Source organism: Lactuca sativa, chromosome 1 (genome assembly GCF_002870075.4).
Source record: "Lactuca sativa cultivar Salinas chromosome 1, Lsat_Salinas_v11, whole genome shotgun sequence".
NCBI lineage: Eukaryota > Viridiplantae > Streptophyta > Magnoliopsida > Asterales > Asteraceae > Lactuca > Lactuca sativa.
In genome coordinates this window covers 15435342-15507430 of record NC_056623.2, presented here as the reverse complement: position 1 = coordinate 15507430, position 72089 = coordinate 15435342, and the positions used below count along the sequence as shown (strand labels likewise).

Genomic DNA, 72089 nt, shown 5'->3' with positions numbered 1-72089 from the left:
CAAACATAATCCATTGGGTCAGCATTGGTTCCTTCGACCCACAAGTATAATGATGGAAAACTCACCTCGTAAAGCAGCTCAAAAGTTAGAACGCTCTCAAAATTCCACAACATGTGTTAAAATCACCTAGGTAATCACACAAGGCAAGACCTTAATCTTCCTATTATCAACTGAACAAAAGTCCACAAGTCAAAAGTCAACCCTCACAATCAGCGGTCAAAGTCAACAACCAATATTAACTCCAGTCGACCGCCACAACATGGTCTTCCTTGGCTACGTCGTGGCCTGCATACGACCAAACAGTCATGAAATTCTCAGCCGCCAAGTCATGGTGGCCTAGGACCACGTTGTGGTAGTTGGGGGTTCCAACAGTTTAATGCATTAAGCTGTTTTCTTCGATTCCAAGAGCTCAAAAGCTCAAATCTGGTCCAAAATGTGATCTAGAAGGATAAAGTTTCTAACTATATCCATTAGGACCACCCAAAAGGTCCAAACCCAAATCCTTAAGTCCCAAAAAGCTTAACAATGCAAGATCTTAACCAATAAGCACTTATTCCATAAAGTTCGAAGTCTATCCTTTCCAGAAGTGATTCTAGCACCAAAACTAACCGAAAAGTTGGTGCTTTATAGATATGCATGCCCAATGCATGTCTTGAACCCATATTAGGTCAAGATGAGGGTTTATGACCTAAATCACATGCATGGATTGAAAACCCATCAAACTCCAGATCTAAGGAATAAAATACACCAAATGTTACAGAGATTCATAAAATTGCAAACTTTAAGAGATCTTACCATCCCAACAAGCAAAAACAAGAAGTTTATTATACAAAAATCAATATCTAGCAACCTAGCATGATAAAAATCGTTTCTTGGACAACTACAAAGGTCCAGAAGAGTGCTAAGATGAAGAATGGAGACTTGCTTGCTTGATCTTGTCTTCCTTTTTCCTCTTCCTCTCTTCTTTAGCTTCAAGAACACCAAAACTATCTCGATAATGGAGAAAAGTGATTAGAGTTTTCTTTAGGGCTTAAGGGGACTGATGGAGGTTGAGGATAAGCAAACCCTAGCCTCCTCATTCCTTTAAAAGGGAGAAAACCCAAAAAAAAAATAGTGTTTTCACGTCAGCCTTCCATTACGCCGTGGCCAATATTGCCACGTCGTGGGGGCTTAAATGAAACATGCGAACCCTTCTTGCCTCGCCACACCGTGGTGGTGCCTCCACCATGCCTTGGCAATCCTCAAAGTGATAATTAAATTATTAGTAATGTACCTCAAGATCTGGGCGTTACAGAGAGCAAATCTTTCATAAAGTTAGATGAGTTTGGTTTTTCTATAAAGGATGTTAAGACTCATCACATCCTTCTCTATTATGATAACATAGAAGATTTATAGCCTATCCAAGTCAAGTCCATCTTCTTTAGTACCATTAAGTCCTACTACATGGAACCAACGACTCGGTCATCGTGGAAATAAAGTGCTTCAAGAACTAGTTGCGTCTTAATTTATTTCTAGTAATAAAATTAGATCAAATGTAGTCTACCATGTCTGTCAAATTAGCAAACACACTAGTCTCTTTGTTTTATTGTTCTACTTCAGTTGTTAATTCTCCTTTTCATTTAATGTATTCCGACTTGTAGACATCTCCAATTTCGAGTGGTTGAAATATTAGATCATTTTCTCATTATTTGTGGGTATATCTGTTACGTAGAAAGTGTGATGCCTTGTCTAAATTTATGTTATGTCTCTTAGTTAAAAATTAATTTCAAACTGAAATCAAAGTCTTCTAATGCGATCATGGTGGTTGGTTTGTCAATATGACACTTCGTACTATATATATTCATCTTTTGTGCCTAAAAACTTCACAACAAAAAAAATTGTAACATATGATTCGATTAATATTTTTTTATCCAAACTCTTATTTTCCAAGCTCTCCTTTCCTAACATATTGGGTGCAAGCATTACTCACAACCACACATCTAACCTCCTCCCATTAAAATCCATCAACAATTTGACATCCCATAATTTAGGTCTAAGACTATAAATTGTCTAGTTGTCAAGAACCTCTCTGTATTTGACCTATTGAGTTTTAGTGCATCTTTTGGAAAATAAATAGTTTCATTACAATTAAAATAAGATATGAAATATTATCTTACTTCCATTAATGGAAAATCTCAAACGAATCATAAAACACAAAGTGTGACCCTAGTAATACGTCTGAAAAACTGAAAATTCATATTAAGCGGTTATGAGCGAAGCAATCACTCTAGTCTCATAGTACATGTTCATCTGGATCCGGAAATATAAAGAATGTTCAAAATGGAGTTCGTATGCAAAATATCACGACCTTCGTTGAGTCATGGGGTGTCTTGGGAAATGAATTTCGATTCTTGATCAATTTTCATACGAACCTTGTTTAATTTAGGATATTATCATGTTCCTAAATTTTTATGCCCGAAAAGTACCCTAAGCCATTATGGATAGGGTTGAGACAACTAAACGCCTGTTTCGCCAAGAAGTTCGTCGTCTTCCCTAAGTTTTGTTGTATGTGGTCAGTTCTGAGTCGCATATGAAAAGTTGGTCCTCAGAAGTACCTGAAACAAAACTAAATTAGAGCCTTCCAAGATCCAAAAACATAAAACCAAGGATGTGTACGGTCACTCCTTCGCCTTGTAATGGTCCTCAGAAGTACCTGAAAAAAAAAACTAAAACTATAATCCAACGCTTAGTGAGTTCCCCCAGAGTACCACCACATAAACATAACAAGCAACAACATGCACACAGAGCCTTCAGTATGACTAGACCACCTCACCGGGCCTACAACCTATCTGGGCCGCTCTCTAGGCCTTCAGCCTGATTGGTCCGCCTCGCAGGCCTTAAGTCTATCCAGACCACCCCTGGGTATATTGGCCTTCAGTCTAGTCACTGGTTCTCCTCAACCCAGTAAACCATAACCATATCAATACATAACATTATCAATCAATAACAGTAAACACAGGTGGTCCTACAGATCTACCAGTCTAATTACATAACTAGTAACCACATATGTCCACATAACAGTATACAAAAAATCAGGATATCAAATTCAAAAGGGTCGGCCTTGGTGCCTTTGACCCGTAAGTAAAATGAGGAAAACTCACCTCTCAGACAGAAAACAATTTGAATGAATCTCTGCTCTGACAACCGGCACTACCCAACTCATAATAATCAAAACATTTCCCAATCTAAATTATTATCAATTTCCCAAAATACCCTTGGTCAAAATTGTACAAAATCGAAGAACTCCCAAGAAGACGCGAACCCACTGTTGGGACGTTTCCCGAACTCCCAACTCACTCAATCCTCAATCCAAACAGCCACTTGGGCCTCCTTCCTCCCCGATAAGGATGCGAAACTCATCCTAGTTTCACACCTGCTTCTGTCTTGAATACCTGAACGATTCTCCGCCACTTTGACTCGACTAAGTGCTCACAACACACGAGAATTGAAGGATTCCCAATCCTTCTTACCCTCCAATCATCGATCTGCTGACAACCAACACTTTCCAATGCTAGTGCTCCATCACTATCCATCCCAAAGACTGCACAACCCCTAAACACCTGTTGAACACTTCCCGAATCCCAACAACACTGATAACCCTAAATGCTTAAAATGATATCACACTCGAATCTTGAATCTCCGAGGATGAATGCTCCAACCTGAACCTCAACAACTGACCACTTCCCTCGGCACCCCCAAAAGCCAATCCATGCACTAATGCTAAAATTACTGAATCCTGACAATATTGGATAACTAACCCGTTGAATCCTAACCATAAACCTTCCACACAATGCCCCCGAACCGATCTTAACTACAAACCAAGATAACACAGAACACTCCAAACCCGCTATAAGAGAAACAACCCTTCACTAAGCCACTAATGATTCATGGCATGCAAAAGGCATATAACTTTTCTTGGAGATATAACCCAAACATAAGTAGAGAAATAAACTAAAGATATGATTACCCAAACCGATGCAAGATTCCAAACAACACAATTGAGATAAAACCGAAAAGAAAGCAAAAGATACATACCCGCAACATCACCTGCTAGAGTCCTAACCTCCTATGTGTGACACTGCAAAGCCTGAATCCTCGCCGCTAGGGCTCTTGCCCTACCCTCTCGTCCATTGGTAATCCTCAAAGTAGCCAGAGCAGGCGCACTCACTGCTCCTCCCCTCAACTTCAGACAATCGTCCTTCTTGTGGCCCATCTGATCGCAGTGAAAACATAACGGGCTTGCCTCCCGAGGACAATCCCTGCTGATGTGACCAACCCTTCCACACTTGTAGCAACCCAAACCCCTGGAATGACAAACTCTACCATGCAGTTTCCTGCACGTACTGCACTTACTCCGACCCTGCTGGCCTCTTAAATGTTGATCAGAAGTCTTGGGTCTCTTCCTGGGACCCTCCACTACATGCACCTGCTATGCTCCCCTCTTCCCGAGGTGCTCCAAATCGATCTCCCGCTCTCGGGATCTAGAAACCATATCATCCAGGGTCGCACATCCTGAAATACTCATAAACTCCCTAATGTCATCCCACAACATATCATGATATCTCACCTTCTTCATTCCCTCATCTGTTGCATACTGTGGTACCAATAAAGTCCTCTCCCGAAATTTGGTAGTGATCTCTGCCACAGTCTCAGTAGTCTGGAAGAGATCCAGAAACTCTCATGCCAACTATTGCATCTCAGTCGTAGGTGCAAACTCAGCTCGAAACCTCGTCAAGAAGTCATCCCATGCCATAGCATCGACAACATCATCACCCAACTCACTACCAACCTCTTCCGACCAATCTTGTGCCCTGTCCTTCAATAGGCTATAAGCATATCTGACATTCGCCTCCTCGAGGGAGAAACTCGTCTTGAACGTGTTAGCCATATCCGCTAACCACCTCCTACTGACAATGTGGTCACTCTCCCCATGGAATGCAGGAGCTCCACAAGCATGAAACTCCCTGAAAGAAAGAGTGTGAGCTCCAACAATAGCCATAATCTCAGCACGGAACGCGCCCAAGTGCTCATCCAAGATCTCCGAAATACTGCGAGAAATCTCTAATGAGATGAACTCCCGCAACTGCTCACTAGTCGGCTCAGTACCTGCACCTGAGCCGGAACCCAAACCAGAACCTGAACCACCTTCCTGAGTGCTCCTCTCCAAACTGAAATACAACATGTCGGCGATCAAAACATGCCCAAGAGTCCTCCTCCCATAAGCTTCTTAGATTCTCCAAGACTCTCACCGGTTCGAGTATGAACCCTATGCTTTCAGTAGTACGGGCCCAATAATACCTTCCACACCTATCCATATTTTGCTCAACAATCCTCCAGAATCCTATAAGTTACTTCCTCAAACCAATGCGCCAAAACTTCCTAAACCACACTACTAACCCACTGAAGCATATCATAGGCTCTCCTAGGTTCCTGACCTTACCCTACCCTCAGTTGCTGAAGGATTCCCATTAATGTCAACTAGCTACCCCATAAATATAGTCACATGCAACAGAGATCGGATAATCCTTCGAGTAAAGGACTCAATCATATAACGGTTGGACTCAAATGAGAGTTGTGCAATAGGTCAAAGTCCATCACTCTGAGATTATCCAACCTATACCACATGTGACTTAGCATATTCACTTAGCAGTTAACTCATATTACTAAGAGCCCCACAATGCACAAAGCAAGCAGAATTCATGCAACGAAAAATCTAAGCAGCATACACTAACCACACCATTCTATTCACTCATCAGGAATCCATACTAACATGCAATTCTAAAGCTTATATATAACGCCCGTAGATAAGGGCTAGTCAATTTAGACATGATAAGCATCAAAAATGACTTTTTGGTAGAAGATTATTTAGAATGAATAATCTTAACTAAGTTGTAGTGGTCGTGACAAGGATTCCGGATATATAAAGAATGCCGAAATCAAAGTTATAACAAAGAAGTTATGACCTGTCAAAGTTTCGTGACAGAACTGGCACGACGCTGTGTGACGTAAAAAATGAATTTACGATAAAATATTTTTTAGCCTTATCGATCTAAATGAATGTTGTAGAGTTCGTTAAACTGAGAGCGTGCATAAAAAGAACGTCCAAATCTGACTTCATATGAGGAAGTTATGAATTTTCTAAGTTTCGACTTAGCGGTATGTAGCCCAAAGTTCGGATTTGAGATCGAGTGAGTTTTGGCCAAAACAATCTAAACGAGAATCGAAGATCTCATTGATAGTAGTCCAACAGTGAAAAGACAGACGAAAACGGACGTTGGATGAAGAAGTTATGAATTTCTAACGGAGTCTTCCTGTCCCGGCCTACTAAAAATAATATAATAAAAATAAAGTCAAAATTAGCTGACGGACTCTAAACGAAACTTGTAGAGCATAATCTCACCTACGCGTGGATATAAAGAACGTTGAAAATGGAGATCGTATGTGAAAGTTATGAGTTTCTAAAGTTCGAGGCACGCATCCCAAAGTAGGAACGCCCCGCGTTCAGTGCTTGGCTCCGGATTGGCCATATCGATGCTGACTCAACGAATAAAGGATAGGATCGGAACCCCGCTCCTACGCACCGCGTTCGAAGGGAATGCCCTGCGTTCGTTTGGGGAACGCTCTGCGTTCGCGACAGACTTTACCCTATAAATAGAACACAAAGGGTAGTCGTTTATGGTTGCCAAATCTCTTCTCTCTCACCCTTATTTCATCGATCTACGTGCAAATTATACCCCCGAAGCCCCGGAATCATCCCGAGACCCAAAGCGAGTCCTAAAGCCCCGAAGATCCTGAGAAGTAAAGTTTCTGATCCGAAACTCTGCCCACGTAAAGCCTGGTCTTGGAGAAAACGTCCCGGTTTTATCGGAAAAGATTATTTTAAATGACGAGGTGCTATCAGATCATCGTCTTATCAAGTGAGTGTATAGTCCCTTTCATAAACACGATTTTAATACAAGTATTGTTTGAAGGTATTAAGTATATGTTTTGGGTGAGTGTGTAGTCACTCTCTTCTAACACATAAATATGAAGTATTTGCTATGAAATACGTGCTATGTGTTTATATATTGTTGTTTATTTCAGATGAGTGCGGAATGGATGTTTTATATAGTTTTAAATGAGTTAAACCGTATATGTATTTTATATCTACAAATATGTTGGGTAGAACATGGGTAGATGAGATAGTTGGTGTGTGATAAAAGATGAGTTGGATAATGATATCAAGAGGTTAGTTTTAGATCCAGGAGTATGGATCAGGTAAAGAGATAAACTTGTTATTAGTCTGGGAGTATGGATTAAGACTAAGTTAATTGTCCCTAGTCCAGGAGTATGGATTGGGCACAGTTATTGATCCGGGAGTATGGATCAGATCAGGAGATTAATTTTAGATCCGGGAGTATGGATCGGGTGAAGAGATTAGTTTTAGATCCGGGAGTATGGATCAAGTGAAGAGATTAGTTTTAGATCCGGGAGTATGGATCAGGTGAAGAGATTAGTTTTAGATCCGGGAATATGGATCAGGTGAAGAGATTAGTTTTAGATATGTGAGTAGGGATTAGGTAAAGAGGAAGGTTTTAGATACGAGACTTTAGATCGTGTTGTTGTGAGGATCGATGGGGTAGGATAAGAGTTGCTTTTATATGGTGAAATTATATAAGTTTGTGAGCTCTAATATATATATATATATATATATATATATATATATATATATATATATATATATATATATATATATATATATAACATTGTGGGATGAAAACCCTATATGCTCACCAGGCTCCCAAGCCCGACCCACTCAGTTTTCTTTATATTACAGGTTATGGCACGAGTGCATAAGTTGGCTGACATAACGAGAGATTTTGGATTATAAAACTGTAGCTATGAATAACTGTTGTAAGGTCTATTTTGTTCTGTTTATGCTTTTGGTCTGTATTGAACATGACATCCCGAGATTTTGTTATATAATGAAAATACATTTCTTAAAGAAATGCTTTGATAAATTCTTATCATATGTTGTTTTGAGAACAAATTCCGCAACTGTTTTTTGTAAAAGATTACTCTGATTTTAAAAATAAAGCATAAACAAATCGGTCTTTTCTGGCTGTGAAATTGGGGATGTCACAGTTGGTATCGGAGCATTAGTTTAAGCGAACTAGGAATTTGTAGGATTTCTAGACTTAAACTTAGAATGCTAAGTGATGATCGTGAGATGAGTGTCTACCATATTTTAGACACGAGTACTATTATATTTTAGGAAAGATGCCTAAAATGCTTTTATGTGCTAAATGTTATATGTTTGCCATATATGAAATTGTTTATTCGGATCTATGGTCTATTGCTGAACTGATCTGGAAACTTTATATGTTTAGGATTCTAAGCGTACGACTACGGTATTGGAATAAGCATGTAAACGTTTCGGAGTGATAAGGATGATTTAATTATCTATCGTGATTGAGGATCTAAATTCACCTTATTCGGTGTGTAGATAAAAAATGGTAAGAACCAGAAGTGGAGTTGGAAATGTGAACGAAGACAGGAATCAACCACCTGTGGTTGAGCGAGTACCTGTTGTAGCAGTAGCACCTAAGCCAATAACAATGGCTGGTGTACAATTGATGATTCAGACGATTTTGGGTCGTCAAATGGATGAAACTAGATGTCTGCTTCGGCAAAATCGTGAAGAACTTTCAATGCCGATTGAACAGCCCGAGTTGAATGAAGGGCATTCGGAAGGAGGTAACTTTAATGGGACTGTTGGTCAAGCCAACTCACCGTTAGTTAGACAAAACAAACAAGAGAGAGGACTTGATGGACTTGGATGCAAGTACAAAGACTTTTTGACTTGCAAACCATCGACCTTCACTGGAAAAGAGGATCCAATCAGAGTGATGGATTAGATCTCAGAAATGGAGCTAGCCTTCATGACGTGTGGTGGCAGAGGCAAGTTGCAGACCACGTTCACAGTACGTCAGTTTAGAGGTGGCGATGTTCTTTAGTGGAACACTCTAGGGAAGACCATAAGCCCTAATGAGCCACTGCAACTGAATTGGGTCGAGTTCTTGGTGCAATTTAAGCGCAAGTTCTGCTCGACCCAAAATCTGCTAGAGTTGGAGAACAAGTTTCTGACATTAACAAAAGGCAGTATGTCAGTTGATGAATACACTAATGCCTTCACAGATAAGATGGAGTTTGCCTTGCGCATTGTCCTAGACGAGCTGACTAAAGTTGACCGGTACACAAAGGGACTCCCATGGGAGTATGCGGTGCCAGTGCGTCAGGCACTTACTCTGGAGGTAGCTATCTGGGTTGCCAAGTCTGTTAAAGATATGATTAAGGGAAGAACCGCCAGCAAGGTTGAAGTTGGCGAGAAAAGAAAGTTTGAAGGATCCTCAAGGTCCGATGAGAAGAGAAAATTTTCGAAGTCTGGTTCGAAGAAGAAACACAATTGTGTGATAAGTGCAAGAGGAAGCACATTGGGAGATGCTCTAAAGAAATGACATGCTTTAAATGCGGGAAGACTGGTCATTATGCCAGCGAATGCACAAACAAAAGAGAAGCTGACATCAAGTGTGGTGAAAAAGGACACTTCAAGCAAAACTGCCCAAAAAGGGAAGAGATTACAAAGCCAAATGTGCTGCCAAAGCCAAAAGCAAGAGCATTTCAAATGATCAAGTTATGAAGTAGCAGTGTGAATAGTAACTTATGGTGTAGCCTATTAGAGGCATAGTATAAGGTGAACTTGAACTTTTGTGTAATAGTTTCAAGGAAATAATATAAACCCTAGTTTTGTTATCTGGTGTGTTGAATGATTGTATGATTTTCTTGTATGGTGACTTGGTCAACTGCGGGATAATACGTGGGATGAGTATGAGTAGGTGTGAAAGGTAGTAGATGCATATACTACCGGAAGCACATGACTCGCAATTGGATCGGGGAAAGTCACAAGGTTACCAAGAAGCTAGTAATTGATTCCGTTTTGTTCAAGTGTGTCATTACCCTTGTTTCGGTAATGACTGGTAAGATGGTTGTTATTCGACCCTAGAGGTCATATCAAATTGAATCCAACTACGATGGGTATTTTACATGGTTCAGAGAACCAAGTTCGAGGTAGCATCTGACTTAAGTCAGAAGATTGAAATCAATGCGATCAATTGTATCGCGCTCGTTGTTAAAAGAAGTTGTAGCTAGGAATGCTACATGCTAAAAATGTGATTACATCACGTTAGAATATGAAAGAAGGTATATTCCATTTTGGAATTTAACCCTAAAAGACATGAGTCTAAGCATTGCATCATGCGATGAGAGGTCATTTGTGCACGACCTATCGGTCTGTTACAATAGATAAAGGAAAGTATTTATCCTAAGAAGAAGAAGGAGACCACAATAAGGACTTATTTTGTAACTTGAAGTTTATGATTGAAATTCCAACATAATACGAAAGGCAGATGCAAGATTGAGCATCGTCTGCAGTCAAGAAGCCCTCAAGTTAGATACTCTTTCGAGGAAACATGGAAGTTATGGTTATTACCTAAGATGAAGATATAACTTATGGAATCATTATGCAAGCCCTATTTCTTTGATGATTCCGGGATGTAATCATCCTAAGGGGGAGATAATTGTAACGCCCGTAGATCAAGGCTAGTTAATTTAGAGACAATAAGCGTCAAAAATGACTTTTTGGTAGAAGCTTATTTAGAATGAATAATCTTAACTAAGTTGTAGTGGTCGTGACAAGGATTCCGGATATATAAAGAATGCCGAAATCCGAGTTATAACGAAGAAGTTATGACCTGTCAAAGTTTCGCAACAGAACCGGCACGACGCTATGTGACGTAAAAAGTGAATTTACCATAAAATTCTTTTTAGCCTTAGCGATCTAAATGAATGTTGTAGAGTTCGATAAACCGAGAGTGTGCATAAAAAGAACGTCCAAATCTGACTTTGTATGAGGAAGTTATGATTTTTCTAAGTTTCGACTTAGCAGTATGTAGCCCAAAGTTCGGATTTGAGATCGAGTTTGACCGAAACAATCTAAACGAGAATCGAAGACCTCATCGATAGTAGTCCAACAGTGAAAAGACAGATGAAAATGGACGTTGGATGAAGAAGTTATGAATTTCTAATAAAGTCTTCCTATCCCGGCCTACTAAAAATAATATAATAAAAATAAAGTCAAAATTACCCGACGGAGTCTAAACAAAAGTTGTAGAACATAATCTCACCTACGTGTGGATATAAAGAACGTTGAAAATGGAGATCGTATGTGAAAGTTATGAATTTCTGAAGTTCGAGGCACGCATCCCAAAGTGGGAACGCCCCGCGTTCAGTGCTTGGCTCTGGATTGGCCACGTCGATGCTGACTCAATGGATAAGGGATAGGATCGGCACCCCGCTCCTATGCACCACATTCGAAGGGAACGCTCTGTGTTCGTTTGGGGAACGCTCTGCGTTCGCGGCAGACTTCACCCTATAAATAGATAATAAAGGGAAGCCGTTTGTGGTTGCCAAATCTCTTATCTCTCAACCTTATTTCATCGATCTACCTGCAAATTATACCCCCGAAGCCCCGGTATCATCCCGAGACCCAAAGCGAGTCCCGAAGCCCCGAATATCCCAAGAAGTGAAGTTTCCAAGCCGAAACTCTGCCCGCGAAAAGCCTGGTTTTGGAGAAAACGTCCCAGTTTTATCGAAAAAGATTATTTTAATAGACGAGGTGCTGTCAGATCATCCTCTTATTAAGGGAGTGTATAGTCCCTTTCATAAACATGATTTTAATACAAGTATTGTTTAAAGGTATTAAGTATATGTTTTGGGTAAGCGTGTAGTCACTCTCTTCTAACACATAAATATGAAGTATTTGCTATGAAATACATGCTATGTGTTTATATATTGTTGTTTATTTTAGATGAGTGCGGAATGGATGTTTTATATAGTATTAAATGAGTTAAACCGTATATGTATTTTATATCTACAAATATGTTGGGTAGAACATGGGTAGAACAGATAGTTGATGTGTGATAAAAGATGAGCTGGATAATGAGATCAAGAGGTTAGTTTTAGATTCGGTAGTATGGATCAAGTAAAGAGACAAACTTGTTATTAGTCTGGGAGTATGGATTAAGACTAAGTTAAATGTCCCTAGTCCGGGAGTACGGATTGGGCACAGTTATTGATCTAGGAGTATGGATCAGATCAGGAGATTAGTTTTAGATCTGGGAGTATAGATCGGGTGAAGAGATTAGGTTTAGATCCGGGAGTATGGATCGGGTGAAGAGATTAGTTTTAGACCGGGATTATGGATCGGGTGAAGAGATTAGTTTTAGATCCGGGAGTATGGATCAGGTGAAGAGATTAGTTTTAGATCCGTGAGTAGGGATCAGGTAAAGAGGAAGGTTTTAGATACGAGAGTTTAGATCGTGTCGTTGTGAGGATCGATGGGGTGGGATAAGAGTTGCTTTTATATGGTGAAATTATATAAGTTTGTGAGTTCTAATATATATATATATAACATTGTGGGATGAAAACCCTATATGCTCACCAGGCTCCCAAGCCCGACCCGCTCAGTTTTCTTTATATTACAGGTTATGGCATGAGTGCATAAGTTGGCTGACATAACGAGAGATTTTGGATTATAAAACTGTAGTTATGAATAACTGTTGTAAGGTCTATTTTGTTCTGTTTATGCTTTTGGTCTGTATTGAACATGACATCCCGAGATTTTATTATATAATGAAAATACATTTCTTTAAAGAAATATTTTGATAAATTCTTATCATATGTTGTTTTGGGAACAAATTCCACAACTGTTTTCTGTAGAAGATTACTCTGATTTTAAAAACAAAGCATAAACAAATCGGTTTTTTTGGTCGTGAAATTGGGGATGTCACATTATACAATCAGGCATAAAAAGGCATATCTTCTATTATATTATAACATCCTAATTTCCAAGTATGAGATTTATTCTTAAATCAAGTTTTCCTTTGGAACTCGGCAAGTTGATACCCTCAAATCGGTGTGTGGAATGGCTTTGGGATGTGCATTTTCATGGACCAACTTGGCGAGTTGGTGTGGAGAACTCGACGTGTTGATTGCTGGGCGGGAAACCCTAAATTTTTGGTATTTGCACCCTATATAACCACCTTAAGTCCTTAAGGCTGATATTTTATCAGCCTCCAAACCCCCATATCGACCCTTGTGAACCCTAATCACTATTCCCTCTCATTTTGTGAGCTAGTGTGTTACTTTTTGAGAAAAAGAAGAAGTTGGAAGAAGGAAGCAAGGATCTAGCAAGTAAAGCTCTCATCTTCAGTTTGGCACTCTTCTAGACCTTTGTAAGTGTCCAAGATCCGATTTTTATTCCTCTATGTAGTTAGATCTTGAGTTTTGTCCTTTTTTCCCCTTATTCTTGGATGTTGCTATAGATAGATTCCACACAGGTTGCAACTTTATGAATCTCCAGGTCAAGGTGACCTTATAGTGGTTTGGATTTGGTCTTTAGCCAAGTCTCGATGCTATGCATGGAGTTTAGGTCATATTTTCCCTTTTTGACCCATTTTGGGTTCAAGACATGCATGCTTATAAAGCACCAACCTTTAGGATGTTTTTGAGGCCAAAATCTCTTTTGGAAAAGTTAAGTTTCAGATCTCAAGGATTTTGTGATTAATGGTTAAGCCCTTGAGTTTTCAAACCTTGTGGAGGGGGTTTTTGAGCACTTGGAGTAGCCCCAAAGGATAAAGTTGGAAACTTTATCCTTCTAGACAACATTTGAGATTAGATCTGAGCCTTAGAGTCCTTGGAATCGAAGAATCAACTGAATGTGTTAAGTTGGGGAAAACTTGAGGAGTTTTCCAGCAAACTCGGCGAGTTGGCCAGGGTTTTCCCGACCTTCTGAGTACTATAGAAACTTAACGAGTTCGTTGGTGCACTTGACGAGTTGGGTCAACATGGACTGTTGACCTTGATCGTTGACTCTAACTTAGACCATGGTTGACCAAGTTTGACTTTTTAGGGCAATTTGGGAATTTTGAAATTTTAATGGAATTGGTCATATGGCGGTTGTAGACATTCGAGTGGAGAGCTGAGATTCGGAATCATGCCTCATCAGTTCTGCACTACTAGTGAGGTGAGTCTTCCTCACTATACTTTCGGGTCAAAGGCACCAAGTCCAGCCCATTGGTTTAATAAATGGATATCGTTGATATGTTGAGTATGGAATAGATATGCATGCTAGTTTTGATATGCTAGTTGGTAGATCTATAGGACTACCTGTGATACTACTTGTTTATCTGTATATGATGTTATATGTTATATGTCGACATATTGTTGTTGGATTAATGTATAAGTCCATAACTATAATTGGTATGTACTTGACCCGACCCGGGATGGTCCATTTAGGTTGCACTTCACCCGAACAATTTATATGGATAATCTTGTAAGAATAGTATAAGTTATGATTTATTAATATATTATAAGTTCTAATATATTAATATGAAATCATATTATTTAATTAGTATTGATCTTAAATTAATTTGGAATTAATTTAGTGATCATAAGTATGACTAATTATATATGGGCTCAAGTATTTATATAGTGTGGACTAATGCTTATTTGGAATGGGCTAGGCTTACATGGTAAGTCCATGGAGCTTAACCCATGGATCTCATGGAAATGAAAAGACATGGGTATTAGGGTTTACATGGATGTAACCCTAATCCACCACATTATATAAAGGAGTACTTGACACCTAAAATGGAACTAGTGTATATGTAATACAAGGTGTGGCCGATTTCTACTTATGTGTTACTATTCTCTCAAGTTTCCAAGGTTTGTGGTGATTTGTGATTCCACTTGAGGCTTCCACACTATTAGGGCTAAGCTCTTAAAGCACTAAGGAAACAACCACAATAGAAAGGTATGTCATCTAACTAGTACTTTGTAGTATAAGAGCTTCATAATATGCTAGTTAGGATTAAAGCCTTGGAAAGTTCTTATTTGCATGTATGATAGAGAAAACATAGATCCAAGGTTTATAGGGTTGCATGTACACCATAGGAGAGTTATAATGCTCAAAACCCAACAGTGGTATCAGAGCCAGGTTTGTTTTCTTGTTGTACTTGCTTAAACTGCTTAAAAATCGAATTTTGGTGCTGTCTGCACAGCAGACTCGCTGAGTCCACTGATGGACTTGCCAAGTCCAAGGCAAAAAGCATCCAACTCGTCGAGTTTGTTCATGCACTCGACGAGTTGGATCCCCAGACAGCATATATTCGATTGTTTTGGCTGGAATTGCACTAGGAACATTACCCTAAGCTGTTTTTGGACTTATAAACTTATTTTTGATGTGGTAATGTTCATACTAATCCAATTTCAAAGATAATTGTCAATAGATTCATGTTTTGTATTAGTTTAAGTGTTATGCTAATTACATGAAAAAGTTTGATTCCAATTATCTTGTTCATATGTGTTGCTTAGATTAATAGAAAAAGGTTGATTGATTATGTGTCTTTGATCTATTTTAATCTAAGAATTGATTCAAAAATGTGTTTGTTTAACTTGTCCTCGAGTTACATGAAAAGTCACATTAAAGTTTCTTAAAACTCATAAAAGTTGGCAATGGTTACAAAATGAAGAGTCTTGTCCTCATTAAATGGTTTTATGACTCCATAACTTGTCCTCAAGTTATGGAGGTTCAAGAGTCACTTCATTAAATCATTAAAATGTGTAACCTTAATTAGTTTCATAAGTTACAAAGAAGAAGAGTTACATTCTTTAATAGTTTAAAGTGTTCCATAACTTGTCCTCAAGTTATGGAACTTGAAGAGTTTTTAATTAAAACTACTTTAAACACATAAGTTATGGAATTAATTAGTTTTGAATATTTTCAAAACTTGCCCTCAAGTTTTGGAATTTGAAAAGTCTTCTCTTATGAATACTTTAATTCCAAGTTTAGCCCTTAGAATTTTGAAAGTTAAAATTCAACCCTTATACTTTATAATATTATAAGTTAATAATATATATATATATATATATATATATATATATATATATATATATATATATATGTATAAGAGCAAGTCAGTCTTACCGTTAGCAGGCCTCATTCACGAAGCCGGTCTATAATGGGGGGTATAAGGTTACTACCTATAAAATGACAGCTTAATGGGTGTCCACTCTCACCCACCGCTTCCTTGACTGGTGGAGGGTCGTTAGCCGAACGGGTAGGACAAAGACTATAAATTCTCCCTTCATTAAAAGTATTAATGATAAATACTAAGTAATTAAACCTTTTATAAATACCTAATCTTAGTTACTTAGGAAAATGTGAATAAGGTGCTAATCCATGAAATTACACTTTGCACTTTGTTTGAGTCGGTTGGTGGAGCGTGTGTGGTTAACTGGCACACTAACTCGTATTTAACAAGGTAGGCAAAGGGTAACTTAATGTTTATCATAGTATCAATGGAGCTTGTATGGTTAGCTGTCACATCAATTGAGGGGTAAATATTAAGGGTACCAAGTATATTTGCATGGTTATTCACACCTTGTTTTGTGATCCTCAGCATCCCAGTCACAAAACCTGAAGGGAACACTCGAGATTGAAACATGCCATTGAAAAGTTCAATGAATCTCAAAAGATCTAGGAGTTTCAAATCCAATTAAAAACCTAATAATTTATTTCATTTTATGGTGGAAATTGGTGAATTGTCATTCACCTACCTTCAAATATTCTATAGCTTGGATTACGACATCCCTCTTCCAAGTTATAATATATTGTGTTGGGTCCTAGCCTTAATATTTCATATTGGGTGTTATATTAAGGACTTTAAATCAACTATCTTGAATATCTCCCAAAAATATGTCTGGTTCAGACATCTATGATCTTCCCAAATCTCTTGGAACTTCTCTTCCTCCACCTCCTCCAATTATTCTCCCTAACCCACAAGTTCAAGGTCACTCAATCCCTATTGGCAAGCAAGGTCTATGTGTGATCGCATCTTGGAGATGAAGTCAGATAGTGAGTTCCTTTGGGACTCCTATGAAACAGACTATGACAAGACCCTTAACGATCTTATCTATTTGCTTGGTGCTGCTAAATCAGCAGTGATTTGGAAGGCTAGTAAAGCAAATTTGATTAGAAGATCGACTTCCCAAAACTTTATGGACATTGACAATGAAGACACTGGAAATCCAGAAAAAGCATTCTCTTCCCAATGGAAAGGGATCGGCCATAGTCAACTCGGTTGACCAAATGGTAAAGAGAAAAACTAAGTCTGTGATTGTCCCATGTAGCATTGACAAAGGGTCCATTTGTTAAAATTTCCAAAGGAAGGGGCACTGTTTGCGAAGCTGCCAAAATTTACCTAAGGATGTTAAAGTCAATAAGTTTGACTCTACTTCAGGTAAAGTCCATTGTCTAACTCTGTTAAGCTCCTATTTGGAGATTCTATTACATAATGTGACTAGGGTCACATGGTGATGTTATAAGAATCAAAGAAAGAGAGAAAGCTTAAAGGAAGCATATGCTGATTCTGATCGCAAGATGGATTTCGATGGCATCAGAATTTTGAGGTGTTACTTAGGAGTTATGACACATTGCTTAGGAATAGATAACAACAAGGTTTTCATTTGCACTGTAAGGATAAGTTTTTCCGCAAGTTTTAAAAAAAATAAAGGAACATTTTGATTTTATTTATTCTAAGTATCCTTACCATGGCATTTGTGAAAAAATCTTACTTATATGATTCCATTGATAGCAATATTGGAAATATGAATTTGATTCTTTCATTTGTGGTAGTTTACCAAATAAGGAAAGATTCTCATCACCCAAGTTTCAATTGGACCGAAACTTGGAATCATACAAGGTGTTTAGTGTGATGTATGGTAATTTTTCAACTTTGGAAAATTAAGACTAGTTCCGTGTTCACATGTATATGTGACTCAAGAGAAGACTAAAGGATCAAGTACACATTCTTGTGCACTAGCCAAAGTTCACCACAAAAGATGGATAAGACTATTCGTCATGATTTACTAAGGTTTAGTAAATATGATTATACTTACAAGCTTAAGTATAATTCTGAGACATTGGAAAAGTTTCAATGTATGACAGAACGAATAGGAAGAATCAAATTAGACAAAAGGATAAAAGTTTCTCAAATCTGAAAAGACGAGAGAGTACTTTAGTATCATGTTTTAAGATCATCTTAATGATTTTGAGACCTTATCACAATTCATCCTCTAAGTGCATTCTGATAGGTAAGAAGAGGAGTTATGAATTGTTGAAGCGGTTAAATCAAGAAGATGATTCAAACATCGTTCCAAAAACAACTCTTAGAGTTATACTCTAAGATTGTAACTTGAGTGACATGTCTTAAAGAAGGTTTAAAACACTTGTCAAATGTAAGAGTAAAAGTTTTCTACTCTTGTACATTTGAAATTGGTAAGTTGTGATATTTTGGATAAAACAAAGACCAACTTAGGCCAATTGTGTGAAGTGTTTGTCTTGATTAGAATCCACACTATCTCTTGAATATTTGGCAAGAAAGTATTATAGGTCAAGGAGACAGTGGGAGTCTAAAAGATCCTAAAAGGGTTTCAAGAAGTAATCAAGAATGAAAACCTGTATTTCATCACTAGCACACAACTAGAGGTTTATAACCTATCGTGTTGACATTTCTGTGCCCATTCCAGTTAAGTTGGCTATACATTTGAGGTCTACATGTTCTCAACTGCTTGCATAGCTAGTTGGAAGCAATGGCAGGCCCTTGAGCTGCCAGGTGGCTAGAAGTTAAGATTGCACAAGTTCAATCCATATGAGTTAGGATTTGTCACTAACCTAGTCTTGTAATTATGGTTTGACAAATTCACGTGGATAAGAACACATATACCATAAAATCTAAATGTCATAAGGTTTCTCTTCGATTCATGAAAATGATTGTAAGGAAACTCTTTCACTAAGTAGATTTTAAGTAGATAGCAATTGTGATATTTGCAGTTCTCAAAGTCGTTAGTGGAGCGTGCGTGGTTAACCGACACACTAACATTGACTTATGAGAAATGGAAAAAGGTATAAACAATTGAGAATATGATTATAGCATCCCTTTTCATAGTTCTGAAATTGTTTAGACACACCTGTGAGCTATCTAAGATAAGGTGTATAATTTTGATAAAGCCTTATCAAAGCAATCTAGTATCAAAAATCTGAAATTTGGTAAGAATGTCAATAAAGTATTGACTTCTAGAGGTCCAGTTGTTTTCTGGATACATGTCAAAGCTAGTGGGAGCATTAGTGTTATGCTAATAATCATCATGTTAGTAGGAGCATGATAATTATGATAAGAATTGCAAGTTAGCAATGTTAATTATAGAACAAAAGTTTCAATTTGTGAGGTTGCACGGGTTGGAAAAGTTGTTTTGCTATAATTAAGGGAGAAGAAATTATACTTCATCTCAAATCTAAATGCTTAGATTGAGGTTTTAATCATATTTAGTCAAGGATACATATATGAATTTCATGTTGGAATGGCTCAACATAAGGAAATTCTATATATGGGTCTATTATTTGCGTTCTAAAATTCGATTATGATTATGGCACCCCTTTTCATAATCTGAAATTTTGAGAATATGGCAAACAAAAAATTATTATGGCAAAAGACTGATCTAGAACCATGTCTTTATGTGAAACATCATGAATCGTGTCCCATTTACTTTGGGTACAAGATCGATTACATGTGCTATAATATTTATCCTTTCTGAATTTTCCAAATGCCTTGGGGCATTAAGGAGGAAAATGTCGAGAATTGGATACGACTAAAGTGATTAAGCAATTGTCGAGGACATTCTAAGGTTTACCAAAGATTGGTTGCTCAATGACAGTTGGAAGTATATTGTTAACATTGGAAGGACCATATTGACATAGTCTGAAAAGAGGAAACTCTTGTTCAGAAGTGATAGTCAAAATGGGAATATAGAGTTATCTTCATAGGTGGAAACAATCTGTGTAAGGTTAAAGAAACTTAATGCAAGAAGCATGTTCAAAGCAATGCGCATTGAATTTGAGATATCGTTTCCGTGGAATTGCTTTCCATTGGGATACTCTGTAATGATTGTTGCCAAGTTTTTGTGGCTTTGTGCATAATCATTACAAGAGGAACAGTGCATATAAGTTTAAAATCTAAACAGATTTCGATAAATGATAGGAATTTGGAATTCTTACATTTAAGACAAGGATTTGGGAGTGTGAAAAGAGAATCATTGAAATTATGTTCAATTAATCTAAGTTCACAAAGAAAAGGGTCATAGACAAACATAGAGTTCATACTTGGTGTATGGAAAATCTATTGTTTAAAAAACATAGTGTACATGCTTGGAGCATGGGACACCTAGTGTTTTAATTCAGGTATAAAATTGATAAAACCGAAATAATGAAAAATGAGTAATCAGTATGGTGATAAATAGAAAGTGTTTTATTTATATTCATAGGTTTTGATACCATATTAGATTCATTTATTCTTGTGTTTCACTTTGCATGTTTTGACTTCCATAATAACTAGGTTATTCTTTCGGAATGACTAAGTTATTCAAACCATCCACATTCGGTCATATGTTGGAAGTAGATATGAATCAAGACTGTCATGGGTTGGCTTGTAGAGGTCCAAGTTGGTGGACAAAGATGTGCTACAACACTCATGAGTGCTCATAAGTTCTGAGTATTGGATTCAACCCGCGCTCATTTGAATCACTTCATGGATTTTATCACAAGTGATCATCAGATGATAATATCTTATATTCATCAAACCTAGAAATATGAGTTGTTACTATGAGTTGGTTGTACATTGATTGCACAAAAATGCATTCGGTAACTCGGTGTTATAAAACATGCCTTTGTGTATGATTCAACAAGTAGTAGAACAAGCCATATGAGTCGAAGTTTATCCATTCCTTTTACCTTTGGGATAAAAGCGATATCTGTGGGCCCCTCGATAATTTAGTGATGACACATGTGAGTGCTTGGCCAAGCCAGGACTGATTTGATTTGTTCAATCAGTCAGTCGTCATAAATCGGAAATCAGGAAACAACAAATGGACAGAGAGAATGATTGATAATCCATGTCTCAATCCATATGATATTTAGAATGAGAGAATATATGATCCCTTATCTAATGGACAATTTATTGACAAAGGTCAGAGTTCGTTGACAAGGTCAGAGACCTACGATTGCCAGTTAGGTTTTGAAGTCATACTCAATAATAGTTTTAGACTTATCCAAGTGGGAGACTGTTGGATTAATGTCTAAGTCCATAACTATAATTGGTATGTACTTGACCCGACTCGACATGGTCCATTTGGGTTGCACTTCACCCGAACAATTTATATGGATAATCTTGTAAGAATAGTATAAGTTATGATTTATTAATACATTATAAGTTATAATATATTAATATGAAATCATATTATTTAATTAGTATTGATCTTAAATTAATTTGGAATTAATTTAGTGATCATAAGTATGACTAATTAAATATGGGCTCAAGTATTTATATAGTGTGGGCTAATGCTTATTTGGAATGGGCTAGGCTTACATGGTAAGTCCATGGAGCTTAACCCATGGATCTCATGGAAATGAAAAGACATGGGTATTAGGGTTTACATGGATGTAACCCTAATCCACCACATTATATAAAGGAGTACTTGACACCTAAAATGGCACTAGTGTATGTGTAATACAAGGTGTGGCCGATTTCTACTTATGTGTTACTATTCTCTCAAGTTTCCAAGGTTTGTGGTGATTTGTGATTCCACTTGGGGCTTCCACACTATTAGGGCTAAGCACTTAAAGCACTAAGGAAACAACCACAATAAAAAGGTATGTCATCTAACTAGTACTTTGTAGTATAAGAGCTTCATAATATGCTAGTTAGGATTAAAGCCTTGGAAAGTTCTTATTTGCATGTATGATAGAGAAAATATAGATCCAAGGTTTATAGGGTTGCATGTACACCATAGGAGTGTTAGAATGCTCAAAACCCAACAATTGTGTGGGTTGGGTTGAGATTGTACTGCTCCGTGCTATAGCCAATAGACCTGGAGCATACCATATATGAGTTGAGGTCTAGGGAGGACATGCCAAACTCATACTGAGGGCTCATGAGCATTCCAGATACGAACTGAGGGCCATGAAGGGCATGCCAGACTCGTACTGAGGGCTTAGCGGTATTTAGTCTGGGTACTAATCAGGCCGGGGAGCAAGCCAAACATAAGTTGCAGGCCAAGGGCAAGCTAGACTTATGTTGTGGGCTTAGGGGAAATCCAGTTTGTTAGTTGTGGACCCATTGCATGCTGATATTATATTTGTACTATTTGTTATGTATTGGTATTTTAGGGGAACTCACTAAGCTTTTTGCTTACAGTTTTGGATTATGTTTCAGGTACCTCAGAGGATCGCGGGAAGGCGAAGGCGTGATCGTGCACATCCTCATGTTTTGTTTCGTGATTTTTGGATTTCTCTGATGTTTAAACTTGTTTTGAAAACTACAATGTAAACAACTATGATTTTTGGTTGATTGAAAAAGTTTAAATTTTCATGTATTTTTATGAGTGTTACATATATAATATTGAGCAGATCTATAGCCCTAATCTAGCATGCAATTCTCATAATCATAGCATAGATCATAATAAACATGTATTGGTATTCTGGGAACCACTTACTTGAGCTCGGCCGATTGCATACATCACACCCCTTTCTTGATTAGAAATTTCTTTTTATTTAAATGCAATGTTTTAAAAACCGGTTTTTTATTGAACCGGTATGGTGACCGGTTCCCAGTTCGACCGCCGAGTGCACCGTTTTCTATACTTTTCATGTTTTTTTTTCTATTTTCCTACACATACATACATATATAAATTATGAATTTGATGTTTACAAGTTCAAACATTAAATATATATATATATATAAATAAGTTGTAAACGAATCCAAATACATTAAAATAACAAATAACCATAAGTTTTAGTGTTTTACATCAATACATATACGCAAAAAAGAAAAAAAAATATAATACCGAAACGAAATATAGTTTTAGATGAATACAAACACATCAAAAAACTTTATACATTTACCTTATGTTTTTATTTAGATATATATATATATATATATATATATATATATATATATATATATATATATATATATATATATATATATATATGAAAAAAAATCACCAATGTTTATTATGTAAATGGTTCTTTTTCATGTGTTTTTATTCGGTTTAACTAGTTCAACCGGTTTATTTTGACCGGTTCAACCAGGATTTTCTAAAAACCGGCCGGTTCAATCCGGTTCAGAAATCAATGTAAAACCAGTGATAGTTGAACCAATCCCTCCTCCGGTTCCCGGTCCAACCGGTTCGACCGACCGGTTCAAATCGATTTTTAAAACATTGTTTAAATGTTTATTTTATAAAAATCATTAAATCCTTAGTTTGAGTCCAGGCACATGGTGGTTGTCGAGGCCAACAAAAATAATAACCCTAAATATTACACACTAAAATAGTTTATAGTGGTAAAGGGGTCGAATCCACGGAGATTGGTTCAATTTATAACTCTATGAAAGATCTCTTTGTAAAAATACTTGTAAAATAACAATAAAAATAAAATGGGGGGTTTTGGTCTTTTGAAATACTTGAAATAAACTAGAACTAAACTAAGATTTAAATAAACAATTTCAACAAAAGTAAGAGTTTGATATAAAATCAATAAGAGAAGGATGGTTGACTTAAGGTTTCCTCACATTGACTTTTGATGAACATATCATTAGAATCCAATGGTGCAATACTTGTTTTAAATCCTCAATTTGGCTATAGTAATCCAAGAAGCTAGAGATTACCTAGACTTTTCTTAGTTGTTAAAATGGTTAGAGAAGCTCATAACAATTTCCTTATTCAAAGTCACAATTTCCATTAAGCATGTAATTAGTGAAAGTCAACTAGCATTAAGAACCAAAAAGTCACCAAATCCAAGAGGGGTCAAATGCTTTCACCACCATGTTGGAGGAAATGTTTTTAAGATTGTGTGAAGCAAAAACAACACAAAAATCATTTGTTTCTTGTTAATTTGAGGATCCTTTACTTAATCAATAAATTAGCCAACTAATCACCACAAACACATTTAAACTCATGAATAAAAACATACCAGTGGTGATAATATGATAAAACACAAAACATTTCCATAAAGATTTAAGAACAAGTTCATGGATTCTTCAACATTCAACAAAAGTTCAAAGGATTCAACAAAAATTCAACCAAGATTAGTTTAGCCAAGCATGGCTAAACTCAAAGAAACAAAGTTATAGAAGATTGTACCAAACATTAAGCAAGAATCAAGAGGTAAAAAATGATGTTCTTGAGTTGTTCTTGGCCTTCAAAAGTCTTCAAAACTCCAGAGAGAATCTTCAAAAATCGGATGTCCAAGAGTATGCAAAAGATAGGCACCAACCTTCCCCATATAGCTTAAAACATGAATTCCTGGAAATGCCCTTGCAGGGCCTTACGTGACCCGCGTGCTGCTGCGCGGGTGGGTTGCGCGGGTGGTGTCTGACATGGGCTTCTTTGAGTTTTTAGGCCTCCAAAACATATCCCACTAGCCTAGATCGAATCCAATCACCTCCTAGCCCATTTTCTTCAAGTTTTTCTTCATTTTAAGCCCAATTTGGCCTCTCCAAATCCTCCAAACTCGCCCGGTTAATAATCTACGCACGCTTGAATAAACTCCCGCATCTTACAAATTTAAAGTTTGTTTCTCTCCAAGCCTTAAAATAATCATCAAGCTCGCTCCATGCATCATCTCCACAATCACCAAGCCTCACATCCTTTTTGTCTACCAAATCCCATCGCTTTCCATACGTCCCAAACACTCTTGCTCCGCTAGACCCGAAAACATGCAATTATGCTCACAAGATTCGAAAGTACCCGAAATAGTCATAAAATAAAAAAAAAGGAAAATATGCATGGAAATAATCTAAATTATGAATTAAATATGCTAAAATAAACTATAAAAAGAAGTAAAGAAAACAAACTATCAGCACACCCGAGGGTATACCCGAATCCCTCAAACCAAGGCTCTGATACCAAATTGTAACATCCTAAAAATTGAGGGTAAAAATTTTATTTTTAATATACAGATTCAAACATCCATTTACATTTATCCAAACATTAAGGTATACTAAATTAAAACAATTATCATAGTAATTTCCAAAATCATAAGTTGCGGAAATACATAGGTGTGTGCGCTACAAAGAAGCCGTGCCCTTCCCTTTCGAACCGGAAGTACCTAAAACCATAAACCATAAATCATAAGCACAAAGCTTAGTGAGTTACCCAAAAGACTACATACCATACATAACCATGAGTCCATGAGCCAAACATATGAGACATATCCAATCAATCAATAAAAGTGTTATGTGCCAACCATAGTCTTGCCATTATGCCACGAGCCACCTCGTGGTCTTCCTTGCCAGGCCGAGGGCCACAACCCTGGGTCTTACAGACAAGTGCCATGAGCCACCTCCGGGTATTCCATGCAAGCATCACAAAGACAACTAGCATACAATCTACATTACTTAACTAATTAACTGCCAGAGTTCAGACTTTGGTCTTGCATACAGTTTGTTAGGAGCCGCCTCCTGGTATTTTATACAAACTACCAATGGCTACCCCCGTGTCTTCCTACAATACATAAACCAAATGGGTTGACATTGGTGCCTTCAACCCATATAGCAGTGATGAGACTCACCTCGAATGTAGAAGTTCACTGAAAGAAATCCTTAACTGTTGCCCTGACGATTCCTCTGGGCTATCAATACCAAGATAACACCCAATTAGCAATTGGGTTCCAAACTATGATCCATAATCCATACTTGGGGTAAAATGACCATTTTACCCCTAACCCAATTTGAACCAAATCTGAGGCCCAAGTCCAAAAACCATAAAGGACTAAAACCAAAAGTTCCACAAAGGCCCACTAATGGCCCAATTTTCCAAATTGGGCCCAACCCATATAGGCCTTATCCTAAAGCCCAAAAATTCCCTTAGTCCAACATTTAATCTCAGATGGTCCAAAAGGCCTAAAGCAACAAAGCCCAAAACCGAAATGACACCACAAGGCCCAAAAAGGCAAGGCACACATCCAAAGTTAAGTCCAAGCCTAACAACCAAAAACTTCACTGATCAGAGGAACGCGTTGCGTTCCCTGGAGGAGCGTTGGGCGATTTTCGCCTGACCGAGGATCAGGACCGCTTGCCAGAACACACAACGTTCCTGAGATGAGCGCGCGGTGTCATGACGTCCAAATTTCAGAATAGCATAACCTTAGAGACTTAATCCATAAAGTTAAAGGCATTAAGCCTTTTCATGGCTCAAAAAGGTCTAATCATGATTTCAAGCACTTAAACTCCACAAAGTGACCAATAACTCAAGCATGGGAGGACTTAATGCATCAAGACTCCAACTTTATATCAAATCCAACTCAGAAAAAGGCAAGATCTACAATCCTAGGCTCTTGGAGTGACCCAAACTCACAAACAACCTTAAAAGACCATAACATGCATAATTCAAGCCCTAACTTAGATATTATGATAAATGTAATGCCCGTAGATCAGGGCTAGTCAATTTAGAGACGATAAGCATCAAAAATGACTTTTTGATGGAAGATTATTTAGAAGGATTAATCTTAACCAAGTTTTAGTATATCAAATCAGGATTAGGGTATAGTTAATTGTCCCTATTCCGGGAGTATGGAATGGGTACAATTATTGATCCGAGAGTATGGATCAGATCAGGAGGTTAGTTTTAGATCCGTGAGTATGGATCAGGTAGTTTTAGATCCGTGAGTATGGATCAAGTGAAAAGGTAGTTTTAGATCCGCGAGTATGGATCAGGGGAAAAGGTTAGTTTTAGATCCGTGAGTATGGATCAGGTGAAAAAGGTTAGTTTTAGATCCGTGAGTAGGTATCAGTTAAAGAGGAAAATTTTAGATACAAGAGTTTAGATCATGTCGTTGTGAGGATCGATGGGATGGGATAAGAGTTGCCTTTATATGGTGAAAATGTACAAGTTTGAATGTTCGATATTTATAAATATATGATATAACATTGTGGGATGAAAGCCCTATATGCTCACCAGGCTCCCAAGCCTGACCCACTCAGTTTTCTTTGTATCACAGGTATCGATACGAAGACATATTTCACAGAGAGATTTAAAAGAGATATAAATCATCAATGTAATTAAATGTAAGTTCTGTTTATGCTTATATGTCTGTATCGGAACATGACATCCCGAGGTTTATTATTAAATGAAAATACATTCTCTTTGAGAAATGTTTTGATAAGTTATTATCATATCTTGTTTTGGGAACAAATTCCGCGACCGTTTTCTTTAAACGAATACTCTGATTTATAAAACAAAGCATAAACAAATCGGTCTTTTCTGGCCGTGAAATTGGGGATGTCACAGTTGGTATCAGAACATTAGTTTAAGCGAACTAGGAATTTGTAGGAAATTTCTAGACTTAAACTTAGAATGCTAAGTAATGATTGTGAGGACTGAGGAATGTGTCTAAAATATGTTAGGTAGTACACCTAAATTGACACAAGCACTAGTTTATTTTAGGAATGATGCCTAAAATGCTTTTATGTGCTAATTGTTTTGTGTGATAGCTAAATTAATGCTATTATTTGTTTGGATCTATGGTTTGTTGCCGACCGGATCTGGAAACCTTATGTGTATAGGATTCTAAGCGTATGACTACGATATTAGAACTAGCATGTAAACGTTTCGCAGTGATTAGGAGGTTTATACGTTTATCGTAAATAAAGCTTTCTTATCTTAAATTCTCGCCTGGTATACCGAACGTCTGCTTGGGTGCATGAAAGGTCATCGTGAAGACTCATAGAGAATTGAGTAAATGGAGGAAATGAAGAAGGCTTATGATAGTGGATGACACCTATCAGAAGATATCGTAAGAGTGGTATCCTTCCTTTAGAGTATGTCTTATGAAATAACAATACGTTTAGAGGAGTACGATACGTCTGAAGTACACCTTTGATTGGCAGGATGATGGAACGATTGATGAAATTCTTGAAGTTGTCTCATCGTCTGGTATTTCCATCACCAATCGAGTTGAAGTAAAGATGATGATTGAAGATTGAGCAATGCAGAAGTCCTAGTAGAGTCTATGGAAATTGTTTATGATTATTTGGACACATTCGTATGTGTTAAATTGTTTTGTGATTTTCTTGTATGGTGACTTGGTCGACTGCGGGACAATACTTAGGACGAGTATGAGTAGGTGTGAAAGGTAGTAGATGCATATACTACCGGAAGCACAAGACTCACGCTTGGATCAGGGAAAGTCACAAGGTTACCAAGAAGCTAGTAAATGATTTCGTTTTATTCAAGCATGTCGTTACCATCGTTTCGGTAATGACTAAAAAGATTGTTGTTATTCCGACCCTAATGGTCATATCAAATTGAGCCCGACTACGATGAGTATTATACATGGTTCAGAGAACCAAGTTCGATGTAGCATCTGACTTAAACCAAAAGATTGAAATGAAAGCTAACCAAGGTGATAGCTTCATTTTATTTACTTCTTTTTATAGTTTATTTTAGCACATTTCATTCGCATTTTAGTTAATTTCCATGCATATTTTCCCTTTTGTTATTTTTATGACCATTTCGGGGTACTTTCTAGTTTCTTGAGCATTATTGTAGATTTTCTTGGAGACTAGCTGAGCGGGACTATTGGGAGGCGATTAGGCTTGAAGGGAAATGGGGATTTCATGCTTGATGGCTATGGAGGTGATTCATGGAGTGGACTTGTCAATTGCTTGAAGGCTTGGAAGTGTTGAACTTTAAATTTAAAAGGCACGGGAAAATTCTTGAGTGTGCAAGATCAAGGTTCTAAATAACGTAAGGCTTGACTTGGCGGTAATGTCAAGCCATAAGCTTTTCCGAGCTTTGGCGAGTCATAACGTTTGTAAGGCGTGACTTATGGCGGCAATTTTCTATATAATTAATATTTTTATATGTATTTTCAACTATTATTCATTTTTATACACATATATGAGTTAAGGCGGCATTTTGGCAAAGCTTGGCGGCAGGTTCAAGCCTTGGAGTCGTGGCGCACCATGGCGGAGCCATGGCGAGCTTTTTAGAACCTTGTGCAAGATCGATGTTTAGGAGTTTGCGGAAGTTTTGAGTGATGCGGAAAGACAAATTGGGCTCAAATTGAAGAAATATTGAAGAAAAATGGGCTAGAAGCTGATTGGACTCAAACTGGGCCAATGGATTAGCTGTGGGGGCCCAAGACTTGAAGAAGCCCAAAATACCCGTCAGAGCCCGCGGCCCGCATAAGATTCCCTGCGGCCCGCGTGGATTCCTGACAAGGGCAATTTCGGGATTTTGCTAAGAGCTCTATATTGGGAAGGTGGGTGTGCCTCTTTAGCCTGATCTTAGAGGTCCGATTTTGATACTTTCTCTCTGGAGTTTGGAGCACTTTTGGAGGCCAAGAACACTTGAAGAATATCTTCTTTTCATCTCTTGAATCTTGTCAAATGTTTGGTACAATCTTATCTAACTTTGTTCCTTTGAGTTTAGCCATGCTTGGCTAAACAAATATTGGTTGACTTTTTGTTGAATCCTTTGAACTTTTGTTGGGTATTGAAGAATCCATGAATTTGATTTTAAATCTTTATGGAAATGTTTTGTGTTTTATCATATTATCACTACTAGTATGTTTTTATTCATGAGTTTAAATGTGTTTGTGGTGATTAGTTGTCTAATTTCTTGATTAAGTAAATGATCCTCAAATTAGCAAGCAACAAATGATTTTTGTGTTGTTTTTGCTTCACACAATCATAAAAACATTTCCTCCAACATGGTGGTGAAAGCATTTGACCCCTCTTGGATTTGGTGACTTTTTAGTTCTTAATGCTAGTTGACTTTCACTAATTACATGCTATTTGGAATTAGTAACTTTGACTAAGGAAATTGTTATGAGCTTCTCTAGCCATTTCAACAATTAAGAAGAGTCTAGGTAATCTCAAGCTCCTTGGATTACTATAGCCAAATTAAGGATTTAAATCAAAATATTGCACCATTGGATTCTAATGATATGTTCATCAAAAGTCAAAGTGAGGAAACTTTAAGTCAACCATCTCTCCCTTATTGATTTTACATCAAACCTTTATTTTTGTTGAAATTGTCTATTTAATTCATAATTAATTCTAGTTTGTTTCAAGTATTTCAAAACACCAAATCCCCCCAGTTTATTTTTATTGTTATTTTACAAGTATTTTTTTTACAAAGAGATTTTTCATTGAGTTACAAATTGAACCAATCTCCGTGGATTCGACCCCTTTACCACTATACGCTATTTTAATGTGTAATATTTAGGGTTATTATTTGTGTTGGCCTCGACAACCACCACAAGGCGATCAGTAGATGTATCACGATGATTGTTAAAGAAGTTGGTAGCTAGAAATGCTACATATTGAAATGTGATTGTATCACATTAGAACATGAAGGAAGGTATACTCTGTTTTGGAATTTGACTCTAAGAGACCTGAGTCTAAGCGTTGCTGATGGGTTTTAGACATAAGAACTTTCCCTATGTGTACATACAACCCTATAGCTTGGATCTAGGTTTCTCTAATTGAACATGAAATATATACAAGACTTGGCTAGATCTAATGTAAACTAACAATCAAAACAGATCTAGAATAATACCTTGAGTTACTTTCTTGAAAACCTTCTTCTTCTTGGAGCTTAGAGTCACAAATGTCACTCCTCTAATGGCTTACAAACACCAACCAGCAAGAAGATGATTTAAGAGAATGAGAGATGTGATAATTCGGCTCTAGGGTTTCCTCAAACATGGAGTGGCCGATTTCTTGAACCCTAAGGGCCTATTTATACTGTGAGCTCCTAGGGTTTCACCTTAAACCCTAATTGGATAACTTAGCCTCAAAGCAATCCAAAGATCATTCTAGATAAGCCTTGGACGATTTCTAGGAGATCCATATCCCTAAAATCGTCCACCCCTATATCCATAAAGATCCTTAGCCAAAAATACAACTATCGCATAATTGACAGTTTATGCCCCTTTGTTCAATTAATCTCTTTAAGTCACCAAATTAATTCCTAATTAATTTATGACTTATATTAATAAAATAATATTATTATTCCTTTAACATATTACTCTTATAATACATTAATAATAATATCTCTTCTCTCTATATAAATCACCCTGTCAAGTTGCTATGGTGAAGGCAACCCAAAAGGACCATGCACAATCGGGTCAGGTATTTACCAAATATAGTTACAGCCTTAGACACTAATCCAACAGTTGCAACATACGATGAAAGGTCATTAGAATATGACATATCGGTCCATTGTAGTAATAAAAGAACTTATCTTAAGTTCGTATCCAGTGAGGATCGAGATTGTGACTTGAAGGTCATAATCTCGAGTCTAACGTGAGATAGGGAGCAAGTGCAAGATCGAGCACCGCCTACAGTCAATGAGTCCAAGAGTTAGATACTCATTCGAAGAAACAAGGAAGTTATGATTATGACCTAGGATGAAGAGATAACATTTGGATTCATTATACTACCTTGTTTTGTTGATGATTCCGGGACGTAATCATCCTAAGGGGGAGATAATTGTAACGCCCGTAGATCCGGGCTAGTCAATTTAGAGACGATAAGCATCAAAAATGACTTTTTATGGAAGATTATTTATAAGGATTAATCTTAACCAAGTTGTAGTATATGTGACAAGGTTTCCATGCATATAAAGAACGCCAAAATCCGAGTTATAACGAAGAAGTTATGACCTGTCGAAGTTTCGCGACAGAACCGGCATGACCTAGTGCGACGTAAATAGTGAATTTAAGGTAGATAGATATCTATCCTTAGTGATCTAAACGAGAGTTGAATATGTATTCGATAGTAGTCCAACGATAAAAAGACAGACGAAAACGGAGTTCAGATGAAGGAGTTATGAATTTCGAACGGAGTTTTCCTGTCCCGACCTACTAAAGATAATATATAAGTAATATATCTATAATATATTAAAAATAAATTCAAAATTAGCCAAGGGAGTCTAAACAAGAGTTGTAGAGCATAATATCACCTACGCGTCGATATAAAGAACGTCGAAAACGGAGTTCGTATGCGAAAATTATGAATTTCTGAAGTTCAGGGCATGAAACCCCAAAACTGTCAGATACCACGACGTGGCAAGTCTTCTGACACCTCCGGGAGTCCCCCAGATGCAACTTTGCGATGATGCATGCAGTGACGACCAAGCCCACGACGTGGAAAAAAGGTGTCACGACATGGCAAGGGCAAATTTTGCCCTATAAATAGATTTGAAGGGCCAGCCGAGTTTGGTTGCTCATTCTCTTATCTCTCTCCCATATTACATCGTTTTACGTATAATTTTACCCCCCCCCCCCCCCCCCCCGAAGCCCCGGTATCACCCCGAAACCCGAAGATCCCGAGAAGAAAAGAGTTTCCGAGCCGAAGCTCTGCCCGCGAGAAGTCCGGTGTGTGAAGAGATCACGGTTTCACCGAAGAATGCTACCATTGCAAGCCGTAGTGCTGTCCGATCATCTTTTGATCATATGAGTGTGTGGTCACTTTCTTCTAACACATAAATATTAAGTATTTGCTATGAAATACTTGCTATTTGTTTATATATTGTTGTTTATTTGAGATGTTGGTGGAATACATGACCTATATAGGTTTTAATGAGTTAAACTGTATATGTATTTTGTAACTACAAATATGTTGGGTAGGACATGGGTAGATGAGATCCGTGAGTAAGGATCAGATCAAGAGATTAGTTTAGATCCGTGAGTAGAAATCAGATCAAGAGGCTAGTTTTAGATCCGTGAGTATGGATTAGACCAAGATGTTAGTTTTAGATCTGAGAGTATGGATCAAGTAAAGAGACAAACTTGCTATTAGTCCGGGAGTATGGATTAAGACTAAGTTAATTGTCCCTAGTCCGGGAGTATGGATTGGGCACAGTTATAGATCCGGGAGTATGGATCAGATATGGATTAAGACTAAGTTAATTGTCCCTAGTTCGGGAGTATGGATCAGATCAGGATTAGGGTATAGTTAATTGTCCATATTCCGGGAGTATGGAATGGGTACAATTATTGATCCGAGAGTATGGATCAGATCAGGAGGTTAGTTTTAGATCCGTGAGTATGGATCAGGTAGTTTTAGATCCGTGAGTATGGATTAGGTGAAAAGGTAGTTTTAGATCTGTGAGTATGGATCAGGGGAAAAGGTTAGTTTTAGATCCGTGAGTATGGATCGGGTGAAAAGGTTAGTTTTAGATCCGTGAGTAGGGATCAGGTAAAGAGGAAAATTTTAGATACAAGAGTTTAGATCGTGTCGTTTTGAGGATCAATGGGGTGGGATAAGAGTTGCCTTTATATGGTGAAATGTACGAGTTTGAATGTTCGATATTTATAAATATATGATATAACATTGTGGGATGAAAGCCCTATATGCTCACCAGGCTCCCAAGCCTGACCCACTTAGTTTTCTTTGTATCACAGGTATCGATACGAAGACATATTTCACAGAGAGATTTAAAAGAGATATAAATCATCAGTGTAATTAAATGTAAGTTCTGTTTATGCTTATATGTCTGTATCGAAACATGACATCTCGAAGTTTTATTATTAAATGAAAATACATTCTCTTTGAGAAATGTTTTGATAAGTTATTATCATATCTTGTTTTGGGAACAAATTCCGCAACCGTTTTCTTTAAACGAATACTTTGATTTATAAAACAAAGCATAAACAAATCGGTCTTTTCTGGCCGTAAAATTGGGGATGTCACAATAAAGAAACATCAAGATGAGAACTTTATATTTTTAGTGGCTTGCAATTGTGATGAAGAATCTAGATCTAGAAGCTCAACTCTAACCAAGGCTTGATTACCAAGTTTCTTCTTCTTCAAGGTACAAAAACATAAAAACTCAAGACCCAAATAAATCCATATGAGAAAACCATCAAGGTTAAGACTTTACACCTCCAAAGGTTAGATCTATCTAAATAAAGCTTGGTTCACAAAGCTCCAAGCCAATCAATAACTATTTAGAAACTCCTTCTTCCTCAAGAACCAAAGCACACTTAAACTACAATAAAGCTTAAGAAATACTTAAATGGAGTCCAGGGTTTCGTTCTTAGGGTTAGAGAGGATGTAGGCTGAAAGAAATGAGGGCTAGAGGTGAGTTAAGGTCTTTAAATAGGGTCCAAGACCCTAAATTAGGGTTTTAATCTGGCATGACGAACACAACGCGTTCCCTTAAGGAACACATGGCGTTCCCAAATGCTCTCACGTCCAAATTCCTGTGTGCACCATGCGTACCACCCTTGTACGCCATATGTAGCCGGTTTGGTCCAAACCCTTCTAACTTCAAATGATCATAACTTTTGCATCCCTTATCCGTTTTCGACGTTCTTTATATCTACAGAAAGGTAACGAGAAGCCCTACACTTCTATCAACTTCATTTAGCCTGAAAACCATCATAACTAAAATCCAAAATTCATAAAAGGCCCGAACCAACGCCTTTACCGATACCATTGAGCTCTAAAACACAAATCGAACCCTATCATCACATAACCAATACTACCCACATCCAAATGGGTCTAAAACTTTATTTCCCAAGGCCACGATCTCGAATAATGAAGCGATTTGAAATCGGGCGTTACATTCGATCAAGGCCCAGATGTTAAGTTTACAGCCCGTGAAATTTTTAAATCTTATTCAAAGTTTATGTTAGTTTGGTTCTCATGATATAACTAATGCATATTTATACATAACATTATGCTTTGAGTGTAAAACAAAAAATAAATAAATAAAAAATAAAACCTCGTTTTTAAATAAAAATGTGGTTTTAAATGAAAAAATATATATTTATACGGTTTAAATTGTAATAATAATATATTTATACAATTTCAAACTGAAAATGGTCAACATTGAACAAATTGGAAAAAATGTTGTTCGGTTTGAAACAAAAAAAAAGTGTCGAAATTGAAAGAAAAAAATAAACTTAATGTCAAAATTGAAAAAAATTGAAAACTTAGTGTCTTTTGTGGAAAAAAAATTTTCAATTTTGATATATCAGTATGTCATGTCATCAATACTAAGACGTCATCATGCTACGTTAGCACGTAACTGGATTGACTGATCAAGTGGTCAGAAATGTAAAAAATCGAAAAATACAATGTTAAATTTGAGACAAAAAAATAACACACTGTCAAATTAAAATCTTGATGTAAACTCTTTTCTTTTATGCTAATTACCTTATAACAAATAAGTTAATAAGAATATATATTCGATCAAATAAAAAGTAGATGGATCTCAATTATTACTCTATAAACGTGTTTCATCTTGGATTATTTTGTGATTAGTTTTTATTATTATAATTTTTTTTCCTCCTGGAGTTGTTGCTACCGGAGGAGTGGCCCTACTTCCACTTCCATAAGGAAATACTCAAATACCTTTCGTCTCTACGTCCGCTTTTTCTTCCTTCTTTCGACTTTCATCATTGCCTTTTTTACAAATTTAAGCTTACAAGTAACCTACCGATCACTAGTTTCTGTAGGGTATTTGTTTCATTTTATATACTGCTTCAGATTAACTTTCAGAGATTGCGTTAGTGTTAATTGGGAATCTTTATCGGTAAGTAACCATCAACATTCTCCGGTTTGATTCTGTTTCAACTATAATTCTGATAATTTTCCTTCGATCGTTTTTTCCATTGTAAAGTTTGAAAATGATTCGGGACGAGATTTTTGATTAATCGACCGACAACTCAACAGAACAACCCAATCATTCACTTTCCTTGGTTAATCAGCTTTAACCCTCTCACGTCCTAGTTTTGGGCTCATCAAGTTAGGGTAGGTGTCAATTCTTGTTAATTTGCCCTTTCGTATGGATATTCTTGTTAAGAATTTTTTCCATAGCTTACTAGAGGTTTGATGATGATCGGATGTTGTCACCTCGAATATAAAACTCCCCTTGACGATCTGTGTGTAATAATTTATTGATTCTTGCTATTCTAATTAAGAATTCTTGTGAATGCGCCCTTACCTGGAACTTCCATAATTTGTAACTAGATAATGTTCATGTTGCAGTATGTTAATTTGTGAAGAGCTACTTTGTGATACCAATTTCTTCATGTACACGAAGTGTTGGAGAATATGATGATGCATTAGTCTCATCAACTAATCAAGCTGTGTCTATGGCAAAGAGTGAAGGTGCTGTTTTTTGCTGTAGTAATATTTTATATTTTATTGAACACATTTTTGTTGGTTGAATACATTTTTTCTTAAATGGAAGAACATAACATTTTTCCTGTAAGATTTTCTGCTTGTTTTAATTTTTTAATTTTAAGTCCTGGATTTGACAATTATATAATTATATATATATATATATCTCAGGTGATCATCATGTTGATGCTCCCCCAAACTACAGGTATTCAATAACCGACCCTAAACCTAATTTCTTACTTTCATTTGTTCTTATTACTACAATTCACTTTTGTAATTGTCTCCCTTAGGTCACTTGAGAAAGAAGGAAGGAATAACCTTGTGGAAATCAATAACATCAAAGGAGATTTAGAACATGCAAAAACTTCTGGTATACAAAGAGGAAGTTTTTTATTTTTGGTGATTTAATTCTTAGTACATTTCAATAACATAATTTAAAGATATTAGAGTTAGTCTTGCACTATTTGAAATCTGTTTGTTGTGTGAAAACAGAGGTCAATGAAACAGAGGCATGGTATCCTTGTATCAATGATTCAGATATTTGGCTTCCCCCTGAACCAGATGACCAAGAGGATGATGTTGAGGGTAGTTATGGTAAATATGACGATGATAATGATGATGATGATGATGATGATGAAGAGTTTAGTGATGACATAAAATGGGGCAAAACAAGTAATCTAACTAGCTTTGGTCAAGAAGGGAGCGTGAGTGGGAGCTTTAGTTTTAAAGAGGAAAAAAGAAAAGTAATGGATAAGGTTATGAGTGGAAAATTCAAGACTCTTGTGAAACATATTCTTAAATCAATGAATATTTCTTGCTTAAAAGACAATGGTGGTAATAATTGGGTTGATATAGTTACATCTTTATCATGGGAAGCTGCTTCCTTTTTGAAAGGGGAAGCAATGGATCCTGATGGTTATGTGAAAGTCAAATGTATTGCTACTGGCTCTCGAAGTCAAAGGTTGACTTCTGTCACTGTATTAATTCATTCCCTTTTAACTTTTTATGTTTCTTGATGCTAATAATTTTGTTTTTGTAGTGAAGTATTCAACGGGTTGGTGTTTAAAAAGCATGCTGCTCACAAACACATGCCAACAAGATTCAAAAGACCAAAACTACTACTGATCAAGGGTACACTAAGTGATTCTGATGGATTTTCATCATTTGAGTCGATGAACCATGAAAAGAACAGACTTGATTCTGTTATTGGGATGATGGAGAAATGCAATCCAAATGTTATTTTAGTGGAAAAAACCGTTTCACGTGATATTCAAGAGTATATTCTTTCAAAAGGGATGACATTGGTTTTGGAAATGAAAATGAACCGGTTAGAGAGAATTGCTCGTTGTACAGGTTCATCAATCTTGTCATATGATCAACCGAGTGATGAAAAATTGAGACAATGTGATTCTTTTTATTTTGAAAAAATTATTGAAGAACATGGTGCTCTTTGTGAAAGTGGAAAGAAGCCAAACATGACTTTAATGTTTCTTGAGGGATTGCCTAAACGTATGGGCTGCACGGTAATTTTCATCAGCTTCTTTATATTATATTGATATATTCTCATAGTAATGATCTTAAAAATAGAGTTCACTACAAAAATGATCACCGTGTCTTTTTATTTTTCCCATGTTTGGTCCAAAATTGAAACCTTTTTCAGTTTTGGTTCGTATTTCAAAGCTTTATGTTAATTTTGGCTCCTGGAACCTCAAAATAAGGACCAAAATCAATATGAAATCTTGAAATATTGACTAAAATTGAAAAATGTTTTCATTTTGGTCTGAACACGATAAAAATCAGAAAGTACAGGGACCATATTTGTAGTTTAAAATTTTAAAAGGAGTAAATTACATTTTTGGTCCCCGAGCATAACTGATTTTGCAATTTCGGTCCCCAAATGTTTTCTCTTGCAATTTTGGTCATGATTTGAGGTTCTTGTAATGTTTTTTGGTCCATTTTCCAATTTGTCCCTGAGTATAGCTGATTTTTGCAATTTTGGTTCCACAAATAGTCATTTTACTAGGAACAGGGACCAAAAAGGTTACAAAAAGCTCAAATAAGGACCAAAATTGCAAGAGAAAACTTTTTGGTACCAAAATTAAAATAGTCAGGTATACTCACTCAGAGACCAAAATGGTAATTTTCTCAATTAAAAGTTTTTAGATTTTTCTGATGCTTTGGGGATTGACTTGCAGATTTTGCTGAAGGGATCTCACAGTGATGAACTTAAAAAAATCAAAACTGTTGTTCAGTTTGCAGTTGGTCTGGCATACCATTTGATCCTTGAGAATTCGTTTCTTCTAAATCAGAGAATAATGTTTTCCACCATTTGCCCTGATATATTTTCTACTAAAATCCCCACCGAAGAGATCATTCCATCAATCAGCAATCATGCTCTTGATTTAGGATTTGATGATTCAAATATTCCAGTTTCCAAGGAGGATTCTAATGAAGAAATCGAGAGTATCCCTATCTTTAAGGAACCATACAACCCGGTTTTCCTCTCAGGGTTATCATCTCTCACAGCTTCATTAAAGAAAGTAATTGCAATTCGTTTATTACATACTGCTCGTAGTATATCCACATACTTTGGATTTAATTGTATGAGCCCTCATCGTCAAGAATTACGCTCTTCTGAGGCTGTTGAGACTACTGCCAATATGGGTGAAAAGGTCATTTCTGATGAAGAGAAGACAGTTAATGGTGATGGAGTGAGTAATGATGATTCTTTGGAGACAAACAGTACAGAAGAAGAGATGGAAAGTAAGGATGATATGAACACAGTGTTGGAATCTGAAAGTATTTTGGTTTTGATGTCAAAGAGAAATGCGACAAAAGGGATCATTTGTGAACAGGATCGTTTTTCTTGTATCAAATTCTACCGATATTTTGATGTCCCTGTTGGAAAATTTTTACGGGATTACTTGCTCAATCAGGTTTCTTCTAAATTCTTTAGGCTGCGTTTGTTACATAATAGGATAGGATTGAACGAGCTTATATCTTTCATCTTTATGCAACACTCTTTTCATCAGAAGGCTAAAACAGTCATTTACTCTCATTCAGACGTGTCAGGTTCATTTTTTGTCCGTACATCACTTCTTTAAGACAGTCACCAATTTCTACTGACCACCAAAGGCTGTTTCTTTTTTTGATTGAATGAACTGAATAGTCAGCGAGAGAGTAATTCTGTTGAAAAGTGTGTTGCATGAACAAAGTTTTTTTCTTTTTCCTGAGTGACATTAAATGACCATGTTACCCTTCTGTCTGTCTCAAATGCTGTCTTTCTAGTGTTGTATGAACAAAGACTTTCTTTTTTTACTGAATAAAATGAGAGTATTTGACCGTTTTAGTCTTCTGTCTGAAAAAAGTGTTGTATTAACAAAGCTTTCTTTTTTTCATTAAACTAAGAGTAAATGACCGTTTTAGCCTTCTATCTGAAAGAAGTGTTGCACAACAAAGGCTATTACTTTTCTTTAATTAATGGAAGTTCTGTCTTGTCATGTCTAGAACTTGGTATTTGAGTGCTGTATTGTTGAACTTGAACTATTTTAAGCGTAATTTTTTTTTTCCTTTTAACTTATACAGAAGCTCATGTGTACAACTTGTGGTGAAACACCAGAAGCTCATTCGTACTACTATGCACATCACGATATGCAACTCACAATTCAAATCAGACATCTTCCTGCAGACAAACATTTAGATGGTGAAAATGAAGGGAAGCTTTGGATGTGGAGTTTCTGTGGGAAATGTAAACCCTCCAATGGAAGCTTAAAATGTACAAAAAGAGTGTTAGTTTCTACAGCTGCTCGCAGTTTGTCATTTGGCAAGTTTTTGGAGCTTGGCTTTTCAAACCACTCTTCATGTGATATAACATCTAGCTGTGGACATCTCTTTTACAAGGACTACATCCACTTCTTCGGGTATATGCTATACCAATTTTTGTAAATTGATAACTTTAATAGGTGTGTAAATTATTGTGTGATTTGCAGATTAGGTTCCATGGTTGCAATGTTTAGATACTCTTCGGTATCTACTTACTCTGTGTCTCTACCACATTGGAAGGTGGAGTTCAGTGACTCAGTTGGGGAAGAATTTTTGAAAAAAGAAGTTGAAGATGTATGTATTTACGCAGTGACTTAGGAATTAAGATGATTGTGGCATTTGTATGTTGCTTACAGATTTGTGGTATTCAGGTGTATTGGGAAGGGCTTTCAGTGTTTGCTGAGGTTGAAAGCTCTTTGAAAAAGATGGAATTTGAGTTCGTGGGATCAATGTTGAAGCTTCAAGGATCATTGAAGAAGTTCTGTTATGTTGAAGAGATGCTGAACCAAGAACGTGTTCGATTCCAGGTTAATCACTTATTGATCAGATCAAATCAAATCAAATCAAATATGCCAATATGCAAATTCAATTTTAACTGAAACTGACAAATTGTAGGATGAGATGAAGAACACAGCTAACGATGGTGGTTTTAGGAATAATTGGGTGTACAAGCCTCTGTGCTTAAATCATCTACAATGGGAACTTCTTCTTGAATCATGTATCTGGGACCACCGTATTCATTCACTTTTATCGTCTGATCTTAAAGTAGTCGACACCAAAACCATCGATAACACCTTGCCATTGAAAGAGATCTCCATTCAAGGAGATTCAGAAATCAATACGAATGGTGAATTTTCTTCCTCGATGTCTGCAAAATTATCCGATCCAAACGGATGGATGTGGACGCCGTTTCAGAAAATCCAAAGCTATTACACGAACGATCTTCAAAGAGGTTACTTACCGGAATTCGAACCGATCAATAGGTACACCACCGGATCAAAAATATATAAAAAAATCACCGAAGAAGGATCGAAGCTTCATTTTCCGGTGGGTCCCGGGAACAATTACATGGTATCGGATTATGAAGAGGAGTTATCAAGTATAATCGCGTGTGCTTTGACTTTTCTCAAAGATCAAAATATCTCACCGGAAGGCCAGGGTGTCACCGATCGGAATATAGAATCACATTTTTTCAGCTTCGATGGACTCGAATTGTTGGATTCGGTGGATTCTTCAAGGCATCTTCATCCGGTGGTGTCGATGGGCCGGTTAACTAACAAGGTTAAATACTCGGTGGGTTGTTTATATGCGAATGAATTTAAGGATCTTAGAAGTCGGTGTGGTTTATCGGAACTGGATTTTATTGCCGCTTTAAGTCGGTGTAAACATTGGGATGCGAAAGGTGGAAAAAGTAAATCTTTTTTTGCTAAAACTCTTGATGGCCGGTTTATTATAAAGGAGATTAAAAAGACCGAGTTTTATTCTTTCTTGGAATTTGCTTCCAGTTATTTTGGGTACATGAAGGAGTGTTTTATGGCTGGGAATCAGACCTCTCTCGCAAAAATTCTGGGGATTTATCAGGTTTGTGGTTGATTGATTTTTGTTTATTATATTTATAGTGTTCTACTTTTCTTATTAATATAAATTGCAGGTGAAGAAGAGAAAGAGTGGTGTGAAACATGATCTAATGGTGATGGAGAACATTACTTATTGTCGAAATATGATGAGACAATATGATCTGAAAGGAGCTCTGTATGCCCGTTTCAATTCTGCTGTTGGTGTTGTGGGAGATGTGCTTTTGGACCAAAATTTTGTGAACGATATGAATGTTTCTCCTTTATATGTTAACAGAAAAGCAAAAAGAAACTTGCAACGGGCCGTGTGGAATGACACCGTGTTCCTCAATGTGAGTTTACTTTTATCAGTCCAACGCATGTCAAATACAATATAAGTATAGGTAAGATGAATAATGGTTTATATTTGTGAAATGCAGTCGATCAATGTGATGGATTATTCGTTGTTGGTTGGAGTGGATGTGGAAAAGAAGGAGCTTGTATGTGGCATCATAGATTATGTGAGACAGTATACATGGGACAAACAAGTGGAGAATTGGGTAAAGTCGTTTGTGGTTCCTAAAAACCAGATGCCAACAGTAATATCTCCAAAAGAGTATAAAAAGAGGTTTAGAAAGTTCATAGACACCCATTTTTTGAGTGTGCCTGATGATTGGTGCTCTCAACGCCCATCTAACCCTTGCACTCTTTGTGCCACAGACACAGACGCAACTTCTCCTCATGCTTGCTCACATTCAACACAACCCTCACCTTATGTTTGAAAGTCACCTAGCGTGTACCTGATTTAAACCTCCGTTAATCAATTTTTGGATTATATATATATCGTACATATATATAATTATTGCGTTCCCTACCTATATTTTGCAATTTTGAGCAAATTTTTGGGGTTTAGTGATAATTTGACAGATGTAGTTAGCTTATTAGGTGCATTTGTTACATAGTTATTACTTCTATTTGGGTTTTATATGCTTTAAAGGTTTCTGTGATTGTTTGCAATGAATGAGAGAAATTTATGGTTGACCATTTCCTACCTTGTTCACAGGCCTTTCATCTTGTTTCTCATGGTTATTTTGTTATTTTGTTATTTATTTATTTATTTATTTTTTTTTGACAATTACAAATTTGGTTATTTCTCTATTGTTTGTAAGATTTATTTATTTTGTTGACGATGACAAATTGGGTTATTTCTCTATTGTTTTTAAGCCACTTAACAGTGGTGTATCAATGATTATATACAAGATGATCCAATGTTATTACGAACTTTTTTACATTTGCTGATTGTTTGAATTGATTTCGCCAACGTTGAAATCAATTATGGTGGAGGCTGCAATGTTGGTTCAAGTAGGTTAATTTGGGTGATACTTGTGAAATTAATAGTTATGCAAAATGACTTACACTAGTATGATAATTAATAGTGATTTAAGAGTTGTTTGATATGCCTTTGGATCTAGTAAGAAGTTGGATCTGACTCGGTCATATTCAGACTGTTTGATACCACAATTAGAAACATTTGATTCGGTTTTCTAACCTCTGATATGCCTTTTGTTGGGTTTGATAAAATGTTGGGTCTAACTCAATCAGATTTGAATCAACCAACAACTATCAAACAACCCTTAGAGGAGAATTTTTGGTTCAATGTATGTTAGAGAACAAAGGTGAGGTTTGTAAGGATGTCCTTGAATGATTGGAATTCTGAACTTTCATTTGCCAACTGAGTTTACGTATAAACAACCACCAAGTTATGCTACTATACATATACTCTTGAGGTAAAGTAAAATTGTTTGGGGTAAAACATTCCAAATGAGTTTCACACATGTTATACTCTCAAGTGCTTCAAGGCTTTACTATCGCGTGAGGTTTATACTTGTTTTTTTTATTTTGTTTTGATTAATCAATTCTTCTAACAACAAAATTAACGACATTGATACAACATGTTATTCCAAATAAAACCTTAACATAAATTTTTTAAATTCAATAATATTATAATTTAACTATTGAAAATCATACAATATTTGTTTGTTTTCTCTTCATAGATATATTTGTAGCTATTCTAATGTTTTTCTTTCTCAATTTACTAACCGTTATTTGAATATAGTTATGATGTATTCCCTAGAATCACGCTTTTTATGTGGTTACAAACTACATCCAAATGGAACTCCAAATTAAGAGTTCTAGATAGAAGCTTATACGTCTTGTTTGGGCCAACATCCATGTTTTATTTATTATTGAAAATGAAAACTACCATTGGTCAAAGGGAATTAAAAGCTTTCCTCATATGGCCAATTTCAAATTTCATGACTTTAGAAAGGTATTTCACTTTCAGCCTATTATTCCTTGGGAAAAGACCAAAATACCATTTAAAAACCTAACTTCTCAAGATTACACATTTAAAAACCTAACTTCTCAAGATTATACTTTGTAATGAAATCTAAAATCAAATCAAATTAAAATTATATTTGTTACTAAACGTTGTAAATAATGTTTACTAATAATGCAACCAAGTCCATAGAGTGATATTGTATGAGGTCCTTCTGTGATATGTGAAGATATATCTCTGATACTTGCAATCACTAAATGAAAGATTGTATAACTATAATCCATGATGGGCACGAGATTGCGTGCTGACGCCCAAGTTAAATTATGAAGACTTGAGAGGATATATCAACTAAAATCGCTCATGAAGATGGTATTTATATAGTACTTTAGGGGAAAGAACTAGAATGTGTATTGGTCTTTGAAGTTTGTTGGTGCGGTGTGCTTTTAATAAGTTGTTTGATCTATAAACTATAAATAACGATGTTAGTTGTGTCGCTGCTCAACGTTTATCTTCTTAATATGACATGTAGTTATGACGTCTACTAAATACCAAACTTCATACTAGTGCTACAATGTTCTCACTAATCTTTTCATCTCTTACACACTTTCATTTTAGTAAAGGTGAAGATGAGATTTGAGTAGTGGTGATAATTTTTGACTCAATCCGTAACCGATACGAAAATAAACGGGTTTGGCTTGAGATTTTTGACCCGCCAACCTGCTTATTTCATGGGTCGGGTTGGGTTATGTGTTTGGGTTCGTAGGTCAACTCGTCACTATATTTATATATATTTTTTTAAAATTAATATTTATTTATGAATTATGACTTACGAGAGCAGCGTGTCGTACTCAATCAAAAACTCAATCTTTGATTCCTTGTTACTCAAAAAGACAATATACTACTCCTTATCCTTGCATTGCTACCTCATTGTCGCTCACCCACTGGTATCATCTCTTATCAACGCCGTACACCACCAACCCACCAGTGCAAAGTTGCAAACCACTTGTACACCTGCGCTCCACCCAACCGGCCACCGCTCATTGCTCTATCCCTAAACCACTATCGTCGGTGAAACCTATCTCTGAACCCACGAACTTATATAATTAAGCGGGTTATATGAGTTAGGTTGGGTTGATATTTCTACCTATAAACTTGTGACCTGCCAACCTGCCAACCTCAATACATATATGGGTTGGGTTGGGTTGGGTTGATGTATTTTGATCCACAATTCATGACCCTCAAACCCAAACCATATCCATTTGTCACATTTAGATTTGAGTATAGAAATGTAATAAGAAAAATATTTTGTTGTATTTAAGGAAAAAAATAATAATAAACTTTACAATTGCACGGACAAAGGCCCCACAAACGCCTTCAAGTCAAACAAACCTCACAGTCAGCTGAACAAACTACACCAATCTTGATTCACATTTCACAATCGGCGAAGTAAATCACAAATGTTTGATTGATTTATCCTTCACGCTTTCCTTGGATTCCAATCCAATCAACATGGCGGATACTTTCTCAGATTCAATTGATGCATCGGCCCACGCCTTCAACCTCATCCTCCAGGGCTTGACATTGATACCAATAATCCATTATGAAATAGCTTTTGTGTGTTTCCTCATAATTTTCATCTACAATTTCTTAGAGTTCCATTTCTTTCATGATGTTCTCACTCTGTTCCGAGGGTCTCCGGTGTCCCTAACATACAATTCGGCTTCTGAGATTTACCACGGTGTGGCTTCAAAGTGTCGCCTTCTTCATGGCAGGTTCATTTTTTTTCTCTCCCATTTTATTCATGTTTCCCCCTATTTCTAGTGAACTGAGATTCCAAGAGATTTCGTATCCATTTTTTGAATAAAAGAACAATTACGTGCTGTGTTTTGTGCATGCTTTGTTTTTCAAAAGGAAAAAATGTCAATCTGTAAGCGGCAATGCAATTAGTGTGTAAGAAGACAACTGGCGGGTATAAAGCTGTAAATTAAGTCACAAACGGGAACAACAGCACACGATTGATTATATTTACTGATTAGGTTCTGCAAAGAGTAACATAAATTCCATGTTCATTCCTTGAATCCTTCTAATAACACATCTAAATGCTCATGTATTTGAAGTAGAAATTCGGATGATTATCACATAGTAAATAACTAAATACAAATAAAACATAAACTTCAGAGGAATTTTTTATATTGCAGAATAATTTCTAGGAATACAGTAGGTCCTTACCTTCATTTGTACAGCCATAATCTTCAATGTTCAAAATTATGCCTAAATAACTAACGTTAACTGCCTAAGATAGCTAGTGATTGACAGAATCCTCGATGTCACACTATATACATATATATTAAAAACGAAATAAAATAAAAGGAAAATAAAATTCTAAAATACAAAGTAATATTTGTTCCTCATGAAATTCATATGTCATGAGAAGTTTGATCATGACTTAGGCATCTTTGGGATCCTAAAACTACTCATTTAAAACGTTCTCTGTTATGAAAGAGTAAGATATGAGTTTTATTCTTAGTTCATTTTGTCATTGAGAATGTGAGGTAGATGTGATGGAGTTAGTTTGTCCTTATTTGTTCACATATATAGTCACATTTAATATAAACACTTTATTTTGTGGTGCTATGGATAAAAAGGGTAAATCACAATGTCCTAAGAGTAACGAAGGTGATTAACCTGAGAACTCACTTATGGATTTTCACTTGCGGTGCTATGGGTTTCAAGGAATTTAACATTGTTTGCACATGATTATAGTTCAAAAAATTTAAGCATCTTGTTGTATTAAGTCGAAAGATTTACTCGTTTAACGATTCTTAACCTTGGCTTATATAAGTGAGGGACTTATGTTGTTTTGTGCTGATTGCTTCATTAATAAGGTACATGGCTACACCTTGGCTTTCAAGTCCTCACATTCAAACAACTTTTCTGAATTTCCATGGAAGACCTCCTGCAGTAAATTATAGAAGGTATGTCTTCTTGGTCAGGTTTTGCCAGATAGACCTAACTAATTGAAAAAGATGTTTAGTGAAAAGTATTTTTTGACAAGTGTTCACATGAAACACCTGAATAACTTGAATTTACCATTTTAACCCTTTGAACTATTTGAAACAAAGTTATGTTTGATAAAACTAAGTTATATAATAGAACGGACCTAATTATTGCCCTTTAGTTAAGATCTAAGCCTTGAATTCCTGAATGTGGGCATATTATCTGGTAATTTTTGTTTGCAGTTGCTATCATCTGATATTTGTTGCACAATTTTTGAGAGTGATAATTAGGAGGATGAATATTTCTTTGAGTAACTAGGATTTATACTCGGTGGATGAAATGAAAAGCAAGAAGTTGTTCCAAATAGATAAAAAAGAAAAAAGAAACTTAATTGAAAATGAACATCATCCAAGTTTAGTACTGGAAAGGATAATTACTAATTTATGTTTTATTTACAATTACAAAAAAATTAAAATATTTTTTGGTCAAACTAAAAATGAAAAGTACAAGTAGTACTGCAGTAGGTACAAGTAATAAAAAAATTGAACAGATGATGGTAGTGGGGTAAATAATCTTTTGTCGGGTATTGAAATTACTTTTTTTACTATATCAACAGATCAATGAAAGTAGCCAAAAGTTATATCACTTTTATTGACCTCATCAGAAATGGATTCTATATGTTTTGGAACAGAATTCAGTTTTTTTTACATTTTGGTTATTCTTGTAATGTTTTTCTACTCTTTCAGAAAATTATTCCATGCATCTGATGGTGGAACTTTTGCTCTGGATTGGCTAAAGAGTTCAGATGGTAATTTATTTACATATAACATTTCTTCTGTACCTGATCAGAAAATATCCATGTCATTTATCAGTTAATAATACATGCCAAGATTTTAATATTATCTTGTAAATCTTCTTGTGATTTAGTATGATGCAACTCATAGACCATTCAAGAAGTTACAAAAAAGCCTATAAAGGGTAATTTGAGAAGTTCATTTTCAAATATGTAAATTATAATTCATAATCAAATATGCATAAAGTGTGTCTATCATGTTGCTAATTTATATCTCATTATGTACTAAACATACATGCTCATCAGTAGCTCTAGCCTCTAACATACAGGTTTTTAGCCTGAAATTCAGCTTCTATGTCCTAATCTAGGGAAACAAAATACTCATAAATATTGATGATAAAAAGATATGAGAAACTAAATATCCTCCTACATTTTGTTCCCACCCATCTTCCTACTCATCAGATCAAGACAAGTGTCAAAATCAAGAGAGGGGATTAAGAGAGAGAATTAGTGGATTCCGCATGTCTTTATTTTATGAGTAGGAACAAAAGGTAGGAGGATATTTAATTTCTCAAAATATATGTTCTGCACATTTTGAATTATTGATGAAATCATAGCTAATATCTTTGAAAGTTTTATTATTACTGTTTTCCTAGGATTAGTGGTTATTTAGTTGTAGAATACATCTTGCTTCCGATATAGTTGGTATGATGTTTGCTATTAAAAATTGGGTTAAATGCAAGAAATAGCTATGTACTTCAGTTGATATTATAGCAACCTGTTTTCATTTCTTCCTATTACAACATTGTACTATAAAAAATCTGCCCAATTATAGCAATGCCATCCAAATGCAATGCATACAAGAGAAATTGTAATGCAATAATTGGGTAAAATTTTCCATGTACAATGTCTTACTAAGAAAAAAACTGAAACTATAATGCTTTAATAGAAAGAAATGAAAGTAGGTTTTTATAATACACAAATATGTGAAAGTACATTGTTGTTTGATGCATTTATCTCTTTAGAATCTTTGTAGGAGAAATTATCAACAGTCTTGATTCTAAAAAAAAAATGTATTCCATGATGAGAAGCTTGTAAATTGAGTTGCAAAACATGCATGCAATATTTTTATTTATTGTGGTTTGAATTTTGTATAACTTTGCAGTTTTAGGAGATTCAACATGTGAAGAAAGTGCTGCTTTGAGGCATGATAAAACCCCCATCTTAATTGTAATTCCTGGATTAACTAGTGATTCTTCTTCAGCTGTAAGTCCAAATTCTTGCCAGCAAAACTTGTTCATTATTACTGAACCTGCTTTTTTTTTTCTTTTGGTTATAACACCCTACTTTCATTTTTTTTTTCTTATGAAAACCTTATACTTTGAAAAATCTACACAATTAGAGCAATGGCATTAAAAGTATTACGTCCTAATAAGAAATAAATTGGAATTATAATGCTATGATTGGGTATACATTATCCGTAGTAAATCTCTCAGTAAAAAAAACGGAAGTACAATGATGTAATTAAAAAAAAATGAAAGTAGGATGCTATTATACTCGCATAAGTAAAAGTATGTTGCTATATCATGCATTAGCTCTAGTTTTAGCAATATACCAGACTATCCATACCTTATAAGAATTAGATGGTGGAAAAAATATACATGTACTTGGAATAGCAACGTACTCTTACTTATTTGTTTATATAGCATCCTACTTTACAGGAGCAATGTGTAATATTATTCACTACTATTCCAGAAACAGAAATGTAATAAATTGTGCAAGCAAAGCAAAGCATTCTAAGAAAATAAATTTAAATTGTATTTATGTTTTATATTGAGAATATGAATTGATTGTTAGTACATCAAGCATCTTGCTTACTCCACTGCTGAACGAGGGTGGGATGTTGTTGTTTGCAATCACCGTGGACTTGGAGGAATTTCTGTTACGGTCAGTACTTTATTATAATTAGATTAATATGTATTTTAATTAAATTGAAAAAGAACTATTAACTAAATTCAGTCTAAAACCTATTAGATAGATTGATTATCATACCATTTTTTTAGAATGTTACTTTATCAAACACTTTGAGATCATCAAGTTGGTATCATTTTGTGTTCTGTTGTGGCATTATGTAATGTATCCTGTCATATTGTTACATTCCTTTGTATAACATAACATTTTATAAGCTTATGTATGTACCCTCTGTAGTAATATTTTGTTTATATATGATATATGCAGTCTGATTGCTTCTATAATGCGGGGTGGACAAAAGACACACGGGATGTCATCAATGATCTTCATCGTGAATATCCCAATGCACCTCTTTTTCTTGTTGGAACTAGCATTGGTGCCAACATTCTGGTACCTTTAATCTTGCAATATTTTTATATTTTATATTTTCTTTCCTAATTATTATTGTTATGCCCTATGTTACAAGCTATGCAACAGAACTACTCTCTATTCTTTTCATTTCTTAAGTCCATGCTTCAAGTTTGTTTTGTTGTTGAAACTGAAAGATTACTCAAAATTAATTTACAATGCTGCTTATATACTGAAATATGAATAACTATAATCAAGTATCTAACTAAAGACTAGAACATGTGACTTGGGGTGATTTTTCATTTTATGTTATGGATATAAATGAGTTGCAATAAGGAGTCTACTGGTGTACACATCATCTAGACTAAAGATTGGGTTGCTGATTCATGTATATAGATGGGTTACTTGTTTTTTTTGGTCTTGATTGACTAAAACTTTGTTTATATATGATGAGTTAGTTGATTGTGTATCAGGTGAAGTATCTTGGAGAAGATGGGGAGGATGTTCCTATAGCTGGTGCAGTTGCTATCTGCTCTCCTTGGGACCTTTTGGTTAGTGTTGTGCTGTGCTCTATTATTTATCAAGATTCATCATAACTTGTATTTCAAACATTGCAAATTAATCATTATATCTATCATGATTTGACAGCAACTGTTTATTTACATATATCTTCTGTTGGCTGGCAGATTGGGTCGAAATTCATATGTCGCAGGACTGTTCAAAAGTTCTATGATAGAGCTCTTACTGTTGGTCTTCAAGAATATGCACAACTGTATGTACTACTCATTTGCTCTCTTAAACAGAACAGACATTATACTATACAGTGTTTTGCATATTTATTGTTTTTTTTGTTCTTTAAACATGAAGTTACAAGTATTCGTGTTTGCCAATTTGGTTCTATGGCTTTCATGTTGATTTTAGTTTCTGATTGCAGGCATCAAACTCTTTATTCTCGCCTTGCAGATTGGGATGGTATTGTAAAGGTACATAGCCTCTATATCTTTTGAACTTTTGGTTATTCAGAATATTAACAGAGTATTTAACTTATAGTGATAATTTTGTCTTTTTTCTAGTCACGTAGTATAAGGGATTTTGACAATTATGCTACTCGCCTAGTTGGCAAGTTTGAGGTAAGCAAACATGTTAATAGTTAATGTTCTTGCATAATAACTGCTCGTTAGTGATGGATTTTTTCTTGTTGTTGTTAAAGAGTGTGGATGCATACTATAGGCATTGCAGCAGTGCACAATATGTGACAAAAGTTGCAATTCCATTACTATGTATAAGTGCTTTAGATGATCCAGTCTGTACCTGGGAGGCAATCCCATGGGATGAGTGCAGGTATGCTCTACTGTGCTCCCTCATTTCATCCTCTTTGGTCTCATCTCATCATCATCTTTAATTTATGTATGTTTATTAGAGCAAATAAAAACATTGTGCTGGCTGTAACACGTCATGGTGGACATCTTGCTTTCTTTGAGGGTCTTACTGCATCTAGTTTATGGTATTCTCTTAATATTTATTTCAAGTTTCATTCTCAAATCTGGACCTTATTTAATCTACAATGTTAATTTGTTTTTCTTGTTGCTTCGATTTCCATAAGGTGGGTGAGAGCTGTGAATGAATTCTTTGGTGTTCTTCACTGCAGCCCCTTCATGCATACACAAAAGAAGGTAAAAAAGTTAAAATAAAACTCGTTATTCCTCTTTAGTGGTAATTTTATGTTATTGCGATTTATATCAGTGTAAAAATGTGTAATATATTATATATTCTGCTGTGGCAGAATCCTCCGCATATTGGACCAGAATCTTCTGTGGATCAAGGCCCATATGTGAATGTTTCAAATGGAATGGTTGCTGCAATCACCAAAGATCCATCATCATCTACTGATAATGTGAAACTAAATGATCAAGATCCATTTGAAAGACAGAAAGTCAATGATGAAAGTGATGCTGCTGTACGTGTACCAGATGCAAAAAATGTAGTATCCCGTTCGACTGGTCAAACATCGGTCAAAGTAGCTGATTTGAATAGCATCAAAAAATGGTTGGAGCAGCTGTTCCAACAAAACAGAAGATCAACATGGATGCTTACGTACATTGCTGTCATATCAACATTGCCATTGATGGGTGCCACTCTTTACATGCTCTTTAGAAAGAAACTCAAGCAGCCAAAATCACTTAAGTAATATGTTAAAATAAATTTGTTCAACTTGTAGCTCGGGGGGGCTTGTAGGGTATTATAAATAAATTTGTAATAATAGCCAGCCTTAGCTAATTCGATTTGAAAATACGGAAATCTGATCCAAAAAATTATGAAATGTTGGATATCGGAAAATTTAGCTATCTAAAACTTAGATATCCGTAATTTTGGAAACGGATTTAGGGTAGTGATTTTCCAAAAATTTCTGGTACTCGTATAAACCAAAAAAATCCAAAATTCTTCTTTTTATTTTTCTAATGTTTTATGTAATATTATCCTTTGTAATTGCAATTCCTTGTATATTTGGTTTTAACATTTGGTGACACCGACACTTAATTGAGGTATATTTTCGATGGTTCCTTCTTTATACGTGTTTGATACCTTTGTCTAAATCCGTTGGCTTATGTAGAGTATCTATAATTTTAAGGAAGATACTATGTTGATAAACCAAATATACAATTCTATTATGTGGATGAGAAAACATTGTAGAACTTTTGGATGAAATTTGAATATACTATATTCATATAAAAAGTTTTGAGGTTCGATTTTGCATCCAATTTTTGGATGCGGATCCGAATATCAGTCTTAGAAACTCTCAAAGTATCCAAAATTTTGGATAACCGATTTTGTAAGCTCTTGTTAGAACTTTATTATTGGAAAAGAATTATGTGATAAAAAGGTGAAACTTAAGCTTGTCTTATGAAATGTCATCCATAACAAATGAACAAAATAATGAGTTAGAGTCTTGGGGCTAGAACTTTTGGCTTTATAAGTGAACTTAAAGTTTTGATGTTGTTAGAAAGCGTAATTAGGTTAAATCAAGATTTTAGTATCAGTGGACTATATTTACCAAGTTTGGGAAATGTGTGCATAACTCGGACTTAACTTGTGAAACTGTGTTTGAGGATTAACTTGTAATAAATTAATATGTAATAGTTTATGTTATTTACCAAGTTTGGGAAACTTGTGCATAACTCGGATTTAACTTGTGAAACTATGTTTGAGGATTAACTTGTAATAAATTAATATGTAATAGTTTAAGTTATAGCTTCTATGTTGGAAATACTGGTAAATGATTTTTTCGGAAAAGCTATTGATAGATGAGACTTAAATTTGTCAATTTGATGAAACTTGGGTTCAACATTGTCTTGACTTCAGGGGCGGATCCACCTTGGAGCCCCGGGTAGCTCGGGATGCCCCTTCAAAATTTCCAATAGTATAGTTACGGTGATCGAGCTTGTAGTGTCTTTTTCCTCACTAAAACCCTACCCGACCTCACTTATTTTTCAGTCTTTTTCTCTCGGGTTTGGTAGCTAAGAGAAGGGAGAAGCGATTCAAATGGTTTAAGGGAAGGTTATTAAGGGTAAGGGTTAAGAGGCTTTCCCAGATTTGCGTTCCTACTAGCCTGAATCGAGAAAAGGTCTTTAGCGTACACTACGATGTTGCAATAAATAAAGAACAAGCTCCATATTTCGGCTTTTGACACAAATGGTCCCTCATGTTTGGCATATAACCTAAATCTACCTTAAATTTCACTTATTTTAACTAAAATAGTTTTTGGAAAGTTACCGTTGACATATATATTATGTTTATTTAAAAAATAATGATTTATTTTTATTATTACTATTGATATTGCTTTTATTGTTTTTCTTTTTGTTGTAGTTATTATTATTATTATTATTATTATTATTATTATTATTATTATTATTATTTTCTTTTGAAAAAAATTACTTATCGGAATCAAAACGGATGTTAAAGATATCTATTATCACTTTTTGCTCCATGATAATAAAATTTTCAACTTGAAGGGAATTGTGGATCTCTCGCGTTTGGTGGAAACTGAAAAACACCTCTCTTTTTCTTTGGTTTATAGATTATTAGAACTAACTTTGGTTTTGGCCGTCGCAACCGAAAACGTTGAAGTTGAACTTTATGTCTAATGAAATTGCGGTTTTTATTTTTTTCTTATTTTGTATTACGTGATGTTTTTAGATACCACTTTATCATGGTTCCGTCACTGCTTGACTTAGTTGGGTTAAATAAAGTTAGTTAAAAAGACGAGTAAGAAACTTAAAACATGATAGACAAAACTATGATGAAACTTAGGTTTGACCTTGTCTTCACTTAGTTGGGATCAATAATGTTAGGAATCTAATTCCTCATATATTCCTTGTAATAATATTATAACCTTTTGGGTTAAATATACCAGTAAGAAACTTAAAACTTGATAGTGTCAATAGAGAAAAGATTGAAAATCAAAGCCCTAATTCTACCCTTTCCCTCTTATGAATGGTTTTGGGAAGACATTGGAAATCTTGATGGTGATTTTAGAGTTAGGGGGAAAATTAGAGGTGAATTTAAAGATTAGTTGAATATTAGAAGCTAGAATCACATTCTTGAGACACAATATTAAATATTATCAAGTCGTTTCTTCTGCTTCATCTAAACTCGACCTAGGGTTTGGGATTTCTCTAAATTAGAAGTTTTTATCTATTATGAGCATATGAAGTAATTTCTAACTTTGTTTCTCTCATCTAATCATTAATGTAAGATCAAAAAATTTTATTCATTGCTTGATTTGGAGCTTTAACGTTTTTTTGAGTTTTCAAACTCTAATATTAGAGTTGTGATAAAAAACCAAAACCGAATAATTGAACCAAACCAAATGATGTTTGGTTTATTTTGTTTGGGTTATTCGGTTTTTGGTTAATTTTGTTTGGTTAACCGAATAAATATATCTTATTTGGTTTAGTTTTGATTAAATTTTTATTATTTTGATTAATTAGAAAAAACCAAAAAGGCTATTTGATTAATATAATTTTTTATAGTTTATATCTAGAAATTAATATTTTATATTTAAATTTATAGATTAGTTACTAAAAAAAGATTTTTATAATTCATGATTTAATTATGAACCATTATAAAATTAGAATTGTTTCTATTTTGTAGTAAACAACAACAACCAATTTGCCGAATGTCAATTAACAAACCTTGTATGTGGCTACAATCTTCAACAAGCATCTTTACAAGATTTCCAAAGCTCAACATAAAAACCCCCTTGTTAATTAGCCAAATCCTTTTTACTTAATGTGTTCTTTGAGGTCAAACACATCATATTTTCGGTTACATTTGTAGCAGTTGACAACAAATGTGGAGTCAAAATCTGCAAAAACCAGAGTAAACCAAAAGAGCTACGACATCACATAAAACACACAAGAATAAATTTCAAGGTACCATATGGAACACCTACATGAGGAATCAAAACCGTGGATTTCATCTGGACATGTAAGAAGAAACAAATGTGCAGACAAACACCTTTCATGCTATCACCAATCAGCATGCTAAATGTATCTTTCTCTGGTTTCACTCCATCCAAGATCATATGATCATATACATTCCTCAACAGATAAATCCTATCAATAAACATCTTTATTAGACTCATCAATTGTGAAATATGAAAAATTCGGTTGTTGTGCTAATTTCATTGTTTGAATGAATTTGTGAAAAGCAAGAAAAAAAAAATGAAAATGGAAGTACACTAAATAGTTTTCTTTATTAAAACGAATCGAGAGGTGCACCTGTTTGTTTGAAGAAGCAAAACTGACAGTAGAGAATGGCCTAATTTCACGCCAGAAGTCCGTGTTTTCTCTCAGTTTCTTGCAGATGGGGAGAGAAGCGGTGGGTTCTGTGCCTTACTCATCGGCGGCGACGTATGATGTGAGAACAGGAAACTCGATGTCGGATGACGGCAGCGTGAGGAAGGACATCGGCGGCGACGTCATCTGCCCGGAAAGATGTAAGCAGGCGGAAGATGATGGACGGGCATGGGCGGCGAGAGAGAAGACGCCAATCATGGCAACTGGCAAGGGTAGGACTTAGGAGCCAAACCCACCATGAAGTCTCTTGCGTCAGCCTGAGGCAAGAATGACCGGATGCAAGCAGGCAGGAGACGTCGCATGAGATAAGCATTAGTGGCTATGGGCGGCGGCGGGATTCCGATTGGGCGAGAAAAGCTGCCCATCGACGTGGCCTAAAGCTTTCAAGGCTTCCAATTAGAGTGACAGAAGGCCCCACTAAAGTCAAACAAACTCTCATAGTCGGCTGAACTACTACACCAATCTTGATTCACAGTCGGCGAAGTAGATCACAAATACTCCTTCTCTTCCCTGAACGGGTGATTGATTCATCCTTCCCTCTCTCTCCTTGGATTCCATTCTAAATTTCGAATCCAATCAGTATGGCGGATACTTTCTCTGAATCAATCGCAGCATCGGCCCGGGCCTTCAAGCTCATCCTCCAGGGCTTCACATTGATACCAATAATCCATTATGAAATAGCTTTTGTGTGTTTCCTCATAATTTTCATCTACAATTTCTTAGAGTTCCATTTCTTTCATGATGTTCTCACTCTGTTCCAAGGTTCTCCGGTGTCTCTAACATACAATTCGGCCTCTGAGATTTACCACGGCGTCGCTTCAAAGTGTCGCCTTCTTCATGGCAGGTTCAATTTTTTATTTTTATTTTTCCGATTCTTAATCTTATAAGTATATGTGAAGGACTTAATTATGTTGTTTTGTGCTGATTGCTTCATTACTAAGGTACTTGGTTACACCTTGGCTCTCAAGTCCTCATGTTCAAACAACATTTCTGCATTTCCATGGAAGACCTCCTGCAGTAAATTATAGAAGGTATGTCTTCTTGGTCTGGTTTTGCCAGATATAACTAACTGAATGAAAAAGATGCTTAGTGAAAAGTACTTTTTGATATGACACACCTAACATTAATATACCATTTTAACCCTATGAACTTCTTGAAACAAAGTTAAGTTTGATAAAATAAAACTAAGTGATATAATAGAGTGGAGCTAAGCCTTGAATTCCTAAATGTGGGTATATTATCTAGTAGTTGTTAACATATGATAGTAGTGATTGAAGTTACTTGTTTTATTATATCAACAAGCTTATCATGCGTAATATTTAGTGACAGAATTTTAGGCTGCTTGCATGATTGCTACCAATTACCAAAGTGTTAAATGCAATAAATAGCAATTCACTTTCATCTATTTGCTTATTATTATCACATCCTACTACAGCGTTGTACTTTGAAATGGATTTTAGGTGTTTTGGAACAGAATTCAGTTTTTTACATTTTGGTTATTCTTATAATATGTTTTTCACTTTTCTATTCTTTCAGAAAATTATTTCATGCATCTGATGGTGGAACTTTTGCTCTGGATTGGCTAAAGAGTTCAGATGGTAATTTACATATAACATTTCTTCTGTACCTGATCAAAAAATATCCATGTCATTTAACAGTTTTAATAATAATACATGCCAAGATGTTAATATTATTTTGTGATTTAGTATGATGCGACTTATAGACTATGCAAGAAGTTACAAAAAAGCCTATAAGGGGTAACTTAAGAAGTGCATTTTCAAATATGTAAATTATAATTCATGGTAACGTATGCTTAAAGTGCCTGTATGTTGTCACTAACTTTTATCTCATTATAATACTAAACAGACAAGCTAATTAGTAGCTCTAAGATACAGGTTTTTTAGCCTGAAGTTCAGCTTCTATGTCCTAATCTAGGGAAACAAAATATTCATAAATATTGATGATTAAAACATATCTTCTGCAGATTTAAATTATTCATGATCATAGCTAATATCTTTGACAAATATATTATTACTGCTTTCGTAGGATGTAGTGGTTGTTTAGCTGTTGAATACATCTTTCTTCTAATATATTAAGCTCTCCAACTCATAAGGGAAGGCAGTTGTGTGAACTTGTAGATGATGATGCTTGGCATGGTGTTTGCTATTTAAAATTGGGTTAAATGCAAGCAATAGCAATGTAGTTTAAATGATATTAAAGCAACCTATTTTCATTTCTTCCTATTACAGCATTGCTCTGTGAAAATATCTGCCCAGTTAAAGCAATGCCATCCAAATACAAAACAATTTTCAGTGCTATAATAAGCAATACAACAGAAAATATAATGCAATAATTCACGTACAATGTCTTACTAAGAACAAAATGAAAGTATAATGCTTTTATAGAAAGAAATGAAAGTAGGTTTTTATAATACACAAATATGTGAAAGTACATTGTTGTTTGATGCATTTATACCTTTAGAATCTTTCTAGGAGAAATTATCATCAGTCTTGATTCTGAAAAAAATGTATTCCATCATGAGAAGCTTGTAAATTGAATTGTAAAACATGCATACAAGATTTTTATTTATTGTGATCTGAATTTTGTATAATTTTACAGTTTTAGGAGGTTCAAAATGTGAAGACAATGCTGCTTTGAGGCATGATAAAACTCCCATCTTAATTGTAATTCCTGGATTAACTAGTGATTCCTCTGCAGCTGTAAGTTCAAACTCATGTTCATGGCCTAATTATTGCTGAATCTGCTGCTTTGTTTCTTTTGGGCATTTCTTTTAGTGCAAATGCCATTTGGACAGTCCATTGTTGTTCTAATGTTAGTTTCAAGGGTTAAATGCAAGAAATAACAACAAACTTTCATTGATCTTGTTTATTATAACACCCTACTTTCATTTTGAAAATATTGAGAATATTGAGAATATGAATTGATTGTTAGTACATCAAGCATCTTGCTTACTCCACTGCCGAACGAGGGTGGGATGTTGTTATTTGCAATCACCGCGGACTTGGAGGAGTTTCTGTTACGGTCAGTAGATTAATTAAACTGAAATACAACTCTTAACTAAATTCATTCTACAACCTATACATACATAGATTGATTGATCATTATACCAAAAAAAAAAAAAAAAAAAAAAAAAAAATTTTAAATGTTACTTTATCAAATGCTTTGAGATCATTAAGTTGGTATCATTTTTGGTTTGCAGTCTGATTGCTTCTATAATGCGGGGTGGACAAAAGACACACGAGATGTCATCAACGATCTTCATCGTGAATATCCCAATGCACCTCTTTTTCTTGTTGGAACTAGCATTGGTGCCAATATTCTGGTACCTTTAATCTTGCAATATTTTTATATTTTATATTTTCTTTCCTAATTATTATTGTTATGCCCTATGTTACAAGCTATGCAACAGAACTACTCTCTATTCTTTTTATTTCTTAAGTCCATGCTTCAAGTTTGTTTTGTTGTTGAAACTGAAAGATTACTCAAAATTAATTTACAATGCTGCTTATATACTGAAATATGAATAACTATAATCAAGTATCTAACTAAAGACTAGAACATGTGACTTGGGGTGATTTTTCATTTTATGTTATGGATATAAATGAGTTGCAATAAGGAGTCTACTGGTGTACACATCATCTAGACTAAAGATTGGGTTGCTGATTCATGTATATAGATGGGTTACTTGTTTTTTTTGGTCTTGATTGACTAAAAGTTTGTTTATATATGATGAGTTAGTTGATTGTGTATCAGGTGAAGTATCTTGGAGAAGATGGGGAGGATGTTCCTATAGCTGGTGCAGTTGCTATCTGCTCTCCTTGGGACCTTTTGGTTAGTGTTGTGCTGTGCTCTATTATTTATCAAGATTCATCATAACTTGTATTTCAAACATTGCAAATTAATATACATATGTCACTGTTTCTTGCATTTATCCCTTAGAAATGTATATGAGCCTTTTTGTTCATGTGTATCACTTTTTGACAGCAATTGTTTATTTATATGTATATCCATCTGTTGGCTGGCAGATTGGGTCTAGATTCATATGTCGCAGGACTGTTCAAAAATTCTATGATAGGGCTCTTACTGTTGGTCTTCAACAGTATGCAAAACTGTATGTAGTAATACTCATATCCTCACTTAAACACAACAGACACTCTACTACACACTGTTTTGGCATTTTAATTTTTTTTTTTGATGAAAAAGCTTCCGTTGTTAATTATAATTTCTGATTGCAGACATCAAACTCTTTTCCATCGCCTTGCAGATTGGGATGGTATTCTAAAGGTATGTGAATAAAATGTGTAGTTTAAAATTTTAATCTGATTTATGAATTTTTCATTTACAAAACTAAAAACTTAAACATAATAAAAGCTCATTAAAACCCAAGTATGATTATATCAAAAAATATACTTTCTACTTATTTTTAGAAAATAAAGTTTTATATTAATTGATATTGTGGAACTTCAAAAATGATTTGTGGCATTAAAAACAACATAAGGAATCAAATTCCTTCCACATCTGACAAAACAAACAACTTTGTTTCTTCCAGTGGAGTGAACCATTTCTTTCCTGATTCCCTGTGTTTATGTTCTCATATTATTCGTTTCTGATTGCAGTAAATCATTGTTATTTCTTAATTTTATCTTTTCAGTTAGCTAACCACCGTATATTTTTTTTAACTTTTTGGAATATTAACAGAGTATTTAACATAAAGTGATTATTTTCTCTTTTTTCTAGTCACGTCGTATACGGGATTTTGACAATTATGCTACTCGTCTAGTTGGCAAGTTTGAGGTAAACCTATTTAACCCTTTTAATATTCTTTTTTGCATAACTTGTTAATTTGATTATTTATTTATTTATTTATTTGTTGAAGAGTGTGGATACATACTATAGGCATTGCAGCAGTGCACAATATGTGACAAAAGTTGCAATTCCGTTACTATGTATAAGTACTTTAGATGATCCAGTCTGTACCTGGGAGGCAATCCCATGGGATGAGTGCAGGTATGCTCTACTGTGCTCCCTCATTTCATCCTCTTTGGTCTCATCTCATCATCATCTTTAATTTATGTATGTTTATTAGAGCAAATAAAAATATTGTGCTGGCTGTAACACGTCATGGAGGACATCTTGCCTTCTTTGAGGGTCTTACTGCATCTACTTTATGGTATTCTCTTAATTCTTATTTCAAGTTTCATTCTCAAATCTTGACCTTATTTAATCTACAATGTTAATTTGTTTTTCTTGTTGCTTCGATTTCCATAAGGTGGGTGAGAGCTACAAATGAATTCCTTGGTGTTCTTCACTGCAGCCCCTTCATGCATACCCAAAAGAAGGTAAAAAATTTATAATAAAACTAGATACTCCTCTTTAGTGGTAATTTTATGTTATTGCGATTTATATAGTGTAAAAATTTGTAATATATTATATATATATTCTGTGACAGAATCCTCCACATATTGGACCAGAATCTTATGTGGATCAAGGCCCATATGTGAATGTTTCAAATGGAATGGTTGCTGCAATCACCAATGATCCATCATCACCCACTGATAATGTAAAACTAAATGAAGAAGATCAATTTGAGAGACAGAAAGTCAACGATCAAAGTGCTGCTGCTGCTGATGTACTTGTTGTACCAGATGCAAAAAATGTAGTATCTTCCTCAAGTGGTCAAACATCGGTCAAAGCAGTTGATTTGAATAGCATCAAAAAATGGTTGGAGCAGCTGTTCCAACAAAACAGAAGATCAACATGGATGCTTACATACATTGCTGTCATATCAACATTGCCATTGATGGGTGCTACTGCTGCTCTTTACATGCTCCTCTTTAGAAAGAAATTCAAGCAGCCAAAATCACTTAATTAAGTAGTATTTATTGTGTAATATTTTAAAATAAATGTGTACAACTTGTAGCCCAGGAAGGGGATCATCTTGAGTTCTATAAATACATTTGTAATAATAGCCGGTCTTAGCTAATTCGATATGAGAATACAGAAATATGATCCCAAAAATTATGAAATTTTGGATATCGTGGAAAATTCAGCCATCTAAAACTTGGATATCCGCAGTTTTGGAAACGGATTTTGGGTAGTGATTTTCCAAAAAATTATGAGACCCGTATAAACCAAAAATTTAAAATTCTTACTTTTTATTTTTCTCATGTATATATATATATATATACACACACACACACACATTGTGGAAATGCAATTTGTAACGATTGATGACACTGACACTTAATGGAGGTATATATTTTCGATGGTTCCTTCTTTATACTTGGATGAAATCGATGTTGCTCAAAGGAATATATATGGAGTTTCTTGGATACCTTAGATGAGATCGATGACTAGATGCTTTCCATTTGAAGTTGACTCATAAGAATATTATAATAAAAAAAATATCATAAATGGTAATCAATTTTTAATTTAATTTCTATTTCTTTATTTTCATTTTTTTCCTTATTGAAATTTTGAAGCAATGATGGGAAAGGGGACAGTAAGGAGCATCGATGGGAAGAAGACAATGAAAACATGATACTTGCGATTAAAACATCAACTATAATGATGGTATATTTCTTTTTCCTTTAAAATCATTTATTTTTAGTATATTTCTTTTTTCCTTTAAAATCATTTATATGGATTCTAAAAGGAGATTGTAAACATTTTATGAAATGGTGCTAAATCCTTTCGCCAGGTTCTTATTTTCCTTTGGTATATATTTGCTATGTTTATAAGAACTTTAAATAGTTCACAATTTATGGTCTTCTTTTATTGACTCATGCAGAGATGCTCTTGATGCTTTGGGACTTGTACATTATACATGATTTTTTTAGAATGATTGTTCTGATTATTCACTATGTCAAAATTGTATATAGGTTTTTTTTACAGTTTTTTTCACGTTAAGGGTTGTTTTGGTAGTTTTTAGGAAATTGAAACAAGGGGCTGTTTTTGTCGAATTTTGTAAGTTAGTGGCCTATTTATTACATTTATTTTATACGTTAGAATGGTTGTTCCAACAATTCTTATGCATTTGAAACTGATGCTATTTTTGGCTTTTTTACTAAGTTATGGGGCTGTTTTGACATTTTTTCTAACTTATGGGGCTGTTGTCGGTCGGAAAAATAACTACAATAATAGAACACATTTTTTAGAGCATGTTTTATTTATTTATTTACTTTTATTTTGGTTCTCGGTTATTATAGGCTACCATTATATTGGTTATCAATAGAAATGTCTTGGTCATGGTTTTGAACACCGTGTTTCAAATAAGGAAAATGTCATTATTTTTTCTTTTATCCGTCCAAACAAAAAAACATATTGTAATTCCAATTTTACCTTCTTCCTTAGAAAACTGTATAAAATTAGTGTTCCCATAATTGATATTTTACAAATGACCATTTTGTCCTTGGACTAAAATTGTAAAAAGAAAAATACTATAAGGATCAAATTTCTAAATTTTTCATATTTTTTGTTTTAAAACATATTATATGATATCATTATTCATCCTCAAGTTATCTTGCTATTTCATATATATATAAAGAAAAATACGTCTGAATTTGTTTGTTCGGTCTTCTTTAAGAACTATTGCTTACCTAAAGCTTTCCAAATAATTAAATAGGCTTGGACCGAATGTTACTTTTATGTTTTACTCGTGTCATAAATAATTTAAAATAACAACTTACTTCCAATGATTTATTACATAATCAATTTTTAATTCTATTTAAAATTAACACCCGTGGGTTCCACGGGTTTTAACCTAGTATATATATATATATATATATATATATATATATATATATATATATATATATATATATATATATATATATATATATATACACACACACACATTGTGGAAATGCAATTTGTAACCATTGATGACCCTTACACTTAATGGAGGTATATATTTTCGATGGTTCCTTCTTTATACTTTGATGAAATCGATGTTGCTCAAAGGGATATATATGGAGTTTCTTGGATACCTTAGGTGAGATCGATGACTAGATGCTTTCCATTTGAAGTTGACTCATAAGATAAGAAATAAGGTGTATCATTAATTTCTTCACTATATATTGACATATTATAATATATATTCTTGTTACAATTTCACCAACTTTTTGAGGCAGGCAAGCATGCAGATTCTTCCACGTACTCAAGGCAAATTGTTATGATCCAAGGTATGCATCATGCGTGACCAAAAGAGGTTGGCCAAGTTATATATATATACAAGGAGCATCTTAGACACTAACTGATTCTCAATGTTATTTGTCAACAATAAATAGAATCCTTTAATGATATCGAGCTACTACCTAAAGTAACTAATAAACTCAAAATAAGGCGGACAAAACCAATTTTGGAGCATCTGCTTAGAGCATCGAGATAAATAAATATACTATCATTTTTTAATGCCGATAATAACATGTTTTGTGGCAAGTGATGATCATGTTAATACTGTTTATTTCAATAATCGAGTTGTATATCCTCAAAGTGATGACAACAATGACACATCCATTTTCAAGTTGATGCAATCCTTTCGTTGGTGAATGAAGCTATTATTTAATCTTAAATGTTGTTGAAACACCATTGACAAAGAGACAAATAGTTACTAAGAAAGAACTGAATATCAACCTTTTATAGATGTGGATCTATATGATTTAGAAAAAAACAAACGTGTGTTGGTATCAAACAATATTCTTGATAAATGAATACATGGTTAATTAGCAACGGATTCGATCCTCATTATCTTGCTGGGTGATCTAAGTCCTATAATTTTGCATAATTAAATAAATATTGCTTATAATTATCAAATATAATTGTTATGCTAAATCGTTTTCCTTTTTCTTAGAAAGTTGAAGTAATGAAATACAAACCTTTTGATCCATCAATGCTCGACATATAAAACAAATTAGTTTCATCTTTTTACATGTCACCTCACAGTTGAAGCATGAGAGATTTGAATTGAGATCAATTTCCATTTTGAAAAGTTTCATACTAAGTGATCACCGATATTAACAACTATTAACAAGTAACAATGGCTTTAACAAATGATGTCCAATCAAATGATTCAACAAAGTTATCCAAAACCCATCTAAAGTATGATTGGTGTAGTGACCCAAAACTCAATATTTGCATTATCTTATATAAGATGTTATATATTTATTTTATTCATTATTTGCTATGTTGAGATTTACATGTTGAGTTCTATTATTCTTTATCTCCAAACACAATAATACAATGCAATACATAATACAAGGCCAACGAGCCGACTAGGCTAGGCTACAAACAAGGGGCCTGAGTAACATACAAACATATAATCATTCACATGTTGAGTGCTATCACTCTCATTATCTTGATTTGATTTTGGTGATGCTAAAAAATTTGTTAGGTTGAGGTGTCTGCTTTTGTCATGGTAATCAAAGAGAACGCGTGAGATGGAGAGACAAAGTCATCGCTAACGTGGGGGAGAGGAAAGAGAGAATTTGGTCAATAGGGTAAGGGAGGAGTTTGAGGAGAAAGAAGGAAAAAATGATCAAATCCACAAATTGTAAGTTTAATTGAATAACGAATGAGGAGATGGCAAATCTTGTTATTATTCAATGGATGAAACTCTACCAATGTAAGATATCATGCTATGTTATAAAGTTCAATGCATTATAGAAAAAAAAAATTAATAGATTTATATGAAATATAGAATGATAATGTGACAATCCATCACAATCTATTAGGGGTGAGCAGCAGAACACGGTACCCGTTTAGAAACCAGAACCGTCTCGGAACCGTCGGTTCCAAAACCGGAGCGGTTCCGGTTCCGGTTCCTAAAGTTTTGGAACCGCCGTAAGCGGTTCCGGTTCCGGTTCTCATTTTTTCAGATATGAATAAACCAAATTTTTTTATATATACCAATAATATACATATTTATGTCCCCACATCATTTATATATGAATAAAAAACTTGGTTTATTCGTATCCTCGATCGATGATATTTTAATTTATGCTCTCTTATTAATTTGCACTTGTGTTCCACCTTTCCGTCGCTAGGCATCATGCATGGCTGCTCAAAATTAAGAGATAATGAGTACACAGTAATTATTGAGCGTGTTCTAAGTAATTGACAGTACTGGTATGGATTTAAGGTTTCGGTTTTAGGAAAAAGGGACTGCTGGGGATGGGGATAAACAGTCGTTGCAGCAGCTAAAAATATGAAACAATATATAATAACCCTAACTTTTATGCAGTAAGTACAAGCTTAAGATGCAAAAACATGGAATCTAGTTTTATGGAAAAAATTAATGTTGCTAAAGGAATATACGGAATTTTTTGGATAACTTAGATGAGGTCGAATGACAGATGCTTTAATTCCATTTAAAGTTGAGTCATATATAACATAAGGATATTATGGTGCTTCATTTCTTCACTAGCGACAAATTATATTCTTGTTAGAACATCACCAACTTTTGGGGCAGGCATGCAATATTATTCTTTTAATCAAAGGCAATTTGTCGTCGCCCATGACCAAAAGAAGTTGGCGAAGTTATATATATACAAGAAGCATCATTAGGTAAAACCGGATTCTCTATTTGTCAACAATATTTTGTTTATAGATACGGGACGATTATGAAAGAGTCAACATTTGATTATATAGTTGTGTTTTCGTTTTCTTGGCCGGAATTCTAGCCCATGCTCTAAGTTTAAAGTTAGTAGGATAACTAAGTGGCTTAAAAATCCTTATGTAATTAAGCTCTAAATTTTTGTATTTAATTGTGTGTTTTATTTATTTATAATAATATCTAATTAGTTGTTTAAAAAATAAAACTTGCCAACAATAATAAAATAAAAATAAAACTGCAATAGAGATGCTCGGAGAAATTTATGGGAGAAAAAGAAAGATACAAGGGTAGAGTGTGATGGCATCTTATACTTGGATAAGACAAATCCATCTTGAGGTTGGTCTATATGATTCCTCTTACCTTAATTTGGCATCAAAAGATCCTTTCTTGAAATACCCGAAGCATCACAGCTAGCTTTTCAAAGGCATGAATTTATTAATGTTAGGTTCAACAATTCTAACTTATTCCCATGGTCATAAGATCCTTTTTGTTCGTAACTTCCCATGATTCTTTTCCTTATTTGGCTATATAAACAAACGGCAATTCATAAACTCCCTCATTCACTTCAATCTCTTCCTACTAATCAGAAGTTCATAACTTGTATAGATATATGGAAGGCGTACAAGATGAGCAGTTGTTGCGTCTTGGGCTTGCAATCGTGATCGATTCTGGTAGTGGTCGTGAAAGAAAGGTGAAAAGAAAGAGAAGGGAAGAATTTAAACCTTTGGATACGAATGGAGTTTCTGAAGGAAATATCTATAGTCTTTTGGAAATGAGGGAAATCATGTTAAAGAAAGAAAAGAAGACACCAGAAATAAGCACGGGCGAGGATGGAAAAGGACTCCGTTTGATCCACTTATTGCTCGTTGCCGCTACCTCCCTTGACGAGAATAACCTTGATTCCGCTGTCGATAATCTGAGTGAATTGTATCAAAACGTATCTTTGATAGGCGACTCAGTACAAAGGGTGGCGGCTTATTTTGCAGATGGATTGGTGGCAAGGCTTCTCACACGCCAATCACCTTTTCACTCAATGATAATGAAGGAACCAGCACCCGAAGATGAGTTCTTGGCATACATGGAACTCTACAAAGTATCCCCGTATTACCAGTTTGCTCATTTCACCGCAAACCAGTCGATCATGGAATCATTCGAAAGGGAAGAAAAAAATAACAACCGATCATTGCATGTTGTCGACCTCGATGTGGCGTATGGTTTCCAGTGGCCATCATTAATGCAATCATTGTCAGACAAGGCCACTTCTGGAAACCGCGTGTCTCTTCGAATAACAGGGTTTGGAAAAAGCTTGGAGGAACTCGAAGAGACAGAGGCAAGACTAGTCGGCTTTGCCAAAACCTTTAGGAATCTAATCTTTGAGTTCCATGGTATGCTGAGATCAAATTCTGGGCTGAAATCAATAACCAAGAGGAAGAACGAAACGGTGGTTGTAAACTCAGTCTTCTATTTAAATTCCTTGTGCAACTTCACACACATCTCAGAAACGTTAAAATCGATACACAATCTAAACCCTTCCCTAGTTGTTATGGTCGAGCAAGAAGGCGGCCGAAGCCCAAGAACCTTCCTATCAAGATTCATGGAGTTCTTGCATTACTACGCAGCCATGTTCGACTCACTGGATGATTTCCTTCCTCTGGATAGTCTCCAAAGGCTTCAGATCGAAAAGAACCATCTCGGCAAAGAGATCAAACGGCTAATGGATTTCGATAAGGACGAGGAAAATTCGCCAAAGTACGAGAGGATGGAAACCTGGAAAGGAAGGATGGAAAGTCATGGATTTTCAGGAAGGCGTCTAAGTTCCAAGTCGATAATTCAAGCAAAGCTCCTGTTGAAAATCAATAGCCATTATTGTCCCATTCAATTTGGTGGGGAAAATGGAGGGTTTACTTCCTTTGAAAGAGAAGAAGGCAATGCCATTTCTCTGGCTTGGCAAGACAAATGTTTGATCACAGCATCTGCATGGCAATGTGCACGAGGAAGATGACGAACCATGACTCAACACAGAGTACTTTTGGTATAATTAGTAGCATATAGTTTTGTAAATTATCTATAATAACATGTGTGGAGTGAGTATGTAATATACGTTTTCGACACCACGTTGATTATAAAAAATATCTTAATTTTTATCATTCTGATGGCAATAATCTTATATGCTTCCATCAAAACAAATTTTTTTGGCGCAACATTTGTGATTAGTTGCGGTATAGAATGCCATCGATCTTATGGAGTAGTTTTTTTTTATGTTTTTTTCCCGTTAGTTTTCCATTAACTTTATCAAACACAAACATTTTATGTCTTGTTTTGAAAAAATAAATTAATTTATTGTAATTAAACATAAGGTAAAACTAAAAAAAAAAAAAAGTTTATTGTAACTTATAAACTAACTTTTGATAAGCTAGTTTGAAATAGCTTATTAATAAGCTAATTTATAAGCTAACCACTAATTTTATTTATAAGCTACTAGCTAGCGTCAAATATAGTCAATCCAACTTAAACCCTCACCGATCATTCACCATTTTAAAAAACTTAAACCCTCTCCGATCTTTTACAATGTATCTATTATTCTATATTGATATATCTATATTGAATTTAATATTTATTATCATCTTTTTATTGTATTTGTTTATATAATTTGTATTTAAGTATTGGATAATGTCTAATTAAGTAGAATTATTTCTAAAAGAATATTGTTTTTACGATGATAAATATGATTATGTGAGTATCATTGCAAAAGATGATCGATACTCGATATTTATAATATTGTATCGGTATGGATGGTGTAATGGATACTCTAATGTGTTGTTCCTAAAAATTTAATAATAATAATAATAATAATTAATAAGTAATAATAATAATAGATACTTTAATGGAAATGATGATTTCCTTTTGCAACAAGAATCTTTAGATGTTCGTAGAAACTTATGCATGGGAAAGAAAGAAACAAGGATAGAGTCAGATGTCATTCGATACTTAGAATAGACAAATCCATGGTGAGGTTGGCCTATTTGATTCCTCTGACTCCAATTTAGCATCTTAAAATCCTTTAATTGGAAAACCCGAAGCATCGCATCTAGCTTTTCTATTGTATGACTTAAACTAATATTAGGTTCAAAATTTCTAACTTATTTCCATGGTCATAACTCATAAGATCCTATTTGCATTGTAACTTCCCATGGATTATTCTATTCCTTATTTTTTTGAACGGCAGCTCTTTGGCTTTATAAACCACAATCACAACCTCTATTATTCACTTCAATTTCTTCCTTTTAATCGAAATTTACAGAGAGATGGAAGGGCTACAAGATCACGAGCAACTTTTGAGTCTTGGGCTTGCAATTGTGATTGATTCTGGTCGTGAAAGAAAGATGAAAAGAAAGAGGAGAGATAGATTTTTGTCTTTGGATATGAATGGAGTCTCAGAAGGAAAGATATTTAGTCTTCTGGAAATTAGGGAAATCATGTTAAAAGAAAAAAAGACGGGAAAAAGGAACATTGGTGCAGATGGAGAAGGGCTTCATTTGATCCATTTATTGCTAACAGCCGCTACCTCTCTTGATGAGAATAAACTTGACTTGGCTATTGAGAATCTCAGGAAATTGTATCAAAATATATCTTTGAATGGCGACTCTGTGCAAAGGGTGGCAGCTTATTTTGCCGACGGATTGGTGGCAAAGCTTCTGACACGTCGATCACCTTTTCATGCAATGATAATGAAGGAACCAACACCCGAAGACGAATTCTTGGCATACATGGAACTTTACAAAGTATCCCCATATTACCAGTTTGCTCACTTCACAGCAAACCAAGCAATCATGGATGCATTTGAAAAGGAAGATATTCAAAACAAACGAGCCTTGCATGTGGTCGACCTTGATGTAGCCTATGGATTCCAGTGGTCATCATTAATGCAGTCGCTTTCAGACAAGGCCACAACTGGAAACCATGTGTCTCTTCGAATAACAGCATTTGGAAGAAGCTTGGAGGAACTCGAAGAGACAGAGAGAAGGCTAGTCGGCTTTGCCAAAACCTTCAGGAACCTCATTTTTGAGTTCCAAGGTATAGTGAGATCAAATTCTTCTGGACTGAAATCAATAAGGAAGAGGAAGAACGAGACGCTTGTCGTAAACTCGGTGTTTTATCTAAATTCCATGTGCAATTTCTCACACATATCCCAAACGTTAAAATCAATAAACATTCTAAACCCTTCACTCGTCGTTTTGGTTGAACAAGAGGGTGATCGCAACCCAAGAACCTTCCTATCCAGATTCATGGAGTTCTTGCATTACTACGCAGCCATGTTCGACTCACTAGACGACTTCCTTCCTCTTAATAGTCTTCAGAGGCTACAGATTGAAAAGAACCATCTTGGTAAAGAGATCAAGCGGCTAATTGACTTCGATGACGAGGCAAAGTCGCCAAAATATGAGAGGATGGAAACATGGAAAAGGAGAATGGAAAGTCATGGATTTTTAGGAAGGAATCTCAGTTCAAGGGCTTTAATTCAAGCAAAGCTTTTGTTGAAAACCAATTGTCATTACTGTCCTATTCAATTTGGTGGGGAAAATGGAGGGTTTACATCATTTGAAAGAGAAGAAGGCAATGCGCTTTCTTTGGCTTGGCAAGACAAATGTCTAATCACAGTATCTGTATGGCAATGTGCAGCAGAAAGAAGATGACAAACCATGACTCATGATGGAGTTGTTCTTTTGGTAAAAATTAGTATCACAATTTTGTAAATTAATAGATACTATCTATGAATAATCTCCGTTTTCGACGGCACATTGGCAAGAATCTTATTATTCCTTCAAAACGGATTTTTAATTTTGACCCATTATTTACGATTAGTTCTATTGAATGCAATTATGGTTTATATCTTCACATTGCATTATATTTTTATTTTATCTTATCGTTTAAAGCATAACTCTAAAAAAAAGTTAGTCACATACCTACCTTGTGGTGTCGCAACAAATTCAAAGAACATAGTTATCTAGATATAACAAATAAAAAAAGTAAGTTGTTATTTTAAAATATTAACATTTTAAGAACCATTGTAAAAGTAACAATAAGATCAATAGCATGTTAGTAGGTTCTCGTGCTTGTAGACTTACTTGTAAGAATGACAAATAAGGATACAAAACGTTGCATAAATAATCAAATCATATAACTACACTACAGAAAGCGGTTGTAATATATTAAGCTTTTGTTGTTGACAGAATCACAACAGGTTGTTAAAAAACATTATATTGTTGTAACAACCAAAAAAATTCCAACAAAATTTTCAATTTTATTTTAGCAAAAACCTCCAAGTATCATAAAAACCAAAACAAGGAATCCTAGATATATCAATACAATTATCCCAAATC

General features: G+C 35.2%; 5 protein-coding genes and 1 long non-coding RNA gene across 8 annotated transcripts; 5 read left to right on the top strand and 1 right to left on the bottom strand.

Moving 5' to 3' along the window:
• Window positions 1-35586: 35586 nt before the first annotated feature.
• LOC111916757 (putative 1-phosphatidylinositol-3-phosphate 5-kinase FAB1D) lies at window positions 35587-42814 on the top strand. Of its 3 annotated transcripts, XM_023912414.3 has the most exons (14): window positions 35587-35805; window positions 35893-36023; window positions 36261-36383; window positions 36567-36600; window positions 36686-36765; window positions 36888-37356; window positions 37435-37918; window positions 38591-39331; window positions 39981-40315; window positions 40385-40511; window positions 40589-40744; window positions 40833-41798; window positions 41869-42123; window positions 42211-42814. In XM_023912414.3, exons 3-14 carry the CDS (start codon window positions 36368-36370, stop codon window positions 42550-42552), a joined length of 4005 nt encoding a protein of 1334 aa, XP_023768182.1. In that variant the 5' UTR covers window positions 35587-35805; window positions 35893-36023; window positions 36261-36367; the 3' UTR covers window positions 42553-42814. The 3 variants fall into 3 exon arrangements, with proteins under 3 accessions (XP_023768182.1, XP_023768183.1, XP_023768184.1); XM_023912415.3 differs by lacking the exon at window positions 35893-36023; XM_023912416.2 differs by lacking the exons at window positions 35587-35805; window positions 35893-36023; window positions 36261-36383; window positions 36567-36600; window positions 36686-36765 and having other exon boundaries at window positions 37217-37356; window positions 37440-37918.
• Window positions 42815-45500: 2686 nt separating this feature from the next.
• Window positions 45501-52786, top strand: LOC111916758 (uncharacterized). The gene is made up of 14 exons (XM_023912417.3): window positions 45501-45880; window positions 46994-47083; window positions 47852-47913; window positions 49064-49164; window positions 49756-49845; window positions 50137-50259; window positions 50691-50768; window positions 50904-50989; window positions 51152-51200; window positions 51291-51347; window positions 51428-51558; window positions 51638-51721; window positions 51821-51890; window positions 52001-52786. The coding sequence occupies exons 1-14, from the start codon at window positions 45618-45620 to the stop codon at window positions 52403-52405; spliced, it is 1689 nt and encodes a 562-aa protein (XP_023768185.1). The 5' UTR covers window positions 45501-45617; the 3' UTR covers window positions 52406-52786.
• Window positions 52216-56133, bottom strand: LOC111916760 (uncharacterized). Its single transcript, XR_002858641.3, has 3 exons — window positions 55998-56133; window positions 55670-55832; window positions 52216-55582 (listed from the first exon to the last, which is right to left on the bottom strand). It is a non-coding gene; the product is annotated as an uncharacterized LOC111916760 (long non-coding RNA).
• LOC111916759 (uncharacterized) lies at window positions 56043-62122 on the top strand. Its single transcript, XM_023912418.3, has 14 exons — window positions 56043-56919; window positions 57017-57106; window positions 57612-57673; window positions 58695-58795; window positions 59028-59117; window positions 59296-59418; window positions 59850-59927; window positions 60122-60207; window positions 60332-60380; window positions 60834-60890; window positions 60973-61103; window positions 61183-61266; window positions 61366-61435; window positions 61546-62122. The coding sequence occupies exons 1-14, from the start codon at window positions 56657-56659 to the stop codon at window positions 61966-61968; spliced, it is 1707 nt and encodes a 568-aa protein (XP_023768186.1). The 5' UTR covers window positions 56043-56656; the 3' UTR covers window positions 61969-62122.
• Window positions 62123-67318: 5196 nt separating this feature from the next.
• Window positions 67319-68710, top strand: LOC111916700 (GRAS family protein RAM1). The gene has a single exon (XM_023912370.2). It carries the CDS (start codon window positions 67319-67321, stop codon window positions 68708-68710), a length of 1392 nt encoding a protein of 463 aa, XP_023768138.1.
• A 1303-nt stretch (window positions 68711-70013) lies between these two features.
• LOC111916701 (GRAS family protein RAM1) lies at window positions 70014-71402 on the top strand. Its single transcript, XM_023912371.1, has one exon. The coding sequence runs from the start codon at window positions 70014-70016 to the stop codon at window positions 71400-71402; it is 1389 nt and encodes a 462-aa protein (XP_023768139.1).
• Window positions 71403-72089: the final 687 nt, after the last annotated feature.

Coding starts and splice junctions, on each gene's coding strand:
- LOC111916757 (XM_023912415.3), top strand. Junction 37,919..38,590: donor CTAAACGTATGGGCTGCACG/GTAATTTTCATC, acceptor ATTGACTTGCAG/ATTTTGCTGAAGGGATCTCA. Junction 40,745..40,832: donor AAGAACGTGTTCGATTCCAG/GTTAATCACTTA, acceptor GACAAATTGTAG/GATGAGATGAAGAACACAGC.
- LOC111916758 (XM_023912417.3), top strand. CDS start 45,618: ATGGCGGATACTTTCTCAGATTCAATTGATGCATCGGCCCACGCCTTC. Junction 49,165..49,755: donor CTAGTGATTCTTCTTCAGCT/GTAAGTCCAAAT, acceptor ATTGATTGTTAG/TACATCAAGCATCTTGCTTA. Junction 51,201..51,290: donor ATTGGGATGGTATTGTAAAG/GTACATAGCCTC, acceptor TCTTTTTTCTAG/TCACGTAGTATAAGGGATTT.
- LOC111916759 (XM_023912418.3), top strand. CDS start 56,657: ATGGCGGATACTTTCTCTGAATCAATCGCAGCATCGGCCCGGGCCTTC. Junction 57,674..58,694: donor TTGGCTAAAGAGTTCAGATG/GTAATTTACATA, acceptor ATAATTTTACAG/TTTTAGGAGGTTCAAAATGT. Junction 60,891..60,972: donor GTCTAGTTGGCAAGTTTGAG/GTAAACCTATTT, acceptor TATTTGTTGAAG/AGTGTGGATACATACTATAG.
- LOC111916700 (XM_023912370.2), top strand. CDS start 67,319: ATGGAAGGCGTACAAGATGAGCAGTTGTTGCGTCTTGGGCTTGCAATC.
- LOC111916701 (XM_023912371.1), top strand. CDS start 70,014: ATGGAAGGGCTACAAGATCACGAGCAACTTTTGAGTCTTGGGCTTGCA.